Below are 68,831 nucleotides of genomic sequence, written 5' to 3' on the forward strand. Positions count from 1 at the left end.
TACAACCAATTTGGAAAAGTCTTTGGAATTTCCAATAACGTTAACCATACATCGATTTTATGAGTCAGCAGTTCCGCTCCTAGGTTTATTCCCAAATGAAGTGAAAGTGTATAGATACAAAAAAGTCTTATATTAGAATGTTTACTAGCAGCTTCATTCATAGTAGCCCCAGACTGGCAACAACCCAAATGTCCACCAACAGGAGAATAAACCAACTGTGGAATATTCATGCAAGAATATTACTATTCACCAATAAAAAGGAATGAACTAATGGTACATGTAGCAACATGAATGAATCTCAAAAACAACACGTGGAAGGTAAGAAACCAGACACAAAAGAGCATTGACTATATTATTCCATCAATATGAGGTCTAATGACATGCAAATAATCTGATGATAATCAGAATGGTGGTTATCTCTGGGAGGGGCTGATTAGAAAGGGACACATAAGAGAGCATTCTGGATTAAAACAAACGTTCTCCATCATGATTTGGAAATGTTGGCATGGGGTATACCTCTCTTAAAACTCATAGAATTGGGGCGCCTGGATGGCTCAGTCAGTTGAGCATCCGACTTCAGCTCAGGTCACCATCTCACGGTTCGTGGGTTCCAGCCCCGCATCGGGCTCTGTGCTGACAGCTCCGAGCCTGGAACCTGCTTCAGATTCTGTCTCCAGCTCTCTCTGCCCCTCCCCCACTCACGCTCTCCCCCCCCCCCCCCCCGCCTCTCTCTCTCAAATATAAAAAATAAACATTAAAAAACTCATAGAATTTTATACTGCAGGGTGTACATTTTACTATAAATTATACCTCAATAAATAACAATACGGAAGTACATTAAGAGATAACAGTCATTCATCAACATAAGCTTTTAACCTTATCAATTTTAAAAAATGAATAGAGAAGGAAGCAATGGTGTATATAGTCAAGTAGGAATTAGAAAGAATTCCTTCTACATAAATGACTTCAAAAGCTTATATTCATAAAAATCCAGAAATAAAACTCCAGATGATACCAACTGAATTAGTTAGAATGAGGTTTTTATACGAGTAACTGAGACTGAAAATAATAATGGCTTAATTTAAAAAAAAAAAAAAAAGTGTATTTCTCTGTTGCATAAAGAGCTGTGAGGGCAGAGCGACAAACTCGAAGGAGCCAAGTTCCTTCTAAATTCCTGTTCTGTGCCCTTAGCCTTGTTCCTTCTGTCCCATATCACCCGCACAAGCTCCCGTCACCGTGCACACACTCCAGCCAGGAGAGAGCAAAGAGATCTGAAGAAGGGGCTTGTCCTCCATTTAAGGACATTTCCCACAAATCACACCCAGCACTTCTGTTTATATTTTATTGGCCAGGACTTAGTGCCACACGAGCTTAGGCACACAGAACTTAGTGTCTCCCTTAGTGGAAGGCTTGGAAACACAGGCTTTATTAAGGGATGAGAGGTGTCAGAGGAGAGTTATCAGTCTTTACCCCAGTCCCCTTCTTTATCCACCTAAATAGTCACCTGGCACATTCTTCTCACATGCAAAATGCTCTAATCCCCTCCTAAAAGAAAGGAACTTCAAAGTTTCAAGAACAGGGAAGGAAATCTGGAGCGGGGAAGTGCTCTGCATCTCTGCATCCGGACAAAGAGCTACTCTTGGGACCACAGATAATGCTGGACGGGACGTGAGCCAGCAGAGACCCAGGAAGCACTCAACCTGTCCTCTCGCTGAGTCTCGGCCCGGCACTCTTCACAGGCCAAGGGAACCTGGTGCTCAAGGCTCTACATAACTCCAGGGGAAACAGCACAAACAGGCAGAAAATAAAGGTTGCAGGCTGGGTGCAGTGCCCTGACCTTTCTCTCGCTTCCACTCTCTCTCACTTCCTCCTCCCTAGAAGCAACGGCCAGCAAATTCAACTACAAAGGTCCCTGCAGAGCTGCTGGCGGCCATGAGGGGCACAGCAGCAGGACCCAAGAGCTAGAACCATCTGTCAAACTCAAGTCGAGGGCCCCCCCCTCCCTCTAGGGTTTAAAAAGCATCATGTGGGTGCCTGGGTGGCTCAGTTGGTTGAGCATCCGACTTCAGCTCAGGTACTGATTTTGCAGTCCATGAGTTCGAACCCCACGTCGGGCTCTGTGCTGACAGCTCAGAGCCTGGGGCCCACTTCGCATTCTGTGTCCCCCCCTCTCTCTGCCTCTCCTGTTTTAAATTTTTTTTTAATGTTTATTTATTTTTGAGAGAGAGACATAGAAGGCAAGCAGGGGAGGAGCAGAAAGGGAAACACAGAATCTGAAACAGGCTCCAGGCTCTGAGCTGTCAGCACAGAGCCCGAAGCGGGGCTCGAACTCACGGACCGCGAGATCATGACCTGAGCCGAAGTCGGACATTCAACCGACTGAGCCATCCAGGCACCCCTAAAGAAATGCTTTAAAGCAACATCAACACACTCCTAAGTTAAATGTGAGATAACTTCTCAGTGTCCCCCACAGCCCAGACCAGGAGATGTACAGAACACAAAAGCAACTCTTCAAACATTTATTCAGTTGACATCTAAGATTTCCACACTCAGTGCCTCCGCACGACTTGGGGTGAGCCTGGACGTGGCCACTGGGTACTCAAGAAAGGGGGCCCCATCGCGGGGCTGCCCCAGCAGGATCCAGGTGGATCCGCACTGGGTAGGGGGGAACTTCGCCCAGTCCCAGACGCCTGGGTCGGAGGCGGAACCCCCAGGCCTCAGACCTCAGCAGGGCCGTGGTGACACCGCCTGGCTCTCTCTGCACAATCACCAAGCTCACTGTCAGGTGAAAGCCTGAGACCACAGCCACGTCGAACGCTGTCTCACTGCTCATGAGGTCTCTTCTTTGGTAGAGGCTCTCCAAGGCGTCAGGGAAGCGCCGGGCTCCAGCTGGCAGGTCGGCTGCCTCCTTCCCGGCAGGCAGAGCACAGCCAAGGTGTGGGGCAGGTGACTGGGGCATCAGGCTGGGACACTTCAGGGCTCTGGGCTTACTGCCACTCTCTACTGGGTAGCTCCCTACAGGGTCAGTGGATCCCAACCAGCATTGGAGGAAAGGGCAATGAGGAGGAGGGGTAGGTTGGAGGACAGGCCTCGGGTGAGAGTCAAAAACAGGAGGGGAGTGGGCGGGGTGATCACGGGGCCACGAGGATGCCCAGGGGCAGCACCAGGCACAGAAGTGGAATGAGGAACACCACTGGATACAAAGAGGCAGCCCGGTTTATCACTTCAACTATCCACTTAGAGTAGGCAGCAATGTCTGTATAAACTCCAGGCACATTTCCACGACCACAGCCCAAGCCCCAGCTCACGAGTCCCACCTGGACCCATGTGTCCTTAAATTTACAGACCAAAGGGCCCCCAGAGTCTCCCTGTAGAAAGAGAAAGAAACAAACGGGCATGCAAGGCCATCCAAGTCAGAGCAGGCTCACTGCCCTGCAAGGCACCAGGGACTCAGGCACATGGGGAAGTTCCCCCAGGCACCTATCAGGCCCAGCTTTCTGCAAATATGAGAACTAAGAACTGAAAAGTTAATGGGCAGGGGCACCTTGGGTGGCTCCATCGGTGGAGCATACAACTCTTGATCTTGGAGTTGTAGGTTCAAGCCCCATGCTGGGTGTAGAGATTACTTAAAAATAAAAACCTTTTTGAAAAAAATAGAAAAGTTAATGGGAAAACTTTAATATCCTCAGGAGGATATTTTAACCGGTCACTGCCCAAACCACAGTGGCTGTGAAAACATTTGGAATATCACCTCTTCTTGGCAGCCCCCTCAATCCATCTATCTAGCTAACAGCTTCTCTAGGACTCCTAACCCATATAGCCAGCTGCCTCCATATTGGAAGATCCCCTCCCAGACATCCCATATATCCCCCACCTCACCCAGAGCACCGCACGTCCTTCCCAGACCTGCTCTGATGGCCCCGCACCAACCAGCTCAGACAGAAACAGACAGCCCTCCTAACCTCTCCCGAGCCCCCTCCCTCAACAGCACTCAGTTACCCAAGATTCAACGTCGGACACACCTCCTTCACCCCCTCATCCCCCCACGTCCCGCTCGGGACTCAGCACCATCGCCTAGATGATGGAAACAAACGTCTAGCCCACAGTCCTGCCCAGACGGGGTCTAGAAACTTGGACCAGCACTCCAGGCCACGCGTACTCTGACTCCAACCCTCTTCTCTGGCCACATTTGCCACCTCCTCATTTGGTCCAGACCTGGAAAACGTTCCCTTAAATGTGACACGTTCCCTGGGACCTCTGAGCTGCTCCACATGCTGATCCCTCTCCCTACAATGCTGTTCTCTTTCCAAGAAACGCAAACACTCATCCTCTAGGAGTCCTGCAAGCACCCACGGGGGAACCTGGAGCTGATATCTTTGGACCTCACCTCATCTGTATAATTGCTACGATGTCTATGCCGCGGGGTTATGATGTGGGTTCACAGAGCTATTGGGGGTCAAAACCCACACTGGCTCACACCGTAAGTGCCACAGAGGAGGAACTCAATCAAAGGGACTTCTGTTATTAGCGTTACCTGCCCCAGCTTCTCCACACCGTGGCAGTACCCCCAGGCCAGCAAGGGCTGCTCCCCTCTGAAGAAACAGGCCAGGCCAGCTCAGGGGAGTCACAAGGGAGGAGGAGGCCGTGCCACTTGCGAATGAGGAAACTGGGAGGGAACAACCTTGATACAGAGGTAGGAAAGGGTCCGTGAACTTACCTGACATGAATCCTTTCCTGCACCTTTATAGCCACAGAGCATTCCTTCCAGTACGACATTCCTAGTTGTTTTCATGGCTTTCTGAATCATCTCATTACATTTTTCATGGTGGATGATGTCTTGGTCGACCTCATGGAGAACAGAAGTAATAAGGTCGCCACCTATAAGTAAAGAAACTCAGAAGTAAAGAAACTGTGCGCAGGTGGACAGTAAGCCCCTAAGCACCGAGAATCCCCTTTGAGAAAGGCAGTGCGGTGGGTATCGTCCCCATTAGACTCTGGAGGAAACTGAGGCCCAAAGTTGACACGGGGATTAAAAGGAGGTAAGAACTAAAACCAAGACAGGATAAAGAAGAACCGATCTGGACAGGAAGAGGCAAGGCCTTACCAGCCTGAGAAATGATCATCAGGTATCTGTTACCCTGAGTATCAGTGGTAATCGTGACAGGTATTCCGTGCATCAGTAACATATCTTTACTTTTGAGCAGGATCACAGACTCTCGAATGTGCCCCAGGGTTACCAGTCCAGACTCTTTCCAGAGATGGGGGCCCTATAGCCTCAGCAACAGCGACCTTCTGGCTCTGCCTGTACTCAAAAGGACAGGAAGCTCCCTAACCACCAAGATACTTTCAGAGAGGGACAGCTCTGGCTGGCAAACCACTCCTCACCTGCTCAGCAGAAAGCCACCCTGAATAGAATTCCATAGCATCTGGCTCGGTCCCCAGGGAACGTAAAAAAAAAAAAAAAAAACCCAAGCCAGCCAGGCATGGTCCCTCACGAATCTCCATAAAGAGATTTCACCCCTGTATTTCTTCTCCTGAGAGTAGCTCCAGTTCCCGGGACCGGTGCCTTTCCTAAATGGCTACCATGAAATATTTGTGTTGCAACAAAAGTCCTCAATCAGTGTCCTCAAGCCAATCAGGAACCATCACCCTGGCTGCTGCTAAACCGCTGTCCCCTCACCCCTCTGCCAGGCCGTCTGCTTCCCTGTCCCTCTCTTTAGCCTGTTTGCCTAATGCAGGGCTAAAGCTGTCTCCCTCTTCCTGGGTCGGCTTCCTGCCTCACAGTCTCACCATATTCTTCTTTTCTGCCCCAACCGGTCACCCAGCACGTGGTCCCAGTTTCCACCCGGAAAGTCTTCTGAGGGATGCATATAGGCTGGATGGTCATGGTGAAGTTTACAGGGTAGAGGAGCTGGAGAAGGGCAAGGTCCTTTTGAATGGTTCCAACTACTGACAGCTGAGGGTGGACAATGATGTCTCGGACGGGGACCACCACACTTGTGATTTCTTTATAGACACTCCGATCTCCCATCTTGACATTGTAGTGGAAACGGCTGTGGGAGAGAAGAAGATGTGCCCCCTCAGAGAGACCCCAGGAAGCATCCCGTGTGCCTTTTCCACACATGGCAGATGTTTCCCAATATGGTCCCAACCTCCCTCACCACTCTCTCCACTGGCCCAACACCAGGAATCCCTCCTTACCGACTCTCAAAACTGGTCTGCTCATCCAAACGATTGGTTTTGTTCTCGGAATTAGTATTCCTGGTAACCACACTCCCAGCGCAGACCCCATTTTTAGTGGGTGTGCTTTGGCTGGGTTGGGTTGGGCTTGGGTTCTGCCAACTTGCCAGGGCAACAGAACCTACTAGGTATTTGAGGAGAGCAGGACTGGCTTCAAAACTCTCAAGTCTCAGGGTGCCTGGGTGGGTCGGTCTGTTGAGCATCCGATTCTTGATTTCAGCTCAGGTCTTGATCCTAAGGGGGGTGGGATTGCCCCCCCCCCGCCCCCCCCCCCCCACTGCCCAGGGTTCTGCGCTGAGCGTTGAGTCTGCTTGGGATTCTCTCCCCCCCCAACTGTACTCTCTCCCCTCTCCCCCCTAGTGCACTCTCTTTCTAAAATAAAATTTAAAAAAAAACAAAACCTCTCAAGTCTCCACTTGTCACTCCTCACCTTAAAATACAGTGGCCTGCAGTCAGTACCCACTGCTGTGTGATGAGGGAACCTCCGCACACGTGCTTGCCTCTGATCCTCACGCTCACCTGCCAGGGCCACTTCCCGTCTTCAGCCTCCTGTCCTCCCAAGATTTTCGCATTTACCTGGCCACACCCTGGGGTGAGAACAGAGCAGGAGGAAGAACCTCAGAGAAACAGGCCCTGCTTCCCAGGCCTCCCAGGAAAGGCCCAGGTGCCCCTTGGACACGTGAGAAGGCCACGGCCTCCTTGACTCCAGGACGGTGTTATGACGTCCCCAGGCCACATACCCGCGAGGCCGAGTGGCATCCCGCTCAGACTCCACAAGCGGTGCTGCATTCCTCAGACCACCCCCCCCCCGGGGGGGGGGGGGGTGTGAGGTGGAGGGACCCTGGCTCCCCCACACTCCCCGAGAGCACTGGTTCCCACTCTGGTGCCTCAGCCACCTGCCCAGGGCCCCCAACGCCAAGTGTCACCTGGGATCAATCCCACCAACTGGGAGACTGGGGCAGATTCTTGGGGCTCGGGGGGCGTAGACGGTCCCGCAACCCTCCACACGGTGGCATCGGGGTCCTCGTGGCCGCCTCCCAAGGGCGAAGGGGAGAGTGGGGATGGCGCCAACCTGCCCCGCGCCCCACTGAGCTGCGGCTGGAGGAGCAGGAGCCAGAGTAGGAGGCCCGGGGAGCCGCCAGTGGGGGACGCCATGAGCCGACTGGTACGGCGCCCCCTCGCGGCTCCCCCTCGCGGCTCCCCTCGCGGCTCCCCCTCGCGGCTCCCCTCGCGGCTCCCCCTCGCGGCTCCCCTCGCGGCTCCCCCTCGCGGCTCCCCTCGCGGCTCCCCCTCGCGGTGGCAGGTGGACGGGTCTGCGCATGCGCGCGAGCGTCTGAACTAGAGCTCCCGGATTGAGGGCCCCACTGGCGTGCCAAACGTCGCGCACTGGGTTCCACCGGGGCCCTGTCTCCACTCCGTGACCTGCCTTTCAGAGCGCAAGTTAAAGCCTACTGTAGCTAGAGGAAGAGAACATAAAACAACTTCTACCCCTAAGGAAGGAGCCAGATCAGACTCTCTCGCCTATGCTGGGAGAGAGTCAAGATCACTGAGAAGGCCTCATCTCTGAGAGCCAAGAATATAGCACCTGCCAGACGGTGAGGCGCTGAGCCAGAAAAACAAAGAATGCCCCACCTCCTCCCTCCCCTACTAGACTAGCAAGTGTCCAGGAACAAGTAACCGCAGTTAACTGCTAAAGGAGGGGTAAAAGTGTGGAAAGACGCCCTCTTTGTCACATAAGCACAGAGAAGACTGTCCCGAGTGTGGAACAGACACGGAGAAACAATCCAACAAATCAACCACCACTCTAAGCAAAAAATAACAGAAGAATTTCAAGCCTGGTACACATGGAGGGTAACCATACAACAAAACTGGCCATGACTGTCTCAATACTCTCTACTAAAGAAAAGACGTGACCATTTCTTTTTTTGCTTTTTAATATTTTTATTTATCTTTGAAGGAGAGAGACAGACAGAGCATGAGTGGGGGAGGAGCAAAGAGAGAAGGAGACACAGAATCCGAAGCAGGCTGCAGGGTCTGAGCTGTCAGCACAGGCCCGATGCGGGTCTCGAACTCATGAACCCTGAGATCATGACCTGAGCTGAAGTTGGTCACTTAACCGGCCGAGCCACCCAGGTGCCCCAAGACATGACCATTTCTGAGCACAGTGTTTACTTAAGTCTCTGTTCGCCTACACAAAATGACTAGTTTTAACAAAAAACGATGAGACACTCAATGAAAAGAAAATTAACAACATGGTGTCAAGAGACAAAGCAACCAACAGAACTAGATGCAGATATGACATGAGGTTTGGAACTATCACACAGGGAATCTTAAATACTCTGATGAACATATTTGAAGACTCTAGTTCAGAGGTCAATAAATGTTTTCTATAAAGAGCCAGAGAGCAAATATTTTAGGATTTTGAGATACAACTGAGGATATTATGTAGGCTTTTATATAAAAAGAAGAAAACTTTTCCATAAAAATATAGTAATAATCGGGGCACCTGGGTGGCTCTCAGTCAGTTGAGTATCTGACTTCGGCTCAGGTCATGATCTCACAGTTCATGGGCTCAGGTCATGATCTCACAGTTCATGAGTTCGAGCCCCATGTCAGGCTCTGTGCTGACAGCTCAGGGCCTGGAGCCTGCTTTGGATTCTGTGTCTCCCTCTCTCTCTGCTCCTCCCCTGCTCACACTCTGTCTCTCTCTCAAAAATAAATAAAGATTAAAACAAAATTTTTTAATTAAAAAATATGTAGTAATAATAGTAATTGGGTATAATATTTTATCATACAAATCTACCAGTGAGAAGAATGGGATTATTTGGGAGGAGAATAACAATTTACCTAACTGGGTGTAAAATTAGTGCTCTCCAAAAATAAACTCAAAATGGATGAAAGACCTAAATGTGAGACAGGAAACCATCAAAACCCTAGAGGAGAAAGAAGGCAACAACCTCTTTGACCTCAGCCATAGCAATTTCTTATTTGACACATCTCCAAAGGCAACAGAATTAAAAGCAAAAATGAACTATTGGGACCTCATTAAGATAAAAAGCTTCTGGGGCGCCTGGGTGGCTCAGTCGGTTGAGCATCCGACTTCAGCTCAGGTCACGATCTCGCGGTCCGTGAGTTTAAGCCCCGCGTCAGGCTCTGGGCTGATGGCTCAGAGCCTGGAGCCTGCTTCCGATTCTGTGTCTCCCTCTCTCTCTGCCCCTCCCCTGTTCATGCTCTGTCTCTTTCTGTCTCAAAAATAAATAAACATTAAAAAAAAATTAAAAAAAAAAAAGATAAAAAGCTTCTGCACTGCAAAGGAAACAGTCAACAAAACTAAAAGGCAACCAATGGAATGGGAAAAGGTATTTGCAAATGACATATCAGATAAAGGGCTAGTATCCAAAATCCACAAAGAACTTAGCAAACTCAACACCCAAGAAACAAATAATCCAGTGAAGAAATGGGCAGAAGACATGAATAGACACTTTTCCAAAGAAGACATCCAGATGGCCAATAGACCCATGAAAAGATGTTCAACGTCACTCTTCATCAGGGGAATACGAATCAAAGCCACATTGAGATACCACCTCACACGGATCAAAGTGGCTAAAATGAACAAATCAGGAAACTACAGAGGCTGGCAAGGATGCAGAGAAATGGGAACCCTCTTGCACCGTTGGTGGGAATGCAAACTGGTGCAGCCACTCTGGAAAACAGTGTGGAGGTTCCCCGAAAAATTAAAAATAGAACTATCCCATGACCCAGCAACAGCACTACTAGGAATCTCCCCAAGGGATACCGGAGTGGTGATACATAGGGGCATGTGTACCCCAATGTTTATAGCAGTGCTTTCAACAATAGCCAAATTATGGAAACAGCCTAAATGCCCATTAACTGATGAATGGATAAAGAAGATGTGGTTTATATCTACAATGGGATACTACTTGGCAATAAGAAAGAATGAAATCATGCTGTTTGCAGGATCGTGGATGGAGCTGGAAGGTATTATGCTGAGTGAACTAAGTCAGTCAGAGAAGGACAGATATCATATGTTTTCACTCATATGTGGATCTTGAGGAACTTACCAGAAGACCATGGGGGAAGGGAAGGGGAAAAAATAGTTACAAACAGAGAGGGAAGGAGGCAAGCCACAAGAAACTCTTAAATACAGAGAACAAACTGAGGGTGGATGGCGGGGGGGGGGGGGATGGGAGATGGGCATTGAGGAGGGCACTTGTTGGGATGAGCACTGGTTATTGTATGCAAGCCAATTTAACAATAAATTATATTCATAAAATAACAAAATAAAAAAAACTAGTGTTCTCTATCACCAAAATCAATTGCATATTTCTGTTAATGGTGATCTATAATATTTTATGCATTTAATTTTTAAAATGGCTTTTCATGCAGCGTTGCCAAATGCTGATATTAATCCATGAACCTATAGCTTCAAGCATATTCTTCCCTTGGAAGGCTTTAATGAGCTATTTTAAGTTTTTCTCTTGATACTTGCCTTTCATCATGTCATTACATCGCAAATTAATCACTTCACTGGAGTTGAGGTGCAAGCCCCTCGACTTTACAGTTAAATGGGTTTGAAATATGTAAATTTCCTTTGCGGCACTTACGCAGAGGTCCAGAAACTGCTTCTGGAGTGATAGCAGAAAGCTCAGAAAATATATTCACTGCAAATTTGTGTGGGCATGCATATCTTGCTTAGTTTAACTTTGAACAGCACAAGAACTGTATAAAGCAGCTTGACATAACTTCTGATGCAAAAAACATTAGCTATCGTCCAAATGATTTGACTATAGCATAGACAGCAATAGAAAACTAATACAGGAATGAGAAAGAATAGAGAGGATACTGTTATAAGGTCCTTGCACTTCCTGAAAAGCAAATAGTATTATTTGAAAGAAGAGGGCAATTAATGAAAGATATATACTGCAAACTCTAGGGAAATCAGGAAAAACAGTTACATAACTATCAATAAGACCACAGCAAAGATAAAATAGAATCATAAAAAATACTCCATTAATTTAAAAGAAAGCAGGAACAGAGAAAAAGAGAAACGACATGGTACAAATAGAAAGCAATTGCCATGATAGATTTTAATCCAACAATATCAACACTTACACTAAAGGTGAATGTTCTATTAAAGAATTAATGCTTCTTTTTTTTTTTAAGTAGGTTCCACACCCAGCGTGGAGCCCAACATAGCACTCGAACTCACAACCCTGAGATCAAGACCTGAGCTGAGATCGAGAGTTGGACATTCAACCATCTGAGCCACCCAGGCGCCTCGAATGAAAGCTTCTATTACGTGAATTAAGACAGTCAAACTGGGTTTGTTTTTTTTTAAAAAAACACAGCTCAAATATATAAAAACACAGCTTGGGGCGCCTGGGTGGCTCAGTCGGTTGAGCGTCCGACTTCGGCTCAGGTCATGATCTCACTGTCCATGAGTTCGAGCCCCGCGTCGGGCTCTGTGCTGACAGCTCGGAGCCTGGAGCCTGGAGCCTGCTTCGGATTCTGTGTCTCCCTCTCTCTCTGACCCTCCCCCGTTCATGCTCTGTCTCTCTCTGTCTCAAAAATAAATAAACATTAAAAAAATTTTTTTTTAAATAAAAACACAGCTTAAATATAAAAACAGGGAGGTTATAGGGAAAAGGATAGACTATGATATACGGTGCAAACACTAGCTAAACAAAGGAGTGGCTCTATTACCAACAGCCAAAGCCAACCTCAGAGCAAAGGATATTATCAGGGATAAGCAGAGACATTAATTACAGATGATAAACAAAATTCTAAATGTGTATGTACCTAAATACACCTAACAACAGAGCTCAGAATTTACAGAGCAAGGAGAAAAAGACAACCTAACCAAAATTAGAATCTGGAACTTCAACATGTCTTCCTAAAAAACTGATAGAATGAGTACACAGAGAACTAGTAAGCATATATGAGATCTGCAAAATACTATGAATGAGTTAGACCTAATGGACATTTATAGATATTCTATCCTAGCAACAGCAGGATACACTTTTTTTCCCAGTGTTTGTGAAACATACACCAAGAGAGACTGCATTATGGGCCATTAAAGAAGTGGTCATAAATTTAAAGAACTGAGACTGTACAAATTACATCATGCAGATACAGATCATAACAGAAATTAGAATAACAGAAAAATGTCTTGAAAGTTGGCAAATGTTTCGAGTTTTTTAAAACTTGGAGTTTGGACTTCCAGAATGGCTTCGTGAAGAATTTGGTTGATTCTCTCTCTAGAGAAAAAGCTACTTAACTGGTGAAAGTTATTTTTTAAAAACCATGATGTCAGGTGTCTGGAAAAATCCTATGGGCATACAAAACACTGAGAAATATTTATACGAGAAAATCTACAAAACTTGCTAAGAACAGCAGGAGCCTATGGCATTTGAGCCATAACCAGCTCTCATCCCCCCTCCTTAGCTCCATTTTATGGAACTCTGCTATGAATAAGCGGCCAAGACAACGGGATCTCCTTCTCCCCCGGCTAAGATTTCACCTCAGAAGAAGGAGGTAGCTCGTGTCTCTCCTTCCCCAAAGTCCATTTGCAGAAGCCCTGTTCCAACAGGCATGCCCAGGAGGACTGGAGCTCCCTTTCCACACTTTGCTCCTACTCACAGGGCAGAAGGTCAACCCCAGGCACAGCAGGCTGAGAGCACTGGGGCTTCGGGTGCCCCATCCCAGCTCACTCACAGGACAGAGGTTCCACCTGGGGAAGGGCCAGTGAGAAGCCCCATGGATTCCATCTGTTTCCCAGCGCCCACTCACGGAACAGGAGTTTCACTCGAGGAGAGGCAGGCTGCCACCCCCATCCTCGGCTCTGGTGCAGCAGCAGCACAAACGTTCTGCCCAGGGGGACAGGCAGGCTGCAAGGAGGGCACTGCAGCTCTGTCTGAAATAACTGAATTTATTTGGAACAGACGTAGAGAAATTCGTGCCTAAGGGAGTTGTTTAAAACATAGAGATCTTCCTGATTAGCAAGTAAGAGAGGGTTGATCGCTCCATAACACTGGCAGCGACCAGTGAAATGGTAGACTGGTTGGAAGTTTAACAGAGAAAACTAGTTCAGAAAACTAGAAAGAAAACTAGAGAGAGCCAAAAAGACCATGCACACACCACTGTGCACAAACTACGTCTTCTAGGGAGTGAATGGACAAGGAACTCCCAAACTACTAGTCCCTGGCTGAACATGTAGGGGAAAAGTAAATTCCCTAAGCTGTGAAAGCAGTCTCCAAGATAAACACACATATTCAACAGTAAACAGTGAAAATAAAACTGACTAAAGGCGCTTACACACGACCATTGACCAATGAGTGGCTTATGCTGATTCAGGAATCAACCCTAAAATAAGGGGGGGGGGGTGCAGGAATCTGAGCAAGGATATCTCAGAGACTGCAAAATGGAAGGGAAATAGACTTCACAGAATTATCTTACGCAAGTCACTAAACAAATAAACAAATGACCAAACAAACGACATGACCATAAGTCCGGGGTGGGGCCAGGGGGCACAGAACCAGTGTCCAGATTCGCTACAATATATTACCTGTTGTCTGCCTTTCAGTGAAAAAATTGCAAGACACGCAAAGAAATAAGAAATGCACAGGGAAAAAGGCAGATAATAAAAACTGTCCTTAAGGGGACATCTCAATTGAGATGCAAGAAAGGATTCCACAAAATGTAACACCTTTTCGTGATAAAAACATTCAGTAAACTAGGAATAGAGAGAAATGTCCTAAATATGATAAAGGCCATATATGAAAAACCTACAGTGAACATTACACTCAGTGGTGGAAGATTAAAAGCTTTCGCCTAAGATCAAGAACAAAACAAGGATGCCAACTTTCACCACTTCTATTCAACGTAGTACTGAAAGGTCTAGCCACAGCAATTAGGCAAGAAAAAGAAATAAAGGCACCCAAATTGGCAAGAAGTAAAATTATCTCTGTTCACAGATGGCATGATCTTACCATAAAGGTTACACAAAAAAGAAGAACCTGTTAGCAATAATAAACAAATGCAGAAAAGTTGTATGATACAAAATCAACCACAAATATCTATTCTCTAATGCATACACTAACAGTGAACAATCAAAAAGGAAATTAAGAGGGGCGCCTGGGTGGCTTGGTTGGTTAAGCATCTGACTCTTGGTTTCTGCTCAGGTCATGATCTCGTGGCTTTGTGGGTTGGAGCAACATGGAGCCTGCTTGGGATTCTCTCTCTCTCTCTCTCTCTCTCTCTCTCTCTCTCTCTCTCCTCTCTCTCTGACACTCCCCCACTCACACTCTCTCTGTCTCTCTCAAAATAAATAAACTTTTTTAAAAAATGAAATTAAGAAAACAATCCCATTTACAACAGCATCAAAAAGAATAAAAATACTTAGGAATAAATAAATTTATAAATAAATTTAAGCAAGGAGGTGAAACAACTGTACAATGATAACTATAAAACACTGCTTAAGGAAATTAAAGACTTTAAGTAAACAGAGTGACATCCTCTGTTCATGGACTGGAAGACTTAATGCAGTCTTGTTAAAATGATAATATTATCCAACACAATCTGCAGATTCAATGGAATCCCTACCAAAATTTCAGTGACTTCTTTTGCAGAAATAGGAAAACCTATTCTAAAATTCATATGGAAACTTAAGAACCCCAAATAGCCAAAACAATCTTGAAAAAGAAATCCAAGTTGGAAGACACATTTTCTGATCCTGAGGATGGCAGAGCACAGAGGGGTGAAATATAGGTCCTGGCTGTACCCACCGAAGCCATCTGACATCTGGACTCCTGAGGAACAGCCATCTACTAGTCTCCTTTATACTCAGAGCCACATGACATCAGTGTTCTGTTCCCTATCACAAAGCCTCTGCTGATTGTCACAGACATTCTTTTGACTTCCCCTTCTGGAGTCTGTGTATGACCCTCCCGGTCCCCACATCCACATCCAGATTCCATCTGGGGACAAAGCCTTCTGCCCCTACCCCGGGGGGGGGGGGGGGCATCAAAAGTACATGATGGAGATACCTCTCATCAAGTCTCTTTTGAAAATTTAAATTCTCATTTTTATGAGGGGAAAGTGGGAAAGTGGGGAGAAGAAGAAAAAGCAGGGGAAGGAGGGAATTAAATGTGAAGAGCGGGGAAGGGAGGAGAGAGGAGGGAAGGTAAAAGGGGAAAGGAAGGAGGTGAGGAGAGCACAGGGAGGCAAGGAGAAGGGAAGTGGAAGGAGGGAAAGAAAGGAAGAAACTGAGTCATATGCAGGTAGGAAGATACAGAAGGCACTTGCCTTCCAAAACAAATCCAAATGAGCCAACTGAAAAATTAATAAAACTATAAGAAAATAGACTAAGAGGGCTGGGAGAAAAGATCAATATACAAAATCAATAACTTCTATCCTGCAGCAATCACAAATTAGAAAATATAATAGAAAACAAGCGATTCCACTAATGATAGCCACACCCATTTTTAAAAATACCTACGAAATGGGGTATCTGAGTGGCTCAGTCGTTAAGCAACTGACTTCAGCTCAGGTCATGATCTCACGGTTCATGAGTTCAAGCCCTGCATCGGGTGTTCACGAGAATTCTCTCCCCTTCCTCTCTCTCTCTCTCTCTCTCTCTCTCTCTCTCTCCCCCTCGCTCACTTGTATCCTCTCTCTCTAAAAAAATAATAATAAACAAACAAACAAACCTAGGAACTGACATTACACCATTGGCCCAGGACCCTCTGACCCTTTCCAATCCCTCCCCTCCTCACTAAAGGGGCTCCAGCCTCACTGGCCTCCTTGATGGGCCTCATGACCTCCTGCCTCCTGGCCTTTGTACTGGCTGCTCCCTCCGTCCCCAGATATCCAGAGAGTTCATTTCCTCACCTCCTAGGTCTATACAAGGGTTGGCAAACTTTTCCTGTAAAGGGCCAGATACTAAATATCTTAGGCCCTATGGGCCAAGAGACAAAATCAAGAATATTATACACATACTTAAATAGAACAGAGAAAACAAACTTCCACAAAATATTTATTGATGAAATTCAAAATATAATCACAACTGGGGTGCCTGGGTGGCTCAGTCAGTTAAGTGTCCAACTTCGGCTCAGGTCATGACCTCACAGTTCGTGGGTTCAAGCCCCATGTCAGGCTCTGTGCTGACAGCTCAGAGCCTGGAACCTGCTTCAGATTCTGTGTCTCCCTCTCTGTCCTTCCCCCGCTCATGCTCTGTCTCTCTCTCTCTCTCAAAAATAAATAAGCATTAAAATATATATATATATATAAAATAAATAAAATTTAAAAAATAAAAAAAATTTTTAAAATTAAAATATATATATATATAATCACCACTGAGTACTATTTTTTTGTCTTTATTTTTTGGTAATACAGGTTTACCAAGGAGGAAGAATGGAGTTCTTTTAAGGGGATACCATCAGTGTTAAGTGTTCCGGATCGTGGAATTGACTGCAAATGCTCTTCTGTAAGAACCACTCTCAGCTCAGAGGTGGCAGGCCAGATTTGGTCTGTACTCAAATGTCACCTCCCCGATGAGGCTCTCCCAGGACACCCTCTCAAAAGCTGTGCCCTCCACGCAGTCTTCCCCCCTTATCCTTTGATGACCTATGCTGCACTATGTATTTCACTCATGTATACATCAACCGCCCTCCCCTTTCACGTCTAAACGTTCTGCCTGCAGGTTCGTCTTGCCACTGCTATAGTCCCAGCCCCTGGCACACGCCTGGCACCTGGTAGGCACTTGATACACGTCTGAGTGAAAACACAGAATCGGAGCGCAAGAACGTAGATAACTCTCAAGTGCTTAGAGAAGTGCCTGGCTTGTGCTGTGCTCAAGAAGTATTAGTCACTGTTATTGTCACTTGCAGGAGGGGCCCAAGCATCTGGACGGTGCAGGCCCCAGGGCCGACAAACAAAATTTCTAGCCACCAGCCACCGCCATGTCCTGCCTACCTGCCTGCGGCATCTCCTCTCTCTGTCTCCCTGCTCCCTCTGCGGCTCCTAGTCTCTGTCCCTCCACTGGATCCTGCGTCCCCCTCTGGCTCTCTCAGTCTTTGTCCCCTGTTTACAGAGGGGACTTCAGGACCAGCTCCCAGGGCTCCTCGCCCCTCAGGCAGAGGCCCCACTCACTACGGAGATGCCTTAGCTCCACTCTCCTCCATTCTGTCCCCCACCCCACCCCCTCAGTGCCTAAAGATTCTGGCCCCCATGTCTCCACGTGACTAGGTGCACCTACCTCTCTGCTGACCCTTCACTGAGCACTGCGACTCTGCCAGGACACCTGACTTGTCCCTATCTACCCCAGGCTGCCAATTCCCCAGGCCCTACCCCTGCCTCGGCCACCCTGCTCCAAGAAGCTCAGGCCTGACCCCTGCCCCCCAGCTTCTGAGAGCCCCTCCCCCTGCCCTCGGGAAATTTCTCGTTGCTGGGGTACAGCCGCTCTCCCTCGCTGGTCCCCTCTCTAATCCCACAACAGCCCCGTCCTACAAGAGAGGAAATGCCAGGTGAGGGGCCGAGCACTTTGCCACACAAGGAGGCAGGGGTGAAGCAGGACCCTGGGCAGGGCTGGAAAGGGCTTCTGGCAGTACAGCAGACAGAAAGCGACGGCAGACAGAAAGATGGACAGATTTTGGGGTGAGCGGCAGCTGAGCTGGGACTAGAAGCCGGAGGCCCTCCTCCCCGCCCGACTTCTCCGCAAGACCAGGCGTCAGGGGCTCACCCGGGAGCCGGCTCCCGCCCCCTGGCCCAGCGCCAGCCGTCATCCCCGTGAGGTCAGCCACCGGCCCGCGATTTCGGGGAAATACCAGCTCCTTATTAAAACCAGGCGGTGGTCAGGCCCCTGCTGCTTTCCCAGTAGAAACTAGGGTGTTTGTTCCGAGAGCAACGAGAGTGGGCAGGGCCTGGCCAGCGCCGCGGGCGGGAGGCGGGAGCCGCAGCACCTACCTGGCCGGGGGTCCGGGCGTCCCGGGGAGCCGGGCAGGGGGAGGGGGCGCACCCCGAGGTGTGGGCCGGGGCCGCGGTGGGGGGCGGGGGAAGCACACAGCACAGGAAAGCGGGGCCGACCGGGGGGGAGGGGCGTGGGCTGGTGACCGGGAAAGCACGCGGGAACCGGCGGGACAGCCCCCCACCCCCACCCGCAGCGGCTCCGACCGCGGGCGGGGGGCCTGAGGCCCTCCCCTTCCGGGCGGGCGGTGCGCCCCGAGCCGCCCGCCGCTCCCTGCAGGGGGCGCCCGAGGGCCGCGCTCCCGGCCGGGCCGCCGGCATCTGGAGCGAGTTAGGCCGGGGAGGCCGGCGGGCGGCGGCGTGAGCTCATCCCGGCCCGCCCGCTGCGGTCCCGGCGCTGGAAGCGAACGGAACAGAAGCGCCGCGCCGCGGGCCGATCGGGGCAGCGCGGCGGGAGCGTGACTCCGCCCGGAATGTGGGTGCGAGTGGAGAGGCGGTGTTGTGTGTGTCGCTGGCGCGCCGCCGAGGGAGGGCTGAGTCCCGGGAGCCGGCCGCCAGCGTGTGTCGCTGTAGGTCACCGCGTGTCGTGGCTTGTGAGGGTGTGTGTGTGTTCCCGTGGAGCAAACACCGCGTGTGACAAGTTACGCGCATCCCAGCACACAGTCTTCATTCTACCAAGTGCGGAGAGGGGAGAGGGCCGGCTGGACCGCACAAAGCTGGGTCTCCTGGCTCCCTGCCACTGATCCCCTTCTCCGTGTGTGTGTGTGTGTGTGTGTGTGTGTGTGTGTGTGTGTGTGCGCGCGCGCCCGCGCGCGCACGCAGAACAACGAGCCCGCCCACCGTGCCCCACAGTGCCGGCGTCCACCTCCCCTCTGCCCACACACAAACTTACCCTTCCCGGTCACTGCCCCAGGCCCCCACCCCTGCACCCTCAGGCCCTCTCCTCCTTCAGGAGGGAAGGAGAGACCACTTCACACCCACTTCACACCGGGGTCACGGTCACGGCTAACAGTGACACACAGAGACCACACGAGGAGACCTTCGTATAAGAAACTCCTTCCTGTTAGCAGGACTCCCAAGTGGGAGAACCCACAGGCAGGTTGCAAGGTAGTTAGAAGCCTAGAGAGGTCCCTTGGGTAAATGCGCTCATCCCTGCCAACAGGGGAGGGGGGAGCAGGAGAGGCTGGAGGTCACTGAACCCTGCAATGGGCCCTGGGGTTACTGCACAGGGTCTGAAGGGCCTCCAAGGCCCCAGCACCCCCAAGGCCAGGAGCCAGGGTGGGGAACATGGCATTGTGGCCGTCCCCAGACACAGAGTGGGGAGCTGGGGCTAGAGGAGATGTCTCTGAGCATCCAGGGCTCCCCTGACCCATCAGGCTGGTCCTGGCCTTTGACCCTCACCTAAAGGATCAGCTGTGCCAGCTTTGGGTATCTGTAGCCCCAGCCGTGCTAGAGACCTTAGGGGGGTAGCCCTGGCCACCCAGCACCCACCAGCCTTCCTCGCGGGGCTCGCGGCATTGTTATGCTCCCATCCTCCTCCCTTCACCCCACAGCTGGGCAGTAGCTCTGAGACAAGGACCCTGCCTGCAAGATGGGGCACAGGAGTCTGTCCCCCTTCCTCACCAGCTGTTGCTCCTGGGGCCCAAAGTACACGTTTGCAAAGGGTTGGCCAAGAGCTCCAGGCCTCTGAGTCACCTCCGGGCCTCCACCTGTGAGACGAAAGGATGCCGTGGCCTGGCTACGCCTCCACACAGAGTGTAAACTCTCAAGGGACAGGCATCTACTGTAGCCAAAGGGGTCCTCAGCTCCCAGGACACAGGCTCAGCTCTCAAGACACTGGGGCAAGCTGGGTGAGGGTGGTTTTTTTGTTGTTGTTGTTGTTGTTGTTTTTAACTGGAATGACTCTGGTTTGTATAACCAGAGCTTCCAAATTACTTAGCAAAACATGTTTGCTTTTTAATTAACATGTGCTTGCAAACAATGGTTTTAATTAAAGTGGGTGGGGGGAGGGAAGGGACGTGGGGGAGAATATTTCAAGGAGCTCCAAGTCCTGGGCCAGACTTCTTAAAAATAAAGTGGGAGCCTTGCCCCAAGCCAGCAGAAGCTGGGAGGCCAGGCTCTTTGGGAAGCTCCAAGAACACCCCTACCTGCCTCCACCCCTCTCCAGCTCCTTCGTTGAGAATTCACCCTATTGCTGATGGTTAAGTTCCTCACGTACCTACTGTTCCCTGGGCCCCCTGGGAAAGGGTGGTCTTTTAGAAGGCCATTTTGCAGGTAGATGGAGCGGGGTCCACCAGATAAGAAAGAGGGGACAGCATGAGTGGAGACGTGAGAGTGTGGGCTTTGTTGGGGGAATATTAAGTTCACTGGGGAGGGAGAGAGCAGAGGTGGGGGAAGGTGACCTGTGAAAAAGCCGGATTCCCCAGACTGGTGGACTGAAAGGGTAGTGCTGGACTGGGAGGCACTGATGTCCAAGTCCCAAGGAGAGGTGAGCTGGGGCCAGGGTGGAAGGCTGCTTTGGGCAGAGGGATTGGTGGAGGAAGGGGAGGGACTGTGGAGACTAGAAGTCAGGAGGTGGCCTGGAATCAGGGGCCTGGGGCTTGCTGGTCAGAGGCGGCTGCTGCAGGTTTGGTGGGATCCAGCAGGGGGCAGCGTGGGCCCCCTCATCCTGGACTCAGGATGCACCCAATCAGTGCTCTGTTCAGGAAGAGTGAGAATGAAGAAAGAGATGGTCCCTCCAAGTCAGCTACACTTTCTCCCTTTTCTGACTTTTAGAGCCAATACTGGAGGGCAGCCCAGGGTCAGAGGTCAGCACCGGGATGGGACAGTGCCCCCACCCCCTCTCACATGCAGACAAAGGGAGATTGAGAGGAAGGTTTTGGGGAATAAGGGCACCCACCGCCAAGGCTCGGGTCAGGTGGCCCCTGGCTCCAGATCCCGGGGGCCCCACCAGGACCCTGTTTCTCATTAGGGGCCCTCTAGCCTCCCCCGGCCTGCGCCCCCACATGAAACGTGCCTCCCTGTACTTAATTCATTACGCCAGGCAGGGTGGGAGGCCCAGCGGGTGGGGGTTATTTTTTTCCCCTGAGCTCAGACATTCCTCGCTTTATTATTCTCCACATTTCAAAGCAGCTGTCGCCTCCCGCCGCCCCCCACCGCCCCCAGCCCGAAGCTCAGAGTCCAGAAGGGGCCTCTCCAGGGCTCAGAACGGCAGAGGCTTCCACACCTCCAGCCCAGCACAGGAGAGAGACTGAGGCTCGGAGCTAGAGCTCCAGAACAACCTGCAGGGGCCTCCCCCCACAGTCTGCACCTGAACTTACCTCCCCCCAAGCTTGGATCCCCGCTGCCCTGTCACCCTCTTGTAACACTGTCTTTCCTGTCTCTATTCACCCTCTCTGGGCTACCTTCCACACTGGTGACCTCAGAGGCCCCCTCTACAATGCAGAGCCGGCCCTGGCGTCTCCTGCCTGGAGCAGGTGCTAGAACAGCCCTCAGGGGCCCCGCCCTGCTCAGGGCATTAACAAACCGAGCTCTGGCTGGGTCAGCAACCTTACAGAGGGCAAGGCCCATCCTGGATCAAGGGATCAGCCCAGAGGACGGCAGGGCTGGGGTCAGCCTAGAGAGTCACCTAGAGGCCAGGCCGGGGAGCACCAGTTCTAAGGACCCAGTTTTGGAGAACTAGGGAGGCCCTGGACAAACTGTTGCCCCACATCAGGAAGCTGCCCACTCAGCAGAGACGCCTCAACGGGGGGTGAGTTTCCTGTTGCTGGGGGTGTTCAAGCAAACAGCAGCTCATCAGACTCGCCCTGGAAGAAAAGAGGTTGGCCCAGGTGTCTGAGGCCCCTTCCTGCCCAACTTTGAGGTCGGAACCCAAGGCCGGCAGGGAAGGCACCCATTCCAGATGAATGGAATTAGAGGTCCCTCCTCACTCACTCCGGGATGGCAAGACGGGTCTGGAAGCATAGGCCGAGCTGTAAGGACAGGACACTTGGGAGCGGGGCCAAGACCAGAGCAGGACCTGGCAAAGGCATTTTCCTTGTCACCTCACCACAGTGTCCTGGCACCTGGGGGAGAGCTGGGAGCACAAGCAGGTGATGGTTGTGTCCTGATGAGTTAAATGCGGTCTGACCCAGGCCCTGGTCCCCGAGCCTGCAGGCTTCAGGGCCTCCACCTAAGAGAGGGACTGTGACCTCGGGGGAAACTGAGGCAGGAGCCTAGGCAGGGCAGGCAACCCCGGGGGTGCTGAGGACTGAGTGTGGAAGCCACTCTTTTTTCTGTTTTAATGTTTATTTATTTTTGAGAGAGAGAGAGAGCATGGAGAGAAGGAGACAGGGGATCTGAAGCAGGCTCCTCAATGATGACAGAGAGCCCGATGCGGGGCTCAAACCCACAAACCGCGGGATCATGACCTGAGCCGAAGTCAGATGCTCAACCGACTGAGCCCCCCAGGCACCCCTGGAGGCCACCCCTGATACCATCTCGCCGCTGCTGACCCGAGAGCCAGGCATGTCCACCCTACGTGTGGGGCTTGATGACCGGATCCTCAGATTCTTCAGAGGGTCAGAGTCACTCTGTGATGTGGCCCTGGAGGGTTCGCGCCTTCCACCCAAGCCTAGGGGCCCAGGGCCTGCCCACACCCCCAGCTCTACTCTTCAGACCTACCCCAGGGACCCCCTTGCTACAAGGAAGGCACCCTCTGGGGCATGGACTGCACAGAGCCTGAGCTCCTGAGAGACGGAGAAGCTATCAGTTAGTCCGGAGCTGGCTTAACCTGCAGCTGTGGATCTGGGTGTATCTCCCTCCTGGGGGCTCCCGGCCCTGGGCCCCTTTACTCAGATCAGGCCGTGCAGAGGGAATCCCTGAAGCTCCTGGGATGTGCTCAGCCTCCCCCCTCATCTGTCCCTCAGCCCTGAGCACTGTTTCTCTTCCCCGAGTTAGAAACCATTGAACATGTGCCGTCCTGTCTCTGCAGCCACCATCCCGCCCCTGTGCTGCAGCTAGAGACAAGGGGCTGTGGCCACTGGCTTCCCACTCCCAGCTGCAGGTGGGAACAGGTATAGGCATCCAAAGGTTTGGGGACACTCCGAATCACAGGGTCCCAGAGTCTGCAATGAAGGGAATGGAAGCGTCTTCCCCCCCCAACCCTGTGTGCCCCCTCCCCCAACCCCGGCCCCGTCAGTGCCCGTTTGTCTTAAGGGCTCATCTGCACTGCCCCTGCCAAGTCTCCACTCCCTGCTCTGTTCCAGCTGGCAGGGCCAGGCCTCTGTTAGCCATCACAGAGGGAGCACAGGCATCTGATGATGACAGGACAGGTGGATGAGTGAATGAGTAAATGAATGGATGGATGGATGGATGGATCACAATGAGCCTTAGACCTAGAAAGGCTAGGCCTCATTCAAGGGTTTCTTTCCAGGGGTTGGGGGAGATGTCGATTGCAGATTTTTCTCTGTGAGATTTTCTCAAAACCTAAAAATTGACTTGTAAGGTCTTATTTTGCCAACTAAAGACATGAAAACAACAGCCACCAGCTACCGTCAGCATTGTTTTGTAAACAAAAGGATAGTCTCAAGACAAAAAAAAAAAAAAAAAAAAAGGAGGCCACATGAGATCTTGGAAGAAAGACAAGCAGGCCTTAAAGATGGATAAATTGAGCTTCATGGAAAGGCCATGGGCCACCAACGTGGGCCTTCCTTTTTTCTCATGAAAACGTTCTTGGATATTGTCACAAGCTGGGCCCTGGGGCTTGGGGACACCCCAATGCTTCCAAACTCTACCAGCACAAGAACCCCTTTGGCAGCCTTCCTGACTAGAATGGGTTTCCCTGTGCTTGCACACCCCTTGGGGCAAGGTGCTCACTACCTCTCCCAGTTAGCTCCAGAGCTGGGGCTGCCATTCTGGAGCACCTTTAAGTGGCTTCTAGGCTTACCATGGAAGGAAGGGAGGGGAAAAGACCAGAAGACGAATGAGGTGAGGTAGAAGAGATGCTGAGGGGAGGGAAGATCGAGGCCTCCAGACCCAGGGTATGGGACTGGTGGGGGAAAAGGGGAGCTCATCATATTCAGCTGGACCAAAGTATAAAAATCAGAAAGTTGGCCAAGACCTAAGACTTCCCAAGGACCACTGTCTTCCCATCTCTGGAGTTCCAGAGTCTTCCGACATTCCACCCCCAATCCTCTAGAAAGGCTCTGGCATGCTCGTTACCACCAAGACCTCCCCGGATAGGTGGGTGAGGTACCCAGACCTATAGGCCAGAGAAGGGAACACAGATTGGAAGAAAACTGTGGAATCCCAGGCGTCCTCAGCTAGGCAGGGGAAGAGGGGGCTGGCAGGGGCCCCCTCCCAGCCCTGACCTTCTAGGCCCTCCCCTGTCGGAGGGGCCCTGGGCCCTGGCTGCTGAGACCGGAGGGGGCATGTTGGGCGGTCGGCCCCAGGGAGCCTCATGTACACACACTCACACACTCCCCACATTCCAGCTGTGCTCTGTCAGTGTTTGGGCAAACCAGGATTGTGCGGCTTTGGGAAAGCGGGAACAAATAACCCCCAAACTTGGGTGAGGGCGGGCCTGGGGCTGGGTGGAAGGGACCTGGGAGAACCCCAGGGAGCCACTTCTGTGCCGGGGTCACCGGGTTCAAGGTCTGGGGTTTTCCTGCTGTTCTCTGAGGCGACAGGGCCGGCAGTCCTGGGGTGTGGCTAGGCCGGCACCCATAGGCTCCTCTGCGCCCCCTCCCCTCAGCACTCCCCACCACCCACAGCTTCAGGACGGACAGCAGAGCCTCCCGCCTGGTGTCCCCAAGCACATACTTTCACAGCAATGAGGGCTGCCTGTCACACCCGCCACCGCCTGATTTCTTTGGCCTCTCCTCCTATCTCCCCCGCATCCCTCCCCTACCCTGCCTCTGATTTCATACACTCTGTGGCTTGGACCCTTTTACTCCGCCTCTGATTTCTCTTAACATCTTCATCAGCTTTCTGTCGGCCCCGCTGCCGCTGAGTGCTTTGAGCCCTGGCGTCCCCTTTCTCATACCTGCAGCCTGATTTCTTTCCTTCTCGTGAGATTTTCCTTCTCGTAATATTTGATGTCTTCAAGACCCTGCCCGACTTCATTCTACCTCGGCCTGAGATTCTGGCCTTCTCAGCCCCTCACTTAGTGCTATCTGACCCATGTCCCCGTGGTGACCTCACGATCCCTGAGGATGGTGTTTGGAGAGAGGACGCGGGGCGTAGCAGGCTACCAAGAGCCGGAAGCAGCCGTGCAGGGATGTCAGAGCAGAGGAGGGACAGTTGGTTCTAGGATCCTGAGGCTAAACTCTGCCCCTGGCCCCCGGTTTTCCCTGGCTGCCCCACTGACTCTCTGGATCAGCCTGGACCAGGACCGAAACCAGAGGGGAATATTCCTGCCACCTTAGAAAGACCTCAGAGGGGGCACCTGGGTGACTCAGTTAAGCATCCGACTTCAGCTCAGGCCATGATCTCACTGTCTGCGGGTTCAAGCCCTGCACTGGGCTCTGTGCTGACAGCTCAGAGTTCCTTCGGATTCTGTGTCTCCCCCTCTCTCTGCTCCTCCCCTGCTCACACGCTGTCTCTCTCTCTCTCTTTCAAAATAATAAATAAACATTAAAAAAAATTTTTTTAAAGAACAACCTCAGAGATCAGGCCTCAGACCAGATGGGGTAAGTGAGCCATAGAGAGACCCCAGATCAGACCCCACCTTACAGGGCACGTGACCAGGCACTTGAGACATGGAGGGGACCAGGCCAATAAGGGGGCAAACCCTTGCCCCCTCCCATCCCTTGCCACCGGCCACAGGGCCACAGGCTAGACCACCCTGCTTGAGGGGACAGCTGGGACAGTGTTTGTGCAACTGTGGGAAGGCCACAACCCGGCTGGCAGTGCTGTCCCCCCGGCCCAGCACTGACTCGGCAGAGCCCCCTAGCACATACACACTTTAACATGCATGCAGACACACACAGACATGCACACGCGGGGGAACACACACGTGCCCATATGCACAGGCGAGCAGCACACACATATACAGGTATGCACATGGGCAACTCACGCACTCACAGGCACAGACACAAACACACAGGCCCGCTTGTGGGCACACGCATGCACAAACACACGGGGACACACACAGATACACATTCCACCCAGCCGAGGTGGGGGGGAGAGGGGATGCTGAGTGAGGAAAACTCTCACCCCTGCAGCTGAGTGGCTCCCCTGGAACCCTCCACCCATCCACTGCGACGCTTGTACCTACAGCTGGCGGCCGGAGCCCACACGTGGTCAGCACAGCCATATACGAGAGGCAAAAAAAGGCCCAGAGGGGCAACATGACCATGACTGGGATAGAGACATATTCCGAGGGGAGTCCCAACGAGTGGGACCAAACTGCCCCAGCCAGAGCTTATCAGACACAACAGCCCCTGCTGTACCCCGCCAGCCACCTCCAGCCTGCCCCTTCATCCACACAGGAAGACCGGTGGGTTCGGGCTGCAGAGTGTCTTAAGGGAACGCGTGGGACGCTCCCTTCCACTGCCAGACCAAGCCAAGTGGGGTGGTAGCTCCCAGGAACTAAGGCAGGCTGGGAGCCCCACAGGACCATTCTGGAAGGGGCAGGCATTCTTGAGAGAGCAACGTATCCCCTGGGATCCAGGAGAGACATGAACTTGGAGGCAGGGTCGCTTCTTGCCTGGAGATGACAGGTGTGATCCCTGCCTGCAGGACTCGGGCCCAGGGTGATCATCCCCAGAAAGAAAAAGCTGGGATGTCCCAGTCCCATGCGGCCCCTGGAGACTTCTGAAAGAGAGCTCAGCAGTTCCCCGGCTTGGCGTCTGGGAATGAGGTGGCTGGGGCAGGCAGGAAGTGGGGGCTGCCCAGAAGGGTATCGGTCAGTCACGTGGCTCCCTGCCCTGATTGTAACCAGCGGGAGGCCCTGCTTTTCTGTGAGGGTCCTCAGCCACCATTTGTCCTGGGAGGCTAGCCAGAGTCCAGCAAGGTCACACGTACTCGGGAGACACCCCCACTAACAGAGGCCACCGCACGCTGCCCCACCAGCCAGCCAGACTCCCCGCCATAAACGAGCAGGCCCCAGTCCCTTTCCTGCCGCCCCAGACAGGATCTGTGGCTGGGGTGGACTGCGTTGAGACAAGGAAAGGAACCGGAAAGCCTCGAAATCTGCCCAAGATGTTGTTGAGACTGGTTTCAAAGTGACCTGCAGTCTGACTGCCTCTCATCTCCACCGGGCCAAGCTGCTGCCTCTCATCTGTTTTCCTCTCCTGGACCCTCCTACCGTATCACTCTGCTTCTGCTAGTGTCCCCCAGGCTATTCTCCACGTGGCAGCCAGAGTGATGCTGATAAAACATCTCCCCGGAGCACCCACCAAAGCCCATCCCGTGGCCACAGGCCCTCTGTCACCTCTCTGACTCGGGTCCCACCACCTCCCCCATGGCACTGCCTGCTCCCGCTCAGCGTCCTTGTGCCCTCTGCGGGAATGTCTTCCCTCAATGCTGCCCAGGGCAAATGCCGACGTGCCCCACGCGAATGTTCCAGCCTGCCTAGGAGGCCCTGCCTCAACCAGTGAGGACAGGAGTAGCTGGATAGCCTGATTCCCTTATCCCCTCAGTAGGACAGCCAGCCATCTTCTGGAGGCCCCCAGTGGGGCTGAGCCCCCACTGTCCGCAGCGCTCTCTGCTCCCATGCGCCCCACCGAGACTTCCTTTCCTTCCAGCTGCTCTCCCATGCTCCCTGGGGTCACCTCCCAGGGAGACCACTTGCATTCAAGCCCCTGTCTCAGCTGAGACATTCCATCTCTCCTTTCTTGTTGTTTTTTTTTTTCTCTTCTTTAACAACTCTCATTCTCCTCTCCCCCTGCAACAGCGTTCTACTTTCTGTCTCTATGAATTTGAGGACTCAAGGTACCTCATTCAAGTGGAATCACACAGCATTTGTCCATACCTGGCCTATTTCACTCAGCAGAACATCCTCAAATTTCATCCATGTTGTAACAAGTGCCAGAATGTCCTTCCTTTTTCGGGGCCGAATAACAGTCCATTGTGTGTATACACCATTCATCCGTCCGTGGGCGCTTGGCTGTTTCCACCTTGGGGCTATGGTGAATAATGGCTCTATGAACATTGATGTGCGAGTATCTCTTTGTCCCTGCTTTCGATTCTTTCGGGCATGTACTTAGAAATGGAATTGCTGGAATCATATGACAACGTGTATGTAATTTTGCGATGACCCTCCGTGGCGTTTTCCACAGCCGCTGCACCATTTTACATTCCCACCGACAGCACCCACGGGTCCCGGTCTCTCCACATTCTCGCCAACGCTTGTTGTTTCGTGGGTAATCGTCATCCTAATGGGCGTGAAGTGGTATCCCATAGTGGTCTGGATTTGCATTTCCCCAATTAGGGATGTTGAACATCCGTTCACATGCTAATTGGCCATTTGTAGACCTTCTTTGGAGGAATGTCTATTCAAGTCTTGCCCTGTTTTGTTTTGTTTTTTAATTTTAGAGAGAAAGCGTGCCCATGCGGGAAAGAAGGGCAGAGGGAGAGAGAGAACCTTTGGGGCCCCATCCCAAGACCCTGGGATCACGACCTGAGCCGAAATCAAGAGTCAGACGCTCAACCGACTGAGCCACCCAGGCGCCCCAAGTCTTGCCCATCGTTGAGGCAGGTTATTAATTATTTTGCTGTTGAGTCGTAGAGATCCTTTATATATTCTGGGTATTATCTCCTCTTTTTTTTAAGTCGTTGTCCAACTATTACCTTCTCCGATCATCACCGGCCTCATTATTTAACATGTCAACCCCCTCCTAGCTCTTACACATGTGCACGCACGTGCACACACACACACCACACACACACACGCACCTCAAAGCCTCTTCCCCACTTTGGGTCCCTCCTCAGCCTTTATCACGTGTTGACACACTTTATGGTTGGTGACTTTGTGAGCTCCACGGGGCAGAGGTTTTGACACTTTCTCCATAACGGTGTTCCCGGGGCCTAGGCGAGAGCCTGGCAAACAGTCGGTGCTCAATAAACTCTGAGAAAATGGAAGGAAGATGAGTGGGGCTCCCGCACACTCACCCCCTCATACATACTGTCTCACACGCGCTGCGGGCGCACTCCCCACACGCGCTTACACTGACAACCCCAGCGCACTTGCAGGCAGGACCCCCACACACCACACCCTCACGCAGCGACTCACACAGCCACAGGCTCACCTCACATGCTGACGCACTCACATGCACAGGAGGCCATGCAAATGCACCCTGATGGCGCTGCCCTGACCTCCTGGGTCCTCCTGGCCTGCGGGCTGTTTCCTACCCTGTGTGGCCCACTCCTCACTCTGAGCCCCTGATCTCCCCCACACCCCCGGTCTCTAGGGCCCCCAGCCTCTCTGCAGGGCATTGCTTTTCCTTCCGATCAAAACCATGTGGATCACCTCCTCCAGGAAGTCTCCCCTCACACTCCCCTCCTCCAAGGGGAGGGGAGGAGCCCTGGCCCCAAGCAGGGTGTGGGCAACGGGACGGGGTTTGCAGGCCGTGTATGTACCTCCCCCTGTCATTTCAGGGACTGTACACTTATCTGCTGCTGAGAAGCCCAGGGCTGGGGAACCCACCAGGGACCCCGGATACTGCCCCAGTAAGGCCTCTTCCTCTGGCCTACAGCCACAACACAGGCAGAGTGCCTCAGTTTCCCCATCTGAGTCAGGCAGGGGTCTAAGGCCCCTTCCATTCTGATAGCCTGGAAACAAAGTTAGCTCCTGCCCTGCCATTCATTCCCAATGTGACTCAGTGTGACTGCTCTGGGCCTCAGTTTCCCCACCTGCGACATGGGCGGCCCTGGGCCCATGCCCCATGAGTCCCCGATTACTGGTGGTGGGAGGAGACAGTTCAGACACCCCAGTGGCATCCCTGTGTTGGGGGCTACAGCACAGCTCCCACCTCCGGAGGGGAGAGGGGGAGGAGGAGAGGACAAGAGCAAGGGGGGGGCACCCGGGCCTCTTCCAGCTCAGCCCTACTCCTACCGGTGTCCCTGGACGCAGGCGCAGAGGATTTGGGCACACCGGACAGGATAGTTTGAAGGGGAGAAAGGAGGCAGGATCTCAGCATGACTCCCCTCATTTTGTCCAGGGCTAACCATGTGGGGCTCATACGTATTACAGAAGTCAACCAAAGGGCCACAGAGGGGAAAGAAGGAAGGAGGGAGAGAGGGAAGGAAGAAAGGAATGAATGAGGAAGAAAGGAAGGACAGAAGCCGTTTATTCATGAGGCCCCTGGGGCGAAGACAGAGAGGCACAGCTCATAGAGGGAGATGACAGGCACACGGAGATCTGCAGGGCGGTGCAGAGGGAGCTGGTGTAGGAGCCTCGATGCCCTCCCTTGCTCCCCACAACTCCAGGCCACTGGTGTCAGCGCTGAGAGTGGGGGATGAGCGGTCCCCAGCATGGCCTCCCTGGGCTCCCTGAGAGCAAAGGCGGTCACCGGTTACAGAGGACAGGGCGGAGCGAGGCAGCAGGATGCCAACTGAGAACTGGAGTTGGTGGGGATGGGGAGGTGGCGATAAGGGATCCGGATGACAGCGCGTGAGGCCATCTCTGCTCTCAGCAGAGGCCGCAGCTGGTTTGGAAAGAAGTGGGGGGTCTCACCTGCGATGGGAGGCTCAGCTGGCCATGATGTGCTTCACGAATGCTGGAAGGAAGGGGAGAGTGAGTGGCAGGGCTCAAGCACTGGGTAGCCAAGGGCGGGAGCCTAGGGTCCCAGTCCCCACCCCCGACCCCCCACCGGCTCCTGGCCTGCTGAGCAGCACCTTCGTAGTTGATGCAGCCATTGGAGTCTTCCTGCCCCGCCATCAATTTCTCCACCTCATCTTCCGTCAGCCTCTCACCTGGCGGGGCGGGAGGCTGAGTCAGCACCCCCGGAAGGTGCGAAGGGTGCGGGGACCCCCTGAGCCCCTCTGGGTGGTGGGTCTGCCTCCCTAGTGCTCCCACACCTCACTTTGGCACGGCCATCCCGGCTCACAAGGCCTCGGCCATCACCCCCGTTTCTGAGTCCAGGGGAATCAGTGACAAGTCAAAAACGGTGGAACCTGGGGTGCAGGCCTGGTGCCCCCTCCAAGCCTGGGCTCTGTCCTTAAAAAGCCAGCTTGGCGTTCAAGTCACCAGCACGCACTGTCCTCTTTTTTCGATGGGCTGCTGGGGGTCCTCCCATCACGAGGAGGCCAGCCCCACCATGTCCCCAGAAGCAGTTCCCCAGGGCGGCCTCTTGAGGCTCGAGGAAGGGCCCGTGGGGTGAAGCTGAGGGCCTTGAGGGGTGATGGTGGAGGAGACCAAGAGACAACATCTCTGTTCTCCAGACAAGTCTGCCACGCTCCTGCCTCTGGGTTTTGTGTGCTGTGTGGGTTCCCTCACTGCGGTGGGGGGGGCGACCTCCTACCCCCAGCCACACACACAACCCAGAGACCAGCACAGGGCTAAGCACGCAGTAGGAGTTCAGTCAACGTTTGGTACGGGGAAAAGCTGCTTTGAGCAGACATAGTAGGTGCTCAATAAACATTTGCTGTACAAAAAGCTTCTTTGAGAAGGGGGTGCCCCTGCCAGCCAGATGATGGGGGTCTGGATGTCCAAGAGGCAGGCGCCTAACCTACTGGACCACTTAGTTGCCGTGTCCCTGGAATGTGACCTCAAGACAACGAACACCGGGACTGAGTTGATCCTGCTGGATACGCCACACTGCCCTACCCTGTCCCCAGAGCTGTCCTCAGTCCCCTGGGGTTCTGTGAGCTGCACCAACACATTCTCTTCCTCCCTACCTAAGTCTCTAAATTCCCCACATTGCTGTCGCCTGCCATAGAGGCTTCTTGACTGTCACTCTCTCCATTTCAGACATGAGACACAGGCTCGCCTGGTGACGAGTGGTTTCTCCCAGGATGCCCCGTGAGGGAGGAGTGGGGGTGAGGAGGACGCGGCCCTCACCTAGAGTGGCCAGCACGTGGCGGAGCTCGGCACCCATGACAGTGCCGTTGCCCTCTTTGTCGAAGACCCGCAGCCCCTCCACAAAGTCCTCATAGGTGCCTGTGTCCTTGTTCTTGGCAATGTGCTGGAGCATGGGCAGGAAGGTGTCAAAGTCCATCATCTTGGTGTTAAGCTCTGTGGAGAGATGGTCCTTGGTCCCACGCTCTGAGGGGCGGGATGGGCACACCCTTCCGCTGTCCCTTATGGTGAAGGGCTGTGGCCCTCACACAGTCCCAAAGCACTCTCTACACCCGTTAGCCATTCACAAAGCACTTCACCATCACGAGGCACTTCACAGTCAACGGAGAAATGCATTGTTTACATAATCCTTTGCTGTCCACAAGGATGGTTGGCTGCAGTGCTCTGTCTAGCGCCTCTGCTCTCCTTTGGGGAAACCCTCCTAGATAGTGTCATTTTCTAATAGACCCCACCCTCCCCACAACCTGTGATTGGCCAGCAGATTGGCCAGGGGCCAATCAGAGACCTTCCCTGGGACTTTTGAACCTGGGGAGAGGGCTTAAGTCTCACTCTTCCTGGGGGCAAAGTAGGCAAACCTCTCTGGCAAAAACGGTGAGGGAATCTGGGGCCCGGAGCCCCAGAGAGACTTGGAGGAGACAAGGAAGGGCCACTGAGCAGAGGGTGGCCAAGGCTGGGTCCCCCCCCCCCCCACCGGCAGCCCTCACACCAGCCGCTGCAGCTCATTTGCACTGTCAGTTTCCTATCTGGCAAATCAGCGTGGGGCCAGATGACCCAGCAAACTCACTGCTTGTTGCCCCGTCGGCATCGCCTGAGACCAGCTCAGTGTCCTCATCCAGACAATGGGAAGATGTCAGGAGAGCGCAGAGCAGGCAGGGTCCCACGTCGTCCCACCACAGACAGCGCCCCCCCAGTGGCCTCCCCGGGGCCTGGCACTCACGCATACCAACCTTCTTGCTTTGGTCTCCCCAGGACGCGGAGCACCTCGGCCTGCGTAGGATTCTGGCCCAGCGCCCGCAGGACATCCCCGCACTGCCCGTATGTGATCTTCATCTCACACTTGGGTGTGCGGTCGAACAGCATGAAGGCTTCCTTGAACTCTGCCAGGAGAGGGCGTGAACCGGGGACACGCTCAGAGTCAGCCCACCCCACTCATGCCGTGCTGGCAGGACTCTCAGGCTGGGGACCCTGGGCCCCACCCTGCCGCCCTCGGGCTCAAGACCCTCACTCACCTTCAATCTGCTCCGGTGTAAACTCGATCTGAAAGGAGACCCCAAAGATTCTGAGTGCCTGGCTCAGAGGGTGGGACCAGGCCTCCTCCCAGGCACTTCCAGGGGCACAACCCAGGCCTCAGCCTCTTGGCTACCCGACTTGTCCCCGTTCCAGCACCCACAACCTCCTGCCATCGACCCTGGCACCTTCCTGCCTCCTTCCCCCTCCTGACCTGTTAGAACGAGGGCCTTCAGTCTGCATGTGCTTAGACCCTGATGGCGGTGGGGGGAGGCGGCAGGGGGCCGCATCTGGGGAAGAGGTGAGAAGGCTGGCCCGGTGCCCTGAGTCCCCAGCTCAGCCTAGGCCTTACCTGTCACCCCTGGTCCTGGACAGAGGTGTCTGAAGCCACAAGATTTGATCAGACTGGCTTTGCCCCCACCCCCGGCAGGCCTGGGGGCCCAATGGGCAGGACCATCCACAGGAGAGAGACGGGAGGCCTCATCTCCTTGTGGAGGGTGACAGGAGGGGGAAGGGGGAAGGTACAGGCCAGATCGTTTCTGTCAGCATGAGAGCATATCCACAGGAATGCACGCGTGTGTGTGAGAGAGATGCACGTGTGTGTATTCACACACGTGTGTGCATCTGCAAGTGTTTACATGCACCTGTCCCGCACAGGGCCCTCAAGGCTAGGCACTGTCACTCACATGGCCCCGCTCTACAATGGGGTCTTACCCACCCCTTCCATAAGCCGGAGGCCACCCCCACCGAAGCAGAGCATGGGGCCAGGGGGGTGTGGGTGAGCGTTTGCTGAGGCCACATCAGAGCCACCTGAGGTCAGGAGGCCTCCTGGGACCTGGTTTCCCCCTCCTCACCCGATACCAGGTCTATTTTTATCACGGCAGTCACTCGCCCCAAGGTCAAGGTCGCAGGAGGGAAAGGAGCTTGGGGGAGGGGGCGTGACTGGCACCTCTTCCACTGCTGCTCCCTGGGAGCCCCACCGACCTCCACCTCCACGGCACACATCAGCGCAGAGGAACCCTGCCACCTTGTCGTGCTTGTCCCCACCCAGTGCTGGGAAGAACAAGTTGTTGCTCCCGGCCCCCTGCGAGCTCTCTCGGCACCAGGAAGCCTGCTGACATTAGGCTGCCTGGCCTCCTGGCAAAGCCTCCTGCCCTTCACTGGCCGGCCCGAGGGGCTCCCTACACCCTCTTCTCGGAGGGGAGTCTGTGCCCACCGCAGATCCGGGGAGACTGGACAACGCCACCTTGGGCCTGGAGTGGTCGGACCCCAGCAGGGGGCCTGTGGGACACGAGTTTGGACACAGGGGGTGGCTGGGGCTCAGGGAGCCAACTCCAAAGAGCACTTTCTGTGAACAGTTCCTGGTAGCCTGCAAGGAAGGTTTATTACCCCATTTCACATCTGGGGAAACCGATCCCCAGAGCAGTGAACAGGAGGGAACAATGTTGGGATTTGAACCCGGGTCTTGAGGGACAAGGTAGGCGCCCCGGGAAGGGCTCACGAATGGGAGACGGTTCTGTGCAGTTGGGCCACAGGTCTGGCTGGACAGGCAGGAGCTGTGTAGGGCTGGGGGAGATCCACAGGGCAGGGTGGCGGTGACCGGTGGCCAGCCACGAACAGGGGACAGGCAGGACACGGGGGATGTGCCACTATGCAAATACCACAGGTGGGAGTCATGGCTCTCCCTCCAAGTTTAGACTCTGAGAAAGAGTCTCTGGTTCCACTGGTCACGGCTCCAAGACCAATTTCCTACATGATCTACTCAGCCTGTGCCTCAACTTCCCTACCTAAAAGCTGAGGCTTGACTAAGTCTGGGGCTCCACCACTCTGGTAGGGGTGAGTGTGACCCAGCCTGGGCAGGGGCCTCACCTCCTCATCCTCTCCCCCCAGGCCACCCTGGGGGACTTGGCGTGGGCGTGAGACCCCGCTGCTAGACAAGGAAGATCCCTACTTGGCCACAGGGGTTGGGTCCAGGCAGCTCCGGGATTCCCCAAGGATGTGAGGTCCAGGGACAAGGGCAAGAGACAGTTTCCAGAGCCACCAAAAGACTTGCCCTTCAGCGGCACTGGGGGAGTCCTGCCTGATGTCTGACAACCATCCCTCCTGCTGCAGCCCTCCGGATAACTGAAAGCCCCCAGGGCCGGTCTGACCTCTGCGTGGAGGCTTCCAGGGTCAGCTCAGTGCTCACTTTCTAGAGTCTGGCCTGCCACTGAGTAGGTCCACTCTGGGATCCACTGACTTGCCCCGTCCTTCCTGCTGAAACCCAGCTCCCACACCCACCTTGATTTTGGAGGCATCAAACTCCACTTCCTTGGGGCGCTCGGGCTCGGGTGCGGGTGCTGGTGCGGGCGCTGGCGCGGGAGCCGCCTTGGCTGCTTTGGCATCGTCCTTCTTGGGGTCTGGCTTTTTGGGGGCCATGGGAGCTGTAAGCACAGAGAGGGATGTGGAGAGATGGCAAGCAGAGAGCAGGGTAGGTGAGGCTCCCAGGCCTGGCCTTTATCCTGTCCGGACACCTCCTGACCCCAGTCCCCCCCACCCCCACAGTGCACAATAGGGACAGGGCCATAAAAGGACATTGGCTAAGCTCAGGGGCTATTTCGGGGCCTGGGGAGGGCATTGTTCGGGCTCAGGAATGGGTGGGGAAGAGGGAGGGCCCTCCCTTCCTCCCAATCACCTGTTGGGGAGAGGGAGGGGGAGGAGAGGACCGAAGCCACTGCTCAACACACACCACTCACCCTCAAATGCACACGCACCCATAGGCACAGCAACCCTGATGCCCCTGGGCAAGTCAATACACTGAACAGGACCCGAAGGCTGGACCGGAGCGTGTTGTGTCGGGAGCAGAAGGGCTGTGATCACCTAAGGGCGCCTCTTGAGTTAAATTTCCCATCTGTGCACCGAATTCTCGTGTGTGTGTGTGTGTGTGTGTGTGTGTGTGCGTGCGCGCGTGTGGCTGTTTGTGTATGTCTGTCTGTCTACGGTGGGAAGCGTGTATCTGTGTGTGTTGTCCAGGTGTCTTCATGTTTGGCGGGGGAGGTCCTCGTGTGCGCCTCTGTGTCTCGTGGGGAACGGCCCGTGCCCATCTCCGTGTTGGCTCTGCGGGTCTGTCGGGGTGTTTATACGTACGCACATGTCTGTGTGTATCTCTGTGAGCGTGTCTGTGAGTGTCACTTCCGTGTGTTTGTGTCTGGGTGTTTATAAGTATCTGTGTGTGTCTGCTCAAGGCTCGCAGGCAGCTGCGGCCCCAGGCGGGGCGGGGGCGGGGGGGGCTCCGGGAAGGCCCCAAGTGGCAACGGAATGTGCTGCTCCCTCGAGCACAGTTCAGCAGCCCAGCGGCCCCCACTGCCTTGGCACCCGGCTGGCCCCTCGCCAGCTCCTGTTTCGCCTCACTTCCCATCTCCTCTCCCCCCACCGCCCTCTGCCTGTGGACCACTTTATTTATGCCTCTGAGGGACCTCAGGGAGCCAAGCGAGATTTGCAACCCCCCCCCCCGGCCCCGGCACCCACCCCATGCCCAGGTCTCATCAGAGGGCAGTGACAGAGGGCAGCCTGGCCAGGCCACCACTTGGGAAAGCGGGGGAGGTGGGAAGGCTGAGCTGGCATGAGGCCCCTCCGGGCCCAGAACTGTGAGAGTGGGGACATCTTGTGAGCACATTGGGCTCCCTCCCTCTGTGCCGGGGGTGGGAAGGAGGTGCTCCTTGTTATTTTTAAGTGCCCGGAGCCTTTGATAGAAACTTCAGAGGCAATGCCTCACCCATCCAGACCCCAGGGGGGATTCCTGGGTGTGGAGAGGGGCTGGGGCTGGAGCCTGGGGGGGGGGGGGGAAGGATTCACAGGGGCCTCCCCCTGGGGTCCCCCCACCGTCTACCTGCTGAGCCCAGGTCGCTCTGATCCTGTCACTCGTCCTCACCAAGAGGGGGAGAGCAGTGGGACAGACGGGGCCGGGTCCCCCCCCCCAGCTGGAACACAGGAAATGCCTCCCCTCATCTGGAGGACAGAACACCCCACATCTGGAAATCTGACAACATCCGGTGCTGGGGGGGGGCAAGTTTTTCACTTTCCTTCCAGATGTTTGGCAAAAGTATTGAGAAAAAAAAGGGGTGGGGGGAGGGTCCACAGAGACAAGCCAGAAATACCACAAGAGAAGACAGCCAGAGGAGGACACACAGAGAGAGAGGCTCTTGGGCGGCCCCACTGCCCAGGCCCGATGGCCCTCAAGACAACTGACTCTGGATGTCCCACGGGGACTCCAGCCACCCACAGGCACAACCAGTGAGACACTACCCAGTCCCCTTTCACTCGTGATGGGTGAAACCAAGACCCAGGGCAGAGGACACACTCAGGGTCACCCAAACTTCTGATCTCGTTCCTTTCGTCCACACATGACTGCCATCTCTCAGAAACCACTCGACACCAGCTTGAACAGGGGTAGGTGAGTGACATAGGGCTCCTGACCGGCAGCTGCCAGGTCCGTGCTACGGGGTGGGACAGGCTGATGCAGCCAGCCGGAGCCACACTGCACCACGTCCTCTGCTTGGGAGAACGTCGGGGGGGAGGGGAGCCTCTGTCCCCTTCCCTCATGCACAGGGCAGGTGCGGTCCTGCAGTGGGGACATTGTGCACAGAGCCACCTTCCACTGCCTCCCGAGGGCTTAGACGGAGGCAGGGGCCAGGTCTTTGACTGCTGAGCTCTGGTTCCTGGGAGCCACAGCATCCGGGCTCACCCTGCGGGACCTCTCTCAACCTCAAGCTAAAGCCCAGCCCCCAGCAGGGGCTCTGCAGGGATCAGCCTCCTCCGTTGCCAGCAGGACAGGCTGTTGAGGCCAGAAGCAAGGCAGGGGGTGGGCTGGTGGGCAGGCAGGTGAGCAGTAAGGAGGGCCACTCTAAGGTTTGGCTCTCCAATCTCTCTCCCAGGTCCCAGCCTGAGCTCTGTGTCCCTTAGGAAGGACAGCCTGCAGGCAAGATCCTGGCAGGGCCTGTGGGGTCTGGAGAGCCTGGCTCTTACCCCTCCGGTGCCCCCAGCCCCGGTGTCTGAGTGGTGACCGGTCTGATGCAGACTCACAGGTACTACAGTCCAGAGCCTTCTGGGGGCAACTACCTTGCCCCCCTCTCTCTCCAGCCAAGGGGAATGCTGGGGAAGATATGGGCCCTGACTTCTGAGGGGCCCACGGATAGAGGCAGAAGACCTCTGGCCACACTGGCCTCCTTCTCGGTTATTTCCAGCCTGCATACCTTTTGCATAGGCTGTTTCCTCCCCTCGTCTGGGACCCTGGCCATGGCTTGCTCCTTGTCATCCCCTGATCTCAGTGATATGTCACCTCCTCTGCGAAGCCTTCTCAGACTACCCTGGACCTGCTCCTTCTGCCTTGTCTCTCACTCAGACTCCCCATCGCGGTGCACCCTAAAACGAGCCTGTTTCTTTGTTGTTTTGTCTCTTATGTGGATTCCCACCCTCCCCCCCATCCCATGAGGGTCAGCTGGCACGGAGGAAATTTTGTTCTTTCACATCTGTATATTCCCAGAGTCTACGACAGAGCCTGGTACACAGTAGGCACTCGATAAATGTCGGATGAGCAGATGTCCCAAAACATCTCAGTTTTACCCATTTCTCACACGGGGACTGGGACCTATTGCTAAACTCCACCCATGGGGTGGTGTCAGGGGAGATTGAGGAGGGGGGATTGGCTGGAAGACTGGTAGGAGCCTGGGTCGCTGCAAGGGGCACCTCAGGACAGGAGTACAGTCAGCAGCTGTGGCCACCTCAGCCCAGGCCTGCGCCGTCTGCCACTCCCACCCACTGGCTGGGACTCCTGTCACTAGCCTGAAGAAACACTGTGACACCGTGCTATAGGCAGTGACTTGACCATGAAGACCAGCCAGCAGGGGGCGTAAAAGGGATAGAAACCAGCCAACCCCCAGGACCCAGGATCCCGAACCAGAACCCAGAATCCAGAACTGGAACCTGGAACCCCAAGCCCCGACTCCTTTTTCAAATCTCAAACCCCAAAACTAGAACCTGGAACCCAGAGCCCAGGACCTGACCCCACTCCGGAGACCCAGACTTTAAAACCCGGCATGCCAAACCCAGACCCTCAATCCAGACTCCAGACCCAAGACCCCAGGCCAAGGAGCAGGACTCTCAACCCAGAGTCCAGACCCAGGACTCAAGACCCAGGACCCAGGACTGTCAACCCAGACCCCGGACCCAGGACCCAGGACCCAGGACCCAGGACCCAGGACCCAGGATCCAGGACAGGGGCTTGCTGGCTCCCCAGAGTGGCACTGCCGACATCTCTGTGTAGACAAGGGCGGGGAAGGGGGGAGGGTAAACGCTTGGCAAACAGCAGGGGTGAGTGCTTGGCAGACCTTCCTGTAATGTTCAGAGGGGCATGAGGAATGTCCCTCATCCTGTCAGAGCCAATTCGGGGAGCTCAGAATATGGTGGCCACGTGGAGAGGGTGGTGGAGGGTGACGGGAGGGAGGGATGGACAAGGCCTGGCTGTCCTTTGGGCTCAGGAGCCAGAGGCAGGGAAGGAGGGTCGGGCTCTTGTCCCCCTGGCCGCAGGCTCCACAGGCCGTCCTGGCCCGCCCCAGCCCGCCCCTCCTGGCCTGAGGCCTCTGGGCTGGGACGCAGGCCCACACTTCCCGGAGGAGTCGAGAACGCGGCCTGGGCCAGACCCAGAGCCTTAGAAGTAGGTCAAATGTTGCTGTGCAGCAGGTCCTGGGGACCCCGTCCAGGCGTGGGCAAGCCCACAGGCAGCAGCTCACCCACCAGGGCACCCGTGTGTATCCACATAGACATGAACCCACCACCACGTGTTGGGTGCCCATAAGCACAGACCCCACGCAGGGCCCCCGGTCCCTGCCCAGCTGCACAGATGGGGGCACTGAGGCCCCCCCCCCAGAGGGGCAGCAGCTGCCCAGCAACTCTGGCCAGAGGTGGCACGAGGCAGACACGAGGACCAGGAGGACAGGAATTTCTGCACCATTCCATGGCCCTGGAGCCTTGGGTGAAAGTCTGACTCCAAAGAGGACTTCCCAGCAGGGCTGCTATGCCACCAACAGGATGTGGCCTGCTTCCCGGAGCATAGCCCCAGGCCTTGAAAGACGGGAAGGAGTGGCCAAGGGGGAAGCAGGAGACTCTGTACGCTCTTGTGACCCAGGCTGGTCCTGGCTTCTCTGGGCCTCAGTTTCCCCATCTGTACAATGGCCATGGTGGGGCGAGGTGACAGTCACTGCCCCAGAGTCCCAGTCCATCCTCACCACCCCCACACCACACACAGACAACTCTGTCCTCGGCAGGCCAAACACAACCCTCAGGCCCCTCCCTCTGCCCACTGTGCTGACGGGGACCAGATGCTCCAACCTTGTGGTTCTGGGGTGGGGGTGGCAGGACCCAGCGGGCTGGCAGGCAAGCCCTGGGTTTGGCCCAGGGACCTATAATCAGCTCCTGCCCCTCTGATCCCTGCCCAGGACTGACGCTTGGGGCTGTGGTGTCCTGGCCGGCTGTGGCCACGGCCGCTATATTTGGGAGCCCAATTGAGCATGAGGGAGGGGTGGGCAGGCAGGAGCCTCCAGGGACCAGCGCCTCGTGGGAGGACAGACTGGGGGACTGTTGGCCAGGCTTGGTCCGTTACAGAAGGAGGGCAGAGCCCTGACTTTAGGGGCCCGGTGTGAGGGGCGTGCTCTGCTCTCAGAGGCCTGGCCTGGGGGGCATCGGTCTTGCCCTCCGCAACTGGTCCGAGGAGGTAGATTGGAAACGGGTCCGAGGATACCGAACCCCTTATTTAGTCCAAAGAGTCAGACTGCAAGTTGGGGCCGGGCATCCTGAGTGTGTGGGAAAGGGGTAGGGGCTGACAAGGGTGAATGGGAGTGGGAAGGCTCTCCGGGGGTGAGTTTGGGGCTAGAGGGGTCTCAGATGGAAGGGACGGGAGGAGGGGTACCCCTGAGCCGAGCCAAGGAATGGAGAAAGCAAGGCCCGAGGCAGGGGTCCGAAGGAACGGGGCCAGGTGCCGCCCAGTCCCTCGCCGGCATGGCCTGCGGCCTCCCTGAACTGCCCTGGACATTCCCGCCGCTGGGCCAAACCCTGTACCCTCCCACCAGCAGTTTCCCAAAGAGCAAATATTTATTGTCCTTGGAAGAAAAAAAAAGAGTCCCCTTTTAGGATCGGGGTCTGGGAACTGGTACTGAGGCTTGCAGGGGCTCGGCGGCGGCCCCAGATGACCAGAGGCCCCACCTAGACAGGCTGAGGGTGGAAGGAGCCCGGCACGGAGGCTGGCTTTGGAGGACAGGGGTCGTGGCTGCCCCGGGCTGCGGGGTGGGGGCTTTGCCCAGGCCCATTTCCCCAAGGCTTCCCCAGAACAGGTCTGAGGGTGGACAGACACTGTCACCGTGGCAGGAGGTGTGAACGCGTGCGTGCAGATGTGTGCCATCTCGTGTGCTCACGCGTGTCGCGAGAGGCCGTGACCACACGTGTGTATGAGCGTGTCTGGGGGCGTCCCTCTGTGAGCCTGTTCATCTGCTGGCACGGGGCAGGGTGGGGGCATGTGGACACAACCTCTGTTGAATGGCCAATTCAGTCAAAAATGAGAGTAAATTTAGCAGGGGAAAAAAAAAAAAACCCGTCAGTCAGACGAGGAGTCTGAATTGGGCGGTTGTTTGACTGGATGGACCGACTGTCTCAGGCAAACAGTCCCTGCTGGCTGGGAGGGGGAACGGGCCCCCTCCACTCCGTGCCCATGCAGGCATGGGGGGGACCCCCACCGACCGCAGCAGAGACGTGACACGGGGACTGAGACAGAGATGGGGACGGATTCAGAGATAGGGCAGGGAGGGTTGTGAGGCAAGCCAGAGACAAAGAGAGAACCCAGGGTGGGAGCAGCTTCCCAGGGCCACCAGACGAGGTGCGCGCGCACCGGGCCCTCAGCTGGGAGCCGGGATACGGCAGGTTCGGCCTCACCCGCGAGCAGCCCAGAGTGGACAGGAAAGGGGCCCCAGACCAGGGCGCGGGAAGAGAGCGCGGCCACAGGCGGCCGTGACAGCGGGGGTGGTGGCGGGAATGTAGGCAGCGCAGGGTTCAGCGATGGCGGTGGCGGAGGTGACGGCAGGAGGGTGACTAGGGGGTGATGGTGGTGATGGCAGAAGAGGCAATGGTGACCGGGAGGGCCTCCCTCCCCGTCCCCTTGCACACGCCACCTAGTTGTGGTGGCCCCACCAGACCCACACGCTCCACCCAGCACCAGCTGTGTCCTTGTGCCTCCAGTGGCCACACAAACACCCTCTGTGGCCCAGGGTGTGGAACTGCATAAAAATGGCCCAAGCCCCCAGCCAGGAATAGTTAGGGTCAATTCCGGTACCTGCCTCTGCAGATATTTATATATCCGCCCCACCTACCCTGTCTAAAACACAACACACTCACACACACACACACACACACACACACACACACACTCAGAAATACCATAGTCAGGCTAACCTGCTCTTGCTGTGAGTCCCTGTCTGTCTGGAAATACTCACTGAGCCCTAGACACTCCCCACACCACCTGGTCCCTTTCCACCAATGCCAGGGCCAACAGGAATCACACGGAAGTGTGTATGTGCGCACACGCACACACGCCCCGTCCATGGGGGCTTGCACCAAGAGCAACCATGCTCCCATGCGCACACCTGTAAACATAAATCCTCACGCAATATAGATGCGTTTGCACAAATGTTTACACACATGTGTACATGCCTGCGCGCACACATGCGCCCACACATATGCCTGTCGCACGCATATGCACACACACTCGTGTGCCTCCGCATACACGCACGCCTAGCACATCACACCTCTGAGCTCACTGGAACAGAAAGAGTTCTGGGTGGGAATTAGGAGCAGCGAGAAGGAGGAGAGATCAGGGAAATCGGGGAACCACAGCAGGCCTGCCTGATGAGGTCTGGGAGATCATGTGAGCACACATGAGTGTGAGTGTGTGTGTGTGTGTGTGTGTGTGTGTGCGCGTCCAGGTGTTTGGGACCTTTTCACTGCCTCCTCCCTGGCCCCCACCCCCACCCCTGTTCACAGAGGGAAAATAGAGGCCAGAGCACAGCAGCTGGGCCTGGGGAGGTCAGCGTCCCCAGGTTTGGGGCTCTCAGGCCTTAGCATCTGTGTTATTCTTGGCAAACCCAGGCCAGATAAGCATGGGGGTCAGAGCTCGGCTCTCGTGGGAAAGGACTCTCTGGAAGTCTCCCGACCCATTCCTTTCCCAGAACCTGGACCCCAGAGCAGGCAGGGGTGAGGGCAAAGGGAAAGAGCAATGGCCGAAGGATAGGCAAGTCCTCATCAGGCTGGCCTTGAGGGCCAGGGTGGGAGAACACAGCAGGTTCAGACACTCACAGATGCCCAGGAATGTGGAGTGACCCGTCAAACCAGCCCAGGGATGCCCAAGTGCACAGCCGGAGCACAAGGAGAGGGGCAATTCCAGGCACCCAGCTCTCTGCAGCGGTGGGACTTGAGCCCCTCTGCTCCAGGGGGCTTCATGAGGTTTGGAGCCAGGGCTAGTGGAAAAGCTATTTTGGGGAGATGGTTGGGATGTTAGGGGACATGAAAGCATCATGCCCCATCCAAAGCAGATGATGAGGTGCTGGTCCTGGGATTAGTTATCTGCTCCTGGTGTCATCACTGACTCCTGGAGCCTCTTCCCTCCAGAGACCTCTGGGTACACACTGGCAGGATGGGGCGGGGTTTTGGGTCAGCTCAAAAGGCAAGCAGTGTCCCCAGCATAGTCAGATCGGGGCATGCTCGGCCCGAGTTTCCTCCGTTCCCCACTTGCACCAACTTCTGCCCACCCCCCACCCCCCCCCCACCCCCCGCACAGGTCTCAGTCCCTAGCAGAAGGCTGAGGCTTCTCTGCTAGAGCTTAGAGCTCAGAGCCGAGTCATCAAGGGAACAATCAGCTGGAATTCTGCACAACTATAGGGCTCCTCCAAGGCTGCAGATAAGCGAGAGGCACTGGGGGCCTCCTGCGCCTCCTGCCCTCAGAGAGCCTTGCCTGATGGCAAACCCCGCCCCTCTGAAGAGGGGTTCTGCCTTCAGGAGTTCTGGTCAGAGGGGATAAGCAGGCCGCTCCCACAGCCCACCCCCATCAGCACGCTCTCTCCCCGGCCTGGCCTCTACTGGCTGCAGCAGTCTGGGGTCAACAACCACGAAGAGACTCATTGATTGCGGCTGCCAAGAGCACTCGCCACCTCCGGCCCCCGCTTGCCTGACCTTGGGGTCCAGAGAGAGGGCATGCCAGTCTCCCCACCCCCATCACCCCACTGAGGACAGCAGCCACAGGGACAGCCGGGTTGGCCTGCACTGGAGGACTGGGGCGGCCCCTCCCTGCAGTCCCCCAGCCTCCCAGGTTTCAGTCTCCCCTTTGGGTTTTGGGCTCCAGTCACCTCCAGCTTGATGCTTGGGCTGCTCCCTGATTTGCTAAGAACTCTCCATTGGACGGGTTCAGTTTCATAAGGCTCCCTGGAGGAGAACTTTCTAACACTGCATGACAGGGACTTGTCCAGGAGCCAGAGGAGGACCCCTCTGAGATCCTGGGATTCCCTTCCTCCCCGTGGGGAAACTGAGGATCAGGAAGGGAAGGCCTTCCCCATAGCAGATGAGAGATGAGAGGGGACAAGAAGGAGCACAGTGTTTAAAGTCTAAAGCTCCAGCCACTAAACCCCTTCCTGCAGAGATACAGGACAAGATGATGGTTTTTTCTACCACGGAGGACGCAGCAGGACAGAGATGACCCAGTCCCTGCCCTCATGGGCTCACTGTCTCTTAGGATATGGCAAGAATCAGGAGAGTGAGGTCCCATTCTGCTGGGGAGTGGGGGGGCGGGGACAGATCCAGAAGACCTCGGAGAAGAAGGGACATTAGAAGAGCATAGGAGAGCCTCCCAGCCGAGAAGGGAGGGCAAGTCAGACTGGAAGAAGCAGGGGCCAAGGTGAGAGCTCACTGAGGGTTCAGGCAACGGGAACCCCAGTCCAGGGGGGCTAACAGGGAAGTAGCTCCTGGAAGCAAAGCAAAGCCTCCACATCTGGGGGCCCAGCCGAACACACAGTAAGCTCTCAAGTGTTGGGGACTGAGTGATCTGATCCAGGAGGCCACAGGAAGGCATTTGAGCAGAGGAGTGGCCCCATCAGGGTTGAGCTTACAGAACAATTCCTTTCTCTCTCCTCCAACTTCTTTCTTTGCTAGGTCATCACTCCCTTATCCCCCTGGGCCCCTCAATAGCCCCGTGTGGTTATGCTTGAATCAGAACAGCAGTGTGGAGCACTGAGTGGGAGAGGCAGGGCTTCCCTCCACGTGGGGCCCAGCTCAGCTCACTAGGCCAGGAATGGCTCCTGGGGTTTCGAGCGGGGACAGGACATGCTGGATGGCCCAGGGGTCAGCATGCCTGCTCCCTGCCTCTGCATCCCCGATACGGCTCAGGAAGGCGGGAAGGAAAGGGGTGCAGTGGGGGTCCAGGACCTCTGCTTTCCACCTGGGAAGTGAGGCTTGAGCTTTTTGTTCACTCCAGAAGAGGCAGAGGTGCCCCAGAGATAGAGCAGTGGGCTGGAGCAGGCAGGGGCTCCGTATGTGACTTTGAGCAGCCCTCCCTGGGTCCAAGCAGCTGCTGGAGCCCTTCCAGCTCTGGGGAAGTTTCTGATGTGTGCACAGTCACTCTCCTGTTATCTCTGGAATCTCCTCCGAGGTGGGGACCCACTGGTCCCCCGTCAGGACCCTTCAGCCTCTCCCACAGCCAGCGGGGTCCTGGGTGTTGGGAAGACCTGGGTACTTGGTCTGAATGAGCTTGATGACCTCTGGCACGCTATTGCCCCTCTCTGGACATCGTTCTCCCACACACGGTTTTATAAACTTCCCCAAGTGCTTCCTCTTTCTGGCCAGTTCAGCCAACGTCCACGGCGCCTCTGGGCCAGGCTCTGTGCCGGGTGCTGGATGGCCGGACAGACACAGTCTGGTCCCAGCCCAAGATGTTCCCAGTGTCATTGCCAGCTCATTGCTTCACCCGGCTAGTGTTCTCTGAGGCAGGAGAGGAAACTGAGGCCCAGAGAGATGGCCCCGCCGTCCTCAAATGGCCCAGCCTGACCAAGGACCACCCACAGAGAGCACCCCTCCAGTCCAAGCAGGGCCCAGTATCAAGACCTAGGGGTCCCCGACCCTAGATCTCCCCACCATAACCCCCAGCCAGGACCCCGTGTCTGAGCTAACCCCCTTCTTTCTGTGTCTTCCTTCCTGGCCCCCTGTCCCTTCAAACCGCAGGGCCCAGCCGGCCTCTGGAACGCGTGCCCAGGACCTCGGTGATATTTTGAGTTTAAGAAAACTTTGCAGTCGGCAGGAGCTCTTAAAAGTTATAAATAGCAGCAGCGGGAGCCCATGCTGGGAGAGGCGGAAACACGTGTCAAACACGCCTGGGAGGGGGGTATTCCGAGGCACAGACACCCCCCCTCTCCAGGGACCCACCAAGCTTCAGGGGATTTTACAACCACTGGAGTGGGAAGTCACACCCCACCCGGAAGGCGTCTGGGAAAGGAGACTCCGTTCTAGTCCCGCCTCCCCCACCAGGGTCCCAGAAGTTTGGCCAGGTTGCCCAGGCATGTGAGGACGCTGTTGAAAGGCATCTGGGGTGGAGGGCTTGCTCCTACCCTGCCCTTTCCATCACCAGGTCCCCACCCAGATGCCCAGCATGGGAACCCTAAGGGCTTAACCCCAGCCAATGATGGCAGGGGTGTGGAGGGGGTGAGAGCTGGTAAGCCTGGAGTGAGGAAGGGACTATTCCAAGGTCACACGGCAGCTGGGTGGAATTTAGACCCCCAAGCCACAGTTCTTCCCACCTAACAAATACTGCTGCTGCCTCCCTTCCATTTCAAGGGACCAGGGGACAATATTTGACCCCATCCGACTAAAGCAGAGTTGGAAGCCTGAAGACAGTGTGAGGCATGAGCTATCCCCGTCCTCACCTGGGGGTGGACGGACCCTGGAGCCTCATTCCTTAACGCCCCAACCAATCCTCACGCTTCCACTTCTGATGGAGACCCTCTGTTGAACAGATGAGGACCTGTGTGCCGGAGAGAACAAGGGTCCCCCTCCACCACTGTAGGATGTGCACCCACGCCCACCCCAAGGCCAGGTGTGGGGTCTCAGGTTTGCCTTGAAGGCCATGGGCTTTGAGGACATGCTCTCAGAAGCCTGGCGTGATGGGACACAGCCTCCAAAGCCCCCTCGATTTTCTCAACTGCTCTGCAACACTCATGGGCAGGAAACATTACTCCAACGTACAGGTCAGGAAACTGAGGCTTGTCCGAGGCCACCCCCAGGCCTGCCTCACTCACGCCCCACCTGCTGCCTGTGGCCCCCAGCAGGTCCGGGGGCGGTAGCCAGTCCTGGCGTCCAGGCGCTCTGAACCTCAGGGAGCCCCAAAGGGTTTATGGGGCTCCCGATGAATGGGCCTGTTGAGCTCAGAGGGGGCCGGGCCCGAGTAAACATGACTGGGTCTGAGCTGCCATTCTCCCTTGCCTCCTTCCCGAGGACCCAGGACCAAAATACAACTTCCTGTCCCCGGAGCTGAGGGCCAGACTCGCCCCTCAGAGCCCTGGACTGGGGCTCACTGGAGGAGCACAGCCAGGCCTGCACAGGCGGCCCCCAAAGGGAGAGAGGTCTTCAGGTTTTCAGATTCATAGATTCCAAGCCCTGAGTGCCTGCACACTTTGTGGAGCCCCTTCAAGCCTTGAACTGGCCTGTGAATGACAGATCAGGAAACCAAGGCAGGAAGGGGACCCACAGGTCAGGGCAGAACAGGCCCCAGCCTCCCACTCCCCTGGCCAGAGAGAGTGGGAACAGCAGGAAGAGCAGAGGGGCGTGCGGGGCTCAGAGGAGGGAGAGGCTCCATGAGTGGAGAGTCAGGCAGCAGCAAGCTTGACAGAGGGCAGAGGAAAACTGACCTGCAAAGCTGAAATCTGGTCCCCATTGTGCACCCAGGGATCCCCCTTGGTGCTGCGCTCCTAGGAGCAGCCCAGCACCGGGGGGCAGGAGCCCCATAAACACTAATTTGTCATCGTCTCACTCCAGGCCCCTGGCCATCCTGGTCTACCCCCTCAGCCTCATTTCCCCCACCCGGAGGCCAGGTATGGACAAGCTCTCTACCTCCCTCTCCAGCCTGTGAACTAGAAAGTGCTCTGGAAACTGTAAATTGTGGTGTCCTCCCCAGGAGCCTGGGAGACCTGGGGAAGGGTCTCCCCTGAGGATGGGGGCCCCAGGAACGTGCCCCAGCTGCTGGGGTTGGTCTGGGGCCAGCCACCTCACGTGCCAGGCGCTGGGGGCTACTGCTGGAATGTGCTGAGAGGCAACAGCCATGTGAATCATTACACCTCGTCAGGCTCAGCCTGGGACTTCCAGACACAAACCAGCTCAGGCTGGGCTCAGGCAGAAGGGCAGCCTCCAGCCAGGGTCTCCAGGTGCAGGAGCGAGGCTCCAGGGTCTTGCATGGCCTCTTCCACCCCATCTGTCCACGTCCTCGCTCTCGGTGTCGTGACCCAGCCCTGGTTCCGTCACAGCTCACTCCACAGAACCACAGAGGAAGGTCATCCTGTCCACAACCCTGCCTCCGTAACAGCATATGCAGACCCTGAGCCTGAGTGGCACTGGCTGGTTTCATGCCAAGAACCCACATTCCAGTGGGCAAGGAGTCAGATACAGAGCGGCTATGGGGCTGCAGGATTAGGACAAAGGCTGGGTGGAATGAGTGTCCCCACGTGTCACCTGCCTGAAGAACACTGAGCACCCAGTGCTGAGAGGCGAGGCCTTCTCAGGTCTGTTTTTCTGCCTGTGAGCTAGGTATAAACTACCTGTAGCCTCCATCTGATTCCTTCAGGTGCCAAAGACTTTAAAGAAGTCACTCAGAGGGGCTCTGCTCATACCTCACGGTGGCCTGAAATTTCTGAGACATGGAAAAGGCCAGGAGAGGCAGACAGGGACACCAGAACAGACGCAAGAAGAGTTAGCCAGAGAGAGGCTCGGAAGGGCAAGGAGAGGACCACCGTGTCACATCCACACCTGAAGGGCTGGGCTGGCCTGTGTCACACCCATGGAGGTGGGGGAGGGCCCAGTTCAGGGCACGGAACACAGGTACACTTGGACCTCCCTCTGCTCCCCCACCAGGCGTCTGGGACAAAGTCCTGGGCTGGTGCAGGGCTTGGTAAAAAATAATTAATTTTTCTTTTCAAGCGAAAGCTCTCACTTAAGCCTTTTCCTGTCCCCAGCAGCAACGTCCTTGCTTAGGTCTGAAGCAGAGGCAGCTCAGACCTATCCATGGCCTCTCCATGGCCGACCTGAGTCTGCTCTGTGTTTCCAGGCCCTACCCGGAAGACCTTGTGGGCTCCAGGTGAGTGGGGTCCAAGGCAACCCTGGGACCCGAGCACAGCTGGGAGCGGCAAGGCTGTTGTGCCCCGTTGCGTTAGCGCATGTGTTTGTGTGCGTGTGTACGTGTGTGTGCCTGTGTCGTGCTGTGGGGCAGACAAGGCGTGCCTGCGTGGAGATGTCTGTGGATCTGGCGTTACTGCAGGAGGGGGTCTCTGACAGGAGCCCCCCCCCTCCTCCAGGCGCCCCAGGAGTGCTCCCTGCCTGGGGCAGAGCCTCCCAGCCCCTGTGCCCCCAGCTTCCCTCCCTTCGCCTTCCTGAGAGGTGAGAAAACCAGGCTTCCTGCTGCAAGGGGAGGGGGCTGCCCGAGCAGCTGCCGTGGGAGCCTCCAGTGACTCATCCGGGTGGGGGGTGTTTATGAGCAGGCGAAATGGCTGTAAAAGTGGCACCTCGGTTCACTTATGGCCTGGCCATCCCCACCCCCACCAGCCCCTTGCCTTGAAAAACTTCCAGAGGGGCCTGGAACCAGGGAGAGGTCTGAGGCTTGGTGGAGGCTCAGCCTGGGGTCAGGGTTCAGCTAGGGGTCAGAGGTCAGACTGGGATAAAGATTCCGTGTGGGGGATAAAGCTCAGTCCGGGACCAGGGTTGAGATAGGGATTCAAGCTGACTTTGGAGCTAGGATTGGGGGATGAAGTGTTGAGGGTCTGCAGGCCAGTTTTCCCACAGAGCTCCCAGAATGGGACAAGGGGTTTTCTGAGGGAGTGAGGCCAGGCTGAAGAGCTAAGAGCTGAGCCTCTGTCTTTCCTTCCTGAGTCTGGTGCCCACCGTGGCCCTAGGGTCTGTGTAGCTTGGCCAGAGCCCTACTCACAGCAGCAATGGCAGCAGCAGAATCCAGTTTAGGGTCACTGGGCCGGAGTCCAGTCTCTGCTCCAGTTCTGAGCTCCAGTAACCATCCTGGCTCTTCCCCATCAGAGGCAGGAATCCCTAAAGGCAGCTCCCTACCCCCCCAACCAGACCTTTTCAAACCACTGAAACTGACCAGAAACTGACCCTGGGGCCCTGGGGCTTGCCTATCAAAAAGGGCAGGCTGGCTCTGTCAGGCAGGCGGGTGCTACCAGTTAATGTGTGACACCCAATCCCCATGGTGGTACTTTAACCAGAGGCCTAGAGGTGACTTAGGGGATCAGCCTCACCCACACTGGTGGAATATCCAGCAAGGGCTTCTGGGGTGAGGCACAGGAGTTATGGCTAGAGGAACGCCCTTAAGGGGCCCACCGCCCGTCAGACCCCTCTCTGCAGCCCTACCCACAGCCCACCCCGGTCCTCCCGAGCACAAATATTGTTTGTTTCCCAATCTCAAGCTTTCTGGTGTCAGATCTAAGGCCTCCCTACATCAGCCCCTAGTTCCTGCAATCCCTCCATGAATGTTCTTTTCCTATCACAGGGCAGGGGTGGTCAGCCATAGAACCATAAAACATAATAGAATGCTTTAGGAACGGAGATATAAAAGTGAGACTATCAAAATATAACCCTGAAGAAGCACAAATGTTCCTTAGGTACCCACTCTGGGCACCTGGGCCTCTCTGTCCCTGTTGCTAAGTAACCCACACACCATAGGGGGCAGCTCCCAAATCACAGCCCCTCCCCCCACCGGCCCCCCAGTAATGGAGAAGATGGTGTCACAAGGAGGGAGGGATGTTCTCTACACCAGGCATAGCATGATCCTAGCACAGTAAACTACGAAGGCCGAGGGCTGGGGAGTGAGCATGAGAAGGCCAGGAGTCTAGGGGACAGTACTTGTTGGGGAAAGTCACCTCTGGAGGAAACTGCCCCAAACAGCATAGTCCTTAATCACCAGGACAAGAAATTTGAGGGTAGTGGGATACAGAGGAGGATGTGGCCACAGACTCATATGAAGACAGCTGTGCACACAGTATGGGAGATGGGTGGGTTTGGGCCTGAAGAAGGGTGGGCTGACAGAAAGGCTGGTTGCAGCTGGATTCCAGTAGTCTGAGGGTTTAGGCTGGCAGATCCATTCACATGGGGGGAGGGGCCATCCCTGAAATGTTGGGGCCGGGGCGAGGGCCGGTTTGGGGGCTCTGAGGAGCTCAATTTCCACAGGCTGAGTCTGGGAAGCTTACAGACCCCATGGGTCTGGCCACCCACCCTCTGCAGCACGAAAACAGTAAAGTTAAAAGTGCCCTTTGAATCAGCTGGTCAAATCCTCGGTTTACAGATGAGGCAACTGAGGCCCAGACAGCAGGAAGTCGTCCTGCGCAGGATACACAACAGGTGAGTGGGTAAGCAGGGACTGCCACTCCACTCAGGTATTTCCCAGGGCAGCTTCCCCCAAGCCATCCCTAAAGCCATTCGCTCCAGGCGTCCCAGGCCCTCCCCAGCACCCCGGCTTCCCTGCCAGATACTGAAAGGTGGCAGGCTTGGGGTCCGAGATGCCTTCCTCTCGGCGCTACAGCGTCCCCTCCCGGGCATGAGCTCGTAACCCCGCCCCCACAGACTCATCCCGCTCTTCCCCCAAGTTGGGGGTCCCCAGTGGACCAGAGCCCGCCTGGAGTGTTTGGAGATGTGAAGGGGTGGAGAGGGACGCGGGGCTCCGGAGTGGGGGTCCCGGCCGAGCCCCGGGTCTCGCGGCCTGGAGCCTCCCGGGGTGGAGTCAGGGGCGGAGCTGGAGGGGTGGAGGCCGGGCCGGCGTCTGGAAGGGTCGAGACTCTGAGAGACCCGGACCCGGGGAGAGACCGGGGAGGGTGGGAGAGGGACGTGAGCCCCGAGACGCGGGCAGGGGCGGGGGCGGGTCTAGAGCACAGCGGACCTACCCACTAGAGAGTTCCCGAGGCCGGGGGTCCAGGCGAGGGCGGGGCGGGAGGGCCGTGGCGGCCGAGCCAGGCTCGGGGCTGGCGGCCCGGCAGCCTCCCCAGGGACCCCGGTGCAGCCCGAGCGGGAGTCCCGCGGGCGAACAGACAGCGCCGCGGCCGGGGGCGCGCGGGGTACCTCCCGTGAAGAGGTCCTGCTTCGCGGCTGAGGGTCCCTATTCACGGGCCCGGGCAGGCCGATCAGAAAAAATAACGTCTGTGCCTCCCGGAGAAGAGAATGAAGCGGCGGCAGCGTCGCGGGCTACGTTCCCGGGCCCCGATGTCAGGGCTCCCTTGGCCCCGTCCCCTCCACACTCACATCCCGCCGCTGGCGACCCGGGGCGCGGCCTCTAGAGAGACGTCCCGGGGCAGGGGCAGCGGGCTCGGCTCGGCAGCTCCGCACACCCGTGGCGGAGGCGGCGCGGGGGGGCGGGGGGGCGGGGGCGGGAGAGGCCCAGGGGGGGCGCGGGGGAGGGAAGAGGCGCCCGGCCGCGGGGGGGAGGGGGAGCGGCAGACGCCGAGGCGAGGGACGCGCGCGGCGGGCGGCGGCTCCGAGCGGCGGCCGGGCGGGGGGCGCTGGAGGCCAGGCCGACCAGAGGGGATCCCGAGAGCCCCATGAAGTGCCCCCGGGGCCGCGGACGGGGCGCTGTCCTGGGGAGGCTGTCGGGGGGTCCCCGACATCCATGGCTAGGCGCGGGCCGCGGCGGCGCGCTCGGAGTAAGTCGGGGTCAGGGGCCGGCGCCTCGGGGAGGGGGGCCGGCGTTGGGTAGGGGTGACGCCGGGCCTGGCCGGGGCGGGCGGGCTGGTCCGTCTCGGTGTCAGTCGGCGGCGCCTCCTCGGAGCCCGGTGGAGCCGGCGGCCCCGCGCCGCTCGGCTCGGTGGCTTTTTTGGAAACTTGCAAATGTTTTCGTAGAGAGAGGGAAGGGGGAGGGGAGGGAGGGAGCGAGGGAGTGACCGAAACGGAGCTCGGGGCTGCTGGAAGAACGGAGGCCAAGGCTGGGGGAGCTAGAGACGGACTGACAGACAGGCCGACAGGCAGAGCGTCCCGGCCGCAGGCGTGCTTCAGCCGCGCGGGCGCAGGCGGGGCTCCGGCCCAGGATGGGGAGAGGGTGCGGGAGGCGGCGGCGGACAGGATGGGGATCCGAGGGGGCTGAGGGGCAGGGAGCCGGCGGCCCGATCGCCGAAGGGCTCAAAATGTGGTTGCAAAGTTGGGATCGCGTCCCTAAGCTGCACGCCCCGAGCGGCTCGAAACGCGCCCCCCGCCCCGCCCCACCTCCCCTCCTTGAGCTGCCCGCGGAGCTAAAAATAACAGCCCGGTTCGCCCCCCGCAGACCGCGACCCCAACCCCTCCCCCGACCCCTCCCCCACTGGGCGTGGGGCGAAGCCACAGCTCCTAGTTCCCCAAAAGAAAAAAAAAAAAAAAAGAAAGAAAAGGCGGCGCGGGGTGGGGTGGGGGGGACGGGGGGCGGGCCGGGGGCGGGGGGCCCGGCCATATGGATGTGATTTCTCCGCTCCGAGGCAGACGGGCAGCTCCGCAGCGCTCGGCGCCCGCCCGCCGCCCGCCCGGCCCCCGGCTGCCTCCCTTCCTCCCTCCCTCTCTTTCTCCTTTGCGCTCGCTTGCTAGCCCTCGGCGCATGGGCCCCGCGCCGGGCCCCGGGGCCTCGGGCCGCCGGGCCTCCGGGGTCCCCTAGGCCCGGGCGTGGGCGGGGCAGCCCGGCCTGACGCAGCTCTGTACCCCACCACCACCACCACCAGGGCCGGCGGCGGCGGCTGCCCCGAGGGACGGGGCCCTAGGCGGTGGCGATGGGGGCCGCCCGGATCGCGCCCGGCCTGGCGCTCCTGCTCTGCTGCCCGGTGCTCAGCTCCGCATACGCACTGGTAAGTCCCTCACCCGCACTCCAGGACAGGCTGCGGGCTTGCTCTGCGGTCCCTGGGGTGGGTCCGACCGGGGCGCGGAGTCTTAGGTTCCCTGAGTAATCTGAACTCTGGGGGTGAACGTCCTCTCTGACCCGAGATCCTGGGTGCCTGCTGTCTCTGGGGTGTCTGGACCTGGTGCCAGATGCCTAAGGTCTCCTAATTTCTGAAGGCTGGGTTTGGGGTCCCAAGTCTGGAAATCTATGGTTGGGGTTCCCTATCTTCTGCTTCTGCGAGCACCACTCCCGTGGCTGTGTCTCCCTCAGAGATGACAATGTGATCTAGCTGTAGACCGGGCTTTGGCCCTAAGGTAGGGTCCCACAGACTTTGTTCCAGGGCCTCTGTTTTCTGCAAATGTTGTTTGCAATCCAGCACACGGGGCTGTGAGTCTGAGGTCAGAACCAACCAGGCAGGGGGTAGGATTTAGGGGTCCCCTCCAGCTCTCACAATCACATGCGTGCACACACCGCGTACGCTCTTGCCCAGGGAGGCGGTGTGTGTGGCATGGAGGAAGGATGGAGGGTCCCCAGAAGGAGACCGACCTCACAGAACACTTCTCCAGGAGAAACGTGCTGGAGGGGGACTCTGGTGAGTGAGGGACAGAGCAGAGGCCAAGAGGGGACCAGAGGGAGAAGAAGAAACAGGCTGGGAGATGGGCAAGAGAGACAGATGGGGTGGGGATGAGGGCTCCCCAGAGCAGAAGCAGCAGACAGACCAACAATAGCACAGAAAAGCAGGCACTGGCGGAGGCCAAGAGCCGGAGACAAGGAGGGAAGCATCATCGTCCGGGGCCAGAGTCTGGGTGCCAGGTCCCGGGGAGTCGGTCAGATCCCTCAGCAGCCCTGTCCCGGGAGACTAGCTCATTGCTGAGGAGACTGTCCCCCTGTGTGTCCCACTTCAAGGCCCCTGCTGCCTCCCCGGTACCTCCCGGGTGGGGGCCATCTGCCTTCTAGAGAGACAAGCGGGCAGGCAGGCAGCTGCCTCCCCCCTGACCAGCTCCCTACCCAGGCAGAACCTTCATCGGGAAAGCAAGAGCTCTGAGATTCCTCCAGCTGCCTAATGCCCATGTGACCTTGGCCATCCTCCACACCTCAGTTTCCCCATCTGTAAAAAAACAGCAAGAACTATTTGGCTAAGAATCCCCTGATCTGAGGCTCTCTTCTCCTCTGGGGACCTCAGAACGTTCCATTCCCTGGTGCCCGTGCCCTCTTAACTCTGGCTCCGCAAAGCCAGAGACCTCACCCCGTAGGAGGACTTGCAGATGGGGGAAATCGAGGCTCAGAGACTTGTGCAGAGGCAAATGCAAGGACCCAGAGCTGTTTCCCCACACCCGCCTTGGGCCAGGCTCACGGTCCCCAGGGCCCCTTCCAGGCTGTGTGCAGAGCCAGCCCGCGGTCTGTGTGCACATATATGGGGTAGACAGGAAGGTGGGTGTGAGTGTCCTGAGAGCATGTCTGTGTGTCAGAGCAGGGCTGAGCCAGACTCGGGGCGTGCTGTTCTCCGGGTCCCCGTGAGTGTGTGTCTGAGACGCGTGTGAACTCACATGTGTCTGAAGCTGGGTCTGCACATCACTTGCAGGGACGTGGTTGTGCATATATGTGCATGTGCTTTTGTGAGCACATGTGCACCCAGGTCTATTGTTTCTTATTTCTATTTAATAGATGCTTTTGTAGCACTCTCTTCTTGCCAGACACTGTTCTAAGCACTTTACAATATTAACTACTTTAATCTTTCCAACAACCCTCTAAAAAAGGTTCTGTTATTGTTCCCATTTTTAAAGTAATCTGAATCACGCAATCAATATGACCATTTTTTATTGCATGCCAACCTGGTGCCAAGCCCTGTGTCTCTGTGGGGAGGGGGTAATGGGTCCCCAGGGCCCCTCACTGCTTTCTGGGGAAGTTGAGGCACATGCAGAGAATCGGCCTGGCTTAGCCCCGGTGCAGTTCTGAGGGTAGGGCAGGAGGAGGGATGCCCTGGCTGGGTCTGCCCTGAGACCTTGTCGGGACAGCAGTGGCGGGATACTCGGACTGTGTATACCCTGGACCTTCCCGAAGACCTTCTAGGTTTTAAGTCTAGAGGATGTGGCCCAAGCGTCACCCGATACCCTGTAGGCCCCCTGGGCTCAGCTGGAGCCAGCGAGAGACTGACAGCCTGCCAGTTTCTTCTTCTGAACCCCGGGGTGACCGTTCCCACCCAGATCTGTGCTGTGACCCACTAAGCCCGCCAAACTCAGCGAATAGTTCCTGTCACCAAACCTTCATGCTGCCTGCCTAGCCGGTCCCAGAAGTGGGCTCCCAGGGACCTCAGGTTTGGGGGGGCCAGAAAGCGCCCCACTGTGAGGACATCGGCTATGGCCAGACTCAGCTGGTCCATCTTGTGCCTTACGGGGAATAGTAGCCACGAGCTGGGGGTCAGGTGGAGTGGATTTTGGAGGAAGGGACGGACCCACAGATTGTGAGTAGGGGGCAAAAGCATCCTTGGGGATGCCTCATCCTAAGGACATGTGAACGAGAAACTGCAGGTCAGCATGGGGAGCAGGCCTTGAGTGCAGAGATGTGGTGCGACCTCAGGGTCAGACCCAGGAGGGGCTGTGGTGGGTGGGAGTACAGGTGAGCCCTCCTAGCCTGCTCCAGAGCCAGTGTGGCCATGGACCCTCTTTTAAAGACAGGAAGGAACCACCACGTGTTGAACAATGGCTGTCCTCAGATTCAGAGCTAGAAACTGTCACAAATGTTTTCTCATTCCATCCTTTCACCAGCCCGTTTTATGGGAAAGGGCCCTGAGGTTCAGGCAGTGAATCTGTGGCAGAGGTGGGTCTTGAACCCACATCTTCAGACTCTTGCACCAAGCTTCTTCCTCCAAAGCAAGATCCCCATGTCCCACTGTGGGTTATTTAATTTTCCTTCCTTCCTTCCTTCCTTCCTTCCTTCCTTCCTTCCTTCCTTCCTTCTTTTTTTCCCTCTTTCCCTTTTCTTTCTTCCTCCCTTTCTTTCTTCTTTCTTTCTTTCTTCTCCCTTCCTCCCTCCCTCCCTCCTTCCTTCTCTCTCTTTCCTTTCTTCTTCCTTCCTTCCTTCCATAAAATCTTTGTTATTTTACTTTTTTTAAATTTTTTATTGAACAACTGATACCTGAATATGTTCTTCTTATTTGTTATTGAACAACTGATACTTGAATGTGTTCTTTCTTATAAAAGAGTCACATAGTACAGAGTAAACAGAATTCACCCTTGATGGCTCCCAAGCCCCAGGGCCCCCTCTAGAGAAGATCATTTTTAACAGTCTGGGTCTGTGGGTGTCCTCCCAGACCTTTTCCTGTATATTTCCAAAGGTACTTTTTGTGTACATATAAAGCAGACAGTTTTGTTGTCGTTTTCTGCTTGTGTCAAATGAATGGTGTCTGTTTGTAGGTAAAGCTCTGCCATGTGCATTTTTTTGCATAAAGGTATGTCTTAGAGATCTTCTTGCCAGGAAACATAAATCTATTTTTTAATGGTGTGTAGTATTCCAAAATCTGGGATGCATTAAGCAGTCCCAGAAATGTATATTTAGATCTTTTCTGCGTAGGGGTGTGTGTGTGTGTTTGTGTGTGTGTGTGTGAGATTCCAGATGGGAGGCAGAGGAGCTCCTTGAAACGCCCTCCCGTGGCCCCGTGTGACCATTTCTCTGCAGGGTATTTCTAGATTCTGTCATTGCTGGGTCTGAGAACATTCACGTTTTTTTATCTTAATAGACATGGCCAAACTGGCCTCTAGAAAGCTTGTGCAAGTTTATACTCACAATACCAGGAGGGACCAGGAGGGTCTCTCCCCCACACCCTCTGTCTCACGGGGGAAGCATGAGGATTTTCACCTTTGCCATTCTGATTGGTGAAAAATGGTGCGTCTTATCATTTTAATTTGCCAATTACCCATAAGCTTTAGGACTTTACGTTGGTCTATTGTCCCTCTTCTAAGAGCTTGCACAGAGCCATTACTCACTCCTCTTTCCATAGCTCATTTGTCTTTTTTGTATTGATTTGTTCAAGCTTTTTATATCACCTGCCCTTAAACACCTCCCCCCCCCCCACGAACACACACACCCCAGCTCTGGGAACGGCCTGTGGACAGAGCAGGAGGAGGGGAGCCGAGCCCTCCCGGGAACTTGGGTTTTCTTCGGAATGTTTTAATGAGGCGTCAAGTGGCCTCCCCCAGATTCCTGTTGTGGGCCTTCTGGGGACACTCCCTGGTCCAGCCACCGCATCAGGAAAGCAGCTCTTTCAGAGAGAGAGTTCCTAGGAAAAAGAAAGGGTGGGGTGGGGTTTTTGCAGACCCCTGAAATTGTCTGCAAAATACGGTGTGACTGAGAGAGGGTGCAAAGCCTCCCTCAGATTCACAAAGACACCAGAAACCTCCAAACCCTAAAGACCCCCAACTCTGGGACCGGCCTGTGCGGAGGTGAGAGCTGGTGGATCCTATTCTGCTGACCAGGCGTACGGTTAAGTTAGGCTGTACTATCCTTCTGGGCCTTGGTCCTCCGGGCCAGGTAGAGGCCGCCTGTGAAGATCCACCGGGTCCAGCAGCCAACTCCGCCATCCCAGGTTCCATCCCACCTCCTGCCCTGAAGGCGTCCACGCTGGCCAGGATGAGAGGCGTCACAGTGCCTCCCCCCCCCAGCCCCTCCCAGCCCTGAACACAGGCAGCCTGTTCAGGAAGGCCTGGAGAGGGGGAGGAAAAGTCAGCACTTGTCAGCGGTGGCGGGGCAGGAGTGTCCCCGGCAGGGAGCCCGTCCCAGCCTGCTCGGGCCAGCCGGACAGACAGAGGGCAGCAAGGGGTGGGGAGCAGTCCCTAGCCAGCTGGCACGGGAGACATCGAGGGGTGCCAGCACAGGTCCCAGTAGTGGAACCTGGAGAAGAGGTGCAGGAAGGCCAGGAGGTCACGAGGGGGTCTCCTGTGAGCCAAGGTTTTCCCCTCCTGGCTTTTCTGGAGGTACAGCTCTCCTCGCTCCGAACACCAGGGCGCAACTGTCCTCTGTCCCATTAGAGCCGAGCACAAGGTGCCGTCACCAACGCCATCGCCGTGTGGTCGCCTCTGTCTGCCCCCACCCCTGAATTGCCTTTCTGCCTCGGAGCCTCTGCTGGGAGGCTCTTGCTTGGTGCAGCAAGAGGTAGAATCCAGAAGGACTCTGGAAAGCCGGAATTGAGGCTTGCACTAGGGGATCCATGGGGCCTGGCGCTTCCTCAAGCATACTGGCCCTCTTCTTTTTAACTGTGACTCTCGGCCTCAGTGTCCCCATTTGTCAGATGGGGATGTGGTGGAAGATAAAGGAGATGTAGATAAAGCTCCACGGGCAACGGGGTGGGTGCCAATAGGCAGAGGGGCTAGACGGATGCCAGGCAGGTCTGCTTTCTCTAGAGGTGATGAGGAAGCTGACAGCCGCCTTCCCCCACGGGACCAGGGCGAACCCTGGCAGAGGGATGGGTGAGATGACCCAAGAGGACATCTCGAGTCTGACACCACTCAGTGGAAGAAGCCCCTTTCCCAAAGGCAGGGGTGTCGGGAGCTGAAGAAGTAGCCCTTGTATTCCTTCTAGTTTTGCCTGGAGGAGAATGTAGGCATGTCTGGGATCACAGACAGCAAATGTGTGGAATTTGGCAGTTAGGAGAGGAGCTGAGAGGAGTGGCCCTCGTTTGGTCAGTGGCGTGGAACTGGCTCTCTCCACCACCGCTGTCACCGTCACACCTCCATCACCACCCCTGGCCTCCCCGTCCTCACCTCCACCCCCACTGCCACCACACGAGGACGCTCATCCCCAACTGGGAGACTGTCCTCAGTGGGACTTCTCCGGGAGCTCAGGTAGAAGGAACTGCTCCCCCCACCCCCCCGTCCCCGCCCCAGGGGAGGGGTAATGAGCAGATGGCCTTTTCTCTTCGTCTGGGCTTCTGAACTCAGGAAATGAGAAACACATCCGGGCCTCTTGACCACACACTAGTCTCTCCCTGGGACAGCAGCTTCTATGTTTGTAAATAACATACTGGCTTCCAGCCTCCACCTGCACCCTGCCTGGAGCCCCACAGACACCAGCTCATTGCTCCCAGGCTGCCCTCTCCCTATTTCTCCAGCTCAGGGCTGCAGTCAGGGCATCACCCCACCCCTTGCGTGTTCACAAACTGCACATCGTGCACACATGTGCACAGAGGAAGGCTCTGTGTTGGGGGGTCCACCATGGGGAGTGTGCTACAGCAAGGGGCACTGAAGCTGAGCCGTATATCGGTTAGGTCAGGAGAAGTCAGCCCTGACTCCAGACCATAAGAGGGATGTGGGAGGGGGGATTTGGGGCACCTGGTGCTGGGGCTGGGTGGCCCCCTCATTGGTGGGTGACCCCTGGCTATGATCCATCCCTGGGTCCCTCAGTCCTCGCCCCTGACACCCAAGATCTGCCAGTACTCTGGATCTAAACTGAGTCCCCACTCAGTTTATTTAAGCTGAGCCAGCGTGAGTCCCCCGCACCAGGAGCTGGGCCAGAAAAGACCTGAACTCTGCTGGGAAAGGGGAAGAAGGGCTGGTTAGGTCCGGGGAGGATGGAGCAGACAGAGTCGACAGGCCAGGAGGGGAAACCTAGCTGCCTTCGCTTTCCCCTTCACACTCGGGAGATAAGACCCCCTCAGTCAGGGCAGAAGCAGATGAAGGACCCTGTTACCCGCCAAGCCCAAGCCTGGGGGGCCTTGCAGTGACTTGCAATCTTACTGGGAATCCAGCTTGGATCGCCCCCAAAAACTCACCAGGCACACTTCACCCAGCAGGCCCTCCTGTACTCCCTCCTCCCCCCGCCTTCTGGAGTCCCGCCTCCCATCCACCCCTCACTGTGGGTCCCTGGACTTAGTCATCTACCGGTCTCCCTCTGCCATTCTAGGTCCCCAGCCTGGAGCACCTGCAGTGCCCAGCAGCAGGGGAGCCATAGCAAGTGGGAGAGCCACGACTTGGTGGTGGTGGCGCTGCTAACGGGAGCAGTTATAGCGACCAGCTGGGCCCCGACCCAAACCCCTGTCCAGGCTGTCCGTGCGGTACCTCACTGAAGGCTCACGACAGCCCTACCATCCCCCTGTTCGCACAGGTGGGAAAACGGAGGCACAAGGGCTAAGCAACTTCCCTAGACACACAGCCCATCAGTGGTGGAGGTGGGATTCAAAGTCCAGTGGTGGCCAGCAGAATGTCCCTGGATGAGGAGAGGGCACAGCTGGAGGGAAGGACGAATGGGGGCACTGCGGGCAGGGGAGCTGCACTCAAGGGCAGTGGGAATGAACTTGGCATGGAACTGGCCTCCTTTCCTTGGGAAAGTGCTTCCTTGACTCTGGCTTGGGTTCTTGCTGCAGTGGCAGTCCTGAGTGGCCATGGGTCCCACAGCTTCAGGGAGGTCAGAGGTGGGGCCACCATCCCTGTGGAATAAATGGAGAAGTTTGGGGGCCATGAGGTGCCTCCCTTCTCCTGAGTGTCCCCACCCCCACCGTGGAAGCCAGACTACAGAAAAGAGGGGCGCCTCCCCTCGGCCATAGAGAGGAGAAGCAGCGAGCATTAAGTGGAGTGCTGAGCGGACGCCTTGCGGCTGTGAGGGAGTGTGTGGTTAGTTCCCGGTCATCACCCAGCCAGCGCGCTTTGCCGAATGGGCAGTTTTCAACCCATGACTGCTCACATCAGTGGGCTAGTCTGTCTATTAGGAGGGCTGGTCTGTGCCAGCCTTTGGGGACTGGTAGGAGCTTCAGTCACTCAGGAGCTTTCCATCAGCTGGCGAAAGATGGGGCATTATCTGTTTGTCTTGAGAGAGATGGAGATGGGCAGAAGAAGGGGTGGGGAGAGGGGGGTACGGTGAGGATAAAGGATAAGGACAATGGTAGAGGTGGTACGACAGTGGTTATGGGGCTGGTGGCAGTAATGGTGATGGCAGTGGTGGTGCTACGTTGCCTTTGGTGGGGAGACAGCGACGCAGCTGGTGATGGTGGTGATGGTATGAGCTCTACTTGGTCGGGATGGTGCTCCTGGTGGTCATGGCGGTCACACTGTGGTACTAATTAGTGCTCGTGGTGGTAATGGTGCTGGTGCAGGTGGCGGTGGTGATGTGGGTGGGTGGTGATGGTTTGTGTTGGCGTTGTCGGTCAAGGTGATGATGGTTGTTGGTGGTGATTGGTGGTGGCGTTCATTGATGGACTGGTGCCAGTTTGTAATGATGGAAAGGTAGTGAAGGGGTGGCTATCATGGGTTGGGGTGAGCAGCTCAGCTATGCAGGGATCAGGACCCCTCAGGAGCCTGGACCCCAATGCCAGAGGCACAAAGAGAACTTCTGGTTAACCTTGGAGCCCCGTGAACTAGGGCAGGCCCAGTTGTCCTCCCTCAAGCCCCATCCTGCTCCGCTGCAGCTCAGGGAGGAGCGTGGAGAGCCGGGAGGAAACAGGAGGTGTGGGGGCCACTAGGGAGCACATGACAATCTGCCCCAGCCCTTCCCGGGGTGCCCTGGGCACTGGATCCAGCTGAGATCTCAGGGTCCAACTCAGACTGCAGAGACGGAGCCGGACCTCTGATAGACACCCCCCCCCCGTAAGGAACCGCCGCATGACACACTTGCAGGGGCGCACACGCGGACCTTTGCCCCGGGAACACATGTACACATGCATGTTCCCAGGACACCCGAGGCTCACGTCCCAGATGCATGCGGGACAGTCCCCACGTGAGAACGCAAAGAGACAAGGGCGCACACGAGCGCGCGAGCCGGCCCGCAGTGGGTGCGCCGGCCGCTGGACGCCGCGCCGCCCCTCACGCGCACGCGCACAGACGCGCACGCGCTCCGCTAAGTAAACCAGCGGAACCCAAGTCCGGCCGAGCCAATTGGAGACTCCTTGGCCCTGGAAGCCGTTGCTGCTGCCACCGAGAGACGCGGTCAATTAACTTCTCCCAGCAGCCGGGCTCCCTGACCCGCCCCGCCCGGCCAGCCCGCCCCTTCCCCAGCCCGCCTCCTTCCTCCCCTGCCTCCCCCTGGCTCTCCGCCCTGCAAAGCTCCCCTCTGACAAGGGACCGGCCCCGCCATGCGTTGGCTGAGGGGCAGCAACTCTGCCTGTTGAGAGGCTAAGGGAGCCAGGCTCTGCCCTGTGGAGGTGTGAGGGGACACAGCCCTGCTCTTGGGGCTGAGGGGTCTAAGGGGACAGACATGTCCCTGTCCTGGTGTCTGAGGGGACCCGGCTCCAACTTGGGGGGGGGGAGGGGGATGCGAGGGGAATGTATTAACCTCTGTGGGTCCCACTCGTGGAAGTGGCTAGACTTGGTCACACTAAGCCGTCCCCAGGGCAGCATGCTGCCTTTACTCTGACCCGCTTCCAACCATGTCGGGGGGGACACAGCTTCAGGGTTGCGACCACACCCGATGCCCGTGATGATCTTGTTCTCCTCCTCAAAATGATTCCAGGGAACCCCAGTGGGTGGCAGCGAGTGCCCAGGGGCGCAGGTTGGAAGGAAAGAAGGAAGTATATTCCAGAGGAAACAGTGGGAACTGATACTCTCTTGGTTGGCACCGTCAAAATACAGGGTCAGTCGGGCACCTGGGTGGCTCAGTCGGTTAGCATCTGAGTCTTGAGATTTCGGCTCAGATCATGCTCTCACGGTGTGTGAGTTCAAACCCCGTGTCGGGCTCTGCGCTGATAGAGCAGAGGTGCTTGGGATTGGCTCTTGTCTCCGCTCTCATCTCCCAAAATAAGTACACTTAAAAAAAGAAAAAAACACAGGGTCGGCTTGGGTGGAAGGAGCCTCCAGATAAGCAGTGGGATGTGGGTGACTCCCACCCACAGCCCGCAGGGGAATGTCCGCCCAACCAGACCACTGGCCAGCAATTCCTCAGTCCTCTAGCTTCTGGGACCACAAGGGTGGGAGCGGCTGAGGCACTCACCATTCACTGCAGAGAGCAGTGACTGGGGAGAGGGCCAGGATGGAAATGGTGGACTCCGGAGGTCCCCCAGGGCACTAGGGCTGAAAGAATCCAGGGCTGGTTTATTTCCCCAGAGTTCACCACTCCTTATCCACCCCTCTCCCTACCAGGTCCCCAACAGACAGGATCCTGTGAGGATCCATCCCAGGACATTCCATCCCTTTCCCATGTACCCTTAGGGAACAGACTGCACAGAGAGTATCAGTGGCTGCAGCCTACAGGGTCACTAGCGGACAGGCAGGGGACATCCCCTCCCTCTTTTATCCTTCTGGTGGGACAGGCCCTACCCTTTGGAGCTGCAGATTCCCATCTGTAAAATGGGAGCTTTGTAAGGCAGAGTTCCCAAATTCTAGACTCAGGGCCTTTGGAAAGGGTTGGGGGGGGGGTGCGGGAATCCCTCAGGGAGGTTGGGATGGTTGTAGGACCTGCCTCTGAGCTGGTAAGCCTTGCCTGCAGTCTGACGCTCAACCTTGGTAGGTGGATGCAGATGACGTCATGACCAAAGAGGAGCAGATCTTCCTGCTGCACCGTGCCCAGGCCCAATGCCAGAAGCGGCTCAAAGAAGTCCTGCAGAGGCCAGGTGGGGGCGGAGCCGGAGGGAGGCGGGGCCAAAGAAGGAGGGTCTGGAAGCGAGGTCCGAGGGAGGGAGGGTCCAAATGAAGATGAGAGCCTAGGATGCGGAACCAAGTGGCACCAGGGAAGGGGGTGGGGGGGGGGGTGCTGGAAGGGGGGGTCAGGCCAAAGTGGGGGGGGTCAGGTGTCATCAAAGTCAGCAGACTGAAATGCACTGAGCCTTCCCTCCCGTGGCAGGGTTAGGGCGGTATGAAGGCAGCCACAGTCCGAATCATCCCCACAGGCTTAGATCTGGCAAGGCACACCAGGATCAGGGCACTGACTAGGGTGCCAAATCCCACTGGGGTGTGCTGGGACAGCTTCCTGGAGGAGGAGGTATCCAAGGAAGGTCCAGAAGAATAAGTAGATCTTTGAAGAGGGCCACCTGGTCAGAAGACGAGGCTGAGGTGTCCAGGGTCAGGAGAATTGGGGTGCATGGGGCTGGACGGGGAGGATGACAGAGGGATAGGGATGGGTACCTGGGACTCTGAGTCATAGTTACTGTCCGGGAGAGGGTGTTTGATTTGAGGGTAGGGAGGGCTGCTGCCCACCAGTGCAGCCTCTCCAAGGACCTGTGCTAAGGTGAAGGGGGGCACTCACCTTCCTTCCTGCCTCCTGCCCTATCTTGCCCTGACAGTCCATTTCCTGGAAGCGAAGATGGGAGCTCATTAGCACCCATCTGGGCTTCTGCCGCCTGTCTGATCAGTCTCATGGACCTGGAAGAAGCCCAGACCCACCCTCCCCCCCGCCCCCCCCCCCCGACTGGCTGTCAAGAACAGTTTCCTGTCTGGAGCTGGCTCTCAGACTGCCGGGGACCCAAGCACACAGTGACACACTTTGTAGCACGTGGACTTTGCTCACAGTCACAGGGATTCACATGGTCTCTTTGGTCACAGGCCCTGTCCACACTGGCCCCACTGGTGACTCCTTGGTTCCCTGCCCCGGTGACTTCAGGGTTTGGGGGTCAGGTGGGCCCCCTCTCTTTGGGTCCCAGCACTCTCCTAGTTGTGGAAGCCTGGAGGCACCTTGCCCCGCCCCAGCCCGCCCCATCCTGATGGAGCCCCTCTCTTCCTGCTCTACGCCATCTTGCTACCCCCTCCCTGCTGATGCCCCAAGGATCAGGCACAGCCATTCCATCCCAGTTGGGGTGTCTGCCCTCAGCTTCCCATTGCTGCCACAGGACCCTGACACGGGAGGGCCAGGGGCCCTGCTCAGGCTGTCACTGAAGGGACACAAGTCAGAGAATGAGGGAGACTTTTCAGCGAGGGAGAGAGATCTTGAACATCTCTCTACTGGAGAGAAAGGCCAGCCTAACTCAGTCTCCGGAGTCCCTCTGTGGACCCTGTGAACCCTTAACCTCAAGTAATCTCAGGGCAGGGGACGGACGGGTAGGTAGACTTGCCTGAACACCTTGACAGCTGCACATTCTTGCTGTTGTCGTCCACACCGCCAGCTTCCTGAGCTGCACAATGCTCTGGCCAGGCTGCGTTTTCACAGTTTAACCTCTCCGTGGACATCACCCTACCGTCTGCTTTTTGTCCTGCGCCCCCTGGTGGGGCCTCGTCCTCTGCACAGGCTCTGGCTCCGACTCCTGGGTCGGAAGGACACCGCCTCCTGCACCGTGCGTTGCCCACGTTTACTGCTCGGACGGCTAGTTGATCCACGGCCCGCGTGGTGTTCGTTTCCCATTTGAACCTCCTGTTGAACAGTCTCCATACCCTTCTGCTTTACTTTGCACTGGCCAAGTACTTTTACAGTTTGTATAGCGCTTCCTCACCTGTTACCTCAGCTCTTTCAGAATGGCCTGAGGACTGTCATGCAGGACAGGGATGAACCCACAATGCACAAAGGGGGAGTCTGAGGCAGGAGTGTGCCCTGGGTCTCCTGCCGTAGGGACAATTGATAGCCATGACTGCCCTGATTTCTCCAGCTGACATAATGGAATCAGACAAAGGATGGGCATCTGCATCCACATCAGGAAGCCTAAGAAAGACAAGGCACTCTGGGAAGCTATACCCTGAGTCCGAGGAGGACAAGGAAGGCTCCCATGGCCAGCAGGCGCCGAGGTACGTCTGTGCTTCCATGCATCCATGGGAGACCACCTAGGACCCACCCACCCCGCCGCTCGATCCCCGGCAAGTGAGCTCATGATCTTCAGCTCTTGTGCGGAAAAGAATGAGGCTGTGGCCCCCTCCTAGGGAAAGCAGGGGAGGGGCTGGGAGGAGACAGAGCCCAGGGGGTATGGTGTGGAGGGGGCCGGCAGCTGGATGGGCCCGGACACCCCGGAGATTTGGGCAGAGAACTTGCCCCCACATTACCCCAGCGGTGGCCCAGGGCTATGGCCCCTCCCATGGAGAGAGATGACAGAGAACCTGGGAGACAGAGGGGCAGGGGACAGATACAAAGACAGGGAGAGACAGACAGTGGGACCGGGAGGCACAAACTGGGACTGGGACCTCTTCAGAGGAGGGTCCATCAAAATAGTATCCTGGGCCATAGACACAGAGCAGGATGAGGATGGTAGCCACGGAGGAGTGGGGCCCCGAGAGAGTGAGACAAGGAGGGGAGGAGAAAAGAGAGGAAGGAAGATGCAGGGCAGTGTTGTCCTCAGGAAGGTAACGGAGAGGACAAACGCAGAGGCCAGGCTGCAGCCACAGGGCCGGTTGAACCGGCTGGGGGGCAGCAGATTCCAGATGGGCCACATCTGGGAGGCTGTGGTCACCCTGTGGCTCCCAGGGACCAGAGGAATTGTGGGCCTAGCCAGGCGGGGGCTGGGAATATGGTGCCAGGACAGAGAGCCTTCACCAGGCTGGGGTGGGGCCAGCCATCAAGGCAGCCTTCCAGGATGGCTGGAGAGTCCTGTGGCTGGAGCCCTGCAGAGGGAAAGAAGGGAGCTGGGGGGGTGGAAAGTAGAAGATTCAGAGGCCGGGGACCCTCCAAGGTCACTTAGTAGCTCTGCTGTGAGGCTGGAGCCCTAAAGTAGGGTAGAATCCCACAGACAGCACTTAGATTTGGGGGATGATACCTTCCCTACGAATGATCATTGGAGTCTTGTAGCAGGTGCTCAGGGTGGGTCTGGGATGGGGTGGAAGCACAGGCTGATATGGTCAGTCCCAGCTACCCGGTGAAGAAGCTGGAATACAAAGAGGGTGGACATCTGCATGAGGTCAGCTGGCACTGGAAGCTAGTCCTCCTGCCTCCTGGCCATGGTCCCTGGGCAACGATCACACGGAAAGCATTCTCAGCTGAGGGAATTAGTCTGGGAACTTCCCCTTCTCCAGGGACACCTGGAGGTGGGACCAAGAGTAGAGGAAAAGAGAAAGGCCCGGCCAGGGGCTGAGTCCCTGAGGAGGGCAGGGCCCTAGGCTGTATGACTTCAGCAGATCACTGTCTCTCTTAGCCTCCACCAGTCAATCTAGAAAATAGGGCCATGCCAGTACTTGCATACAGGGGCTGTGGGTGAATTCTATGAGGCCAGGTGGGTGCAGGGCACAGTAGGTAGTAAGGCTCAATACATTCTCTCCAGAACGCTCCAGGCCTGAGTTCTCCAGTCCTGGGGCACACCTGTCCCTGAGGGAGCCAGCGACCACAGGTGTGTTCATTCTTCTGGGTCACTAAGCATGGACTTGACTGGTGTCCCCCACCTTGTCTGTCTGTCTCTGTGGG

At 56.4% G+C, this 68,831-nt stretch overlaps 3 protein-coding genes and 1 long non-coding RNA gene across 4 annotated transcripts in view; 2 read left to right on the forward strand and 2 right to left on the reverse strand.

Annotated features, from left to right (window-relative positions):
• Nucleotides 1–2,505: 2,505 nt before the first annotated feature.
• Nucleotides 2,506–22,730, reverse strand: LOC115501124 (putative serine protease 42). The gene is made up of 7 exons (XM_030296021.1): nt 22,676–22,730; nt 19,846–19,931; nt 18,223–18,361; nt 6,671–6,827; nt 5,791–6,053; nt 4,718–4,878; nt 2,506–3,368 (listed from the first exon to the last, which is right to left on the reverse strand). Exons 1-7 carry the CDS (start codon nt 22,728–22,730, stop codon nt 3,132–3,134), a joined length of 1,098 nt encoding a protein of 365 aa, XP_030151881.1. The 3' UTR covers nt 2,506–3,131.
• Nucleotides 22,731–30,473: 7,743 nt separating this feature from the next.
• MYL3 (myosin light chain 3) lies at nt 30,474–35,950 on the reverse strand. The gene is made up of 7 exons (XM_030306187.1): nt 35,732–35,950; nt 33,454–33,481; nt 33,172–33,321; nt 32,207–32,380; nt 31,042–31,119; nt 30,881–30,923; nt 30,474–30,696 (listed from the first exon to the last, which is right to left on the reverse strand). Exons 1-6 carry the CDS (start codon nt 35,867–35,869, stop codon nt 30,895–30,897), a joined length of 597 nt encoding a protein of 198 aa, XP_030162047.1. The 5' UTR covers nt 35,870–35,950; the 3' UTR covers nt 30,474–30,696; nt 30,881–30,894.
• Nucleotides 35,951–49,675: 13,725 nt separating this feature from the next.
• LOC115507748 lies at nt 49,676–54,503 on the forward strand. The gene is made up of 3 exons (XR_003966784.1): nt 49,676–49,853; nt 52,065–52,120; nt 54,451–54,503. It is a non-coding gene; the product is annotated as an uncharacterized LOC115507748 (long non-coding RNA).
• The window catches only part of PTH1R (parathyroid hormone 1 receptor), a 20,055-nt gene continuing 5,721 nt past the window's right edge, over nt 54,498–68,831 (forward strand). The window contains 3 exon segments of the mRNA XM_032591823.1: nt 54,498–54,573; nt 65,031–65,133; nt 67,096–67,231. Of these exon segments, the coding sequence (XP_032447714.1) occupies nt 54,499–54,573; nt 65,031–65,133; nt 67,096–67,231 (314 nt within the window). The 5' untranslated portion in view covers nt 54,498.

The sequence above is a fragment of the Lynx canadensis genome, chromosome A2, assembly GCF_007474595.2.
Source record: "Lynx canadensis isolate LIC74 chromosome A2, mLynCan4.pri.v2, whole genome shotgun sequence".
Classification (NCBI taxonomy): domain Eukaryota; kingdom Metazoa; phylum Chordata; class Mammalia; order Carnivora; family Felidae; genus Lynx; species Lynx canadensis.

Bases quoted from the DNA above. Each gene is read 5' to 3' on its own strand.
- MYL3 (XM_030306187.1), bottom strand. From the start codon at position 35,869: ATGGCCCCCAAAAAGCCAGACCCCAAGAAGGACGATGCCAAAGCAGCC. The intron at 33,322-33,453 runs GTGAGTGAGGGT...CTCTCCTGGCAG, and splicing joins TACACCGGAGCAGATTGAAG to AGTTCAAGGAAGCCTTCATG. The intron at 30,924-31,041 runs GTGCTGCTCAGC...CCTTCCTTCCAG, and splicing joins TGGCTGCATCAACTACGAAG to CATTCGTGAAGCACATCATG.
- LOC115501124 (XM_030296021.1), bottom strand. From the start codon at position 22,730: ATGCCTGGCTCTCGGGTCAGCAGCGGCGAGATGGTATCAGGGGTGGCC. The intron at 6,054-6,670 runs GTGAGGAGTGAC...TCTCTCCCACAG, and splicing joins GCAGGCCACTGTATTTTAAG to CCGTTTCCACTACAATGTCA. The intron at 3,369-4,717 runs GTAAGTTCACGG...CTCTTTCTACAG, and splicing joins CAGGAAAGGATTCATGTCAG to GGAGACTCTGGGGGCCCTTT.